General features: G+C 36.2%; 3 protein-coding genes, 1 long non-coding RNA gene and 1 pseudogene across 7 annotated transcripts in view; 1 reads left to right on the top strand and 4 right to left on the bottom strand.

The window, feature by feature from the left end:
• The window catches only part of LOC147277792 (ABC transporter G family member 22-like), a 4,601-nt gene extending 1,124 nt beyond the window's left edge, over positions 1-3,477 (top strand). For 2 of the 3 annotated variants that reach the window (XM_086253398.1, XM_086253395.1), the window contains exons 3-10: positions 1-210; positions 374-529; positions 659-842; positions 939-1,208; positions 1,365-1,659; positions 1,802-2,082; positions 2,202-2,309; positions 3,053-3,406. The exon at positions 1-210 is cut by the window's left edge and continues 20 nt beyond it. In XM_086253398.1, coding sequence (XP_086109524.1) covers positions 1-210; positions 374-529; positions 659-842; positions 939-1,208; positions 1,365-1,659; positions 1,802-2,082; positions 2,202-2,309; positions 3,053-3,313 — 1,765 coding nt within the window. In that variant the 3' untranslated portion in view covers positions 3,314-3,406. Of the gene's footprint in view, positions 211-373; positions 530-658; positions 843-938; positions 1,209-1,364; positions 1,660-1,801; positions 2,083-2,201; positions 2,310-3,052 lie in introns of all 3 variants that reach the window. The other variant, XM_086253399.1, reaches the window with a different exon arrangement.
• An 11,649-nt stretch (positions 3,478-15,126) lies between these two features.
• Positions 15,127-17,356, bottom strand: LOC147277791 (uncharacterized). Its single transcript, XR_015123778.1, has 3 exons — positions 16,928-17,356; positions 16,431-16,488; positions 15,127-15,304 (listed from the first exon to the last, which is right to left on the bottom strand). It is a non-coding gene; the product is annotated as an uncharacterized LOC147277791 (long non-coding RNA).
• A 5,815-nt stretch (positions 17,357-23,171) lies between these two features.
• Positions 23,172-27,125, bottom strand: LOC147277790 (TMV resistance protein N-like; annotated as a pseudogene).
• A 14,947-nt stretch (positions 27,126-42,072) lies between these two features.
• LOC147277789 (uncharacterized) lies at positions 42,073-45,268 on the bottom strand. The gene is made up of 9 exons (XM_086254388.1): positions 45,086-45,268; positions 44,450-44,926; positions 43,971-44,334; positions 43,564-43,733; positions 43,313-43,415; positions 43,106-43,222; positions 42,852-43,022; positions 42,557-42,680; positions 42,073-42,471 (listed from the first exon to the last, which is right to left on the bottom strand). Exons 3-9 carry the CDS (start codon positions 44,238-44,240, stop codon positions 42,335-42,337), a joined length of 1,092 nt encoding a protein of 363 aa, XP_086110514.1. The 5' UTR covers positions 44,241-44,334; positions 44,450-44,926; positions 45,086-45,268; the 3' UTR covers positions 42,073-42,334.
• Positions 45,269-52,935: 7,667 nt separating this feature from the next.
• On the bottom strand, positions 52,936-60,306 carry LOC147277788 (putative phosphoribosylformylglycinamidine synthase, chloroplastic/mitochondrial). 2 transcript variants are annotated; one of them, XM_086253907.1, is made up of 7 exons: positions 60,110-60,306; positions 59,800-59,869; positions 59,663-59,713; positions 56,835-59,481; positions 55,157-56,734; positions 54,756-54,898; positions 52,936-53,285 (listed from the first exon to the last, which is right to left on the bottom strand). In XM_086253907.1, the coding sequence occupies exons 3-5, from the start codon at positions 59,702-59,704 to the stop codon at positions 55,188-55,190; spliced, it is 4,236 nt and encodes a 1,411-aa protein (XP_086110033.1). In that variant the 5' UTR covers positions 59,705-59,713; positions 59,800-59,869; positions 60,110-60,306; the 3' UTR covers positions 52,936-53,285; positions 54,756-54,898; positions 55,157-55,187. The 2 variants fall into 2 exon arrangements, with proteins under 2 accessions (XP_086110033.1, XP_086110034.1); XM_086253908.1 differs by having other exon boundaries at positions 52,936-53,280.
• Between the last annotated feature and the right edge of the window lie 11,783 nt (positions 60,307-72,089).

The following is a 72,089-nucleotide window of genomic DNA, read 5'->3' as shown; positions in this document are numbered from 1 at the left end:
GGTAGCAGCAAAGGGTGTGAAAAGCTCCAATGCAAACTACATACTGCAAGGAATCACTGGCTCAGTGCATCCAGGAGAGGTTCTTGCTCTCATGGGACCATCTGGAGGCGGCAAAACAACTTTGCTAAATCTCCTCAGCGGACGAGCCAAGCTCAATAGCGGTACCATCACTTACAATGACCAGCCTTACACCAAGTCCCTAAAACGGAGGTATATATTTAAGTGGAAATGTTCTCTTGCTAGACAGTCTAACATGTTAAATTGTCAAACTCTCTATCTGGATCATTTGATCTAGATACTTGTTTAAATTTTGCTCCAGATTGAGATTTTTGCTCATTTTTCTGATTTATACATATTGGCTTTGATGAAACAGGATTGGTTATGTAATGCAAGATGATATACTGTTCCCCCACCTTACAGTCAAAGAAACTCTAACTTATGCCGCTCTGCTCCGCCTTCCCATTACCCTAACCAAAAAACAGAAAGAAGAAAGAGCCATAAATGTAATTAATGAGCTAGGCCTGGAAAGGTATCTGTGTTTTAAATTTAACTTCCAAGCTATAAGTCAATCACTCTGAAGCTATTAATAATAACTCTTTAGAATGAAATTGGCCTGCTGATTTCGTAAACATCCATGATGTGGTTTAATTTTCATCAGGTGCCAAGATATAATAGTGGGGGGCACATTTGTTAGAGGAGTTTCTGGTGGTGAGAGAAAAAGAGTGTGCATTGGCAATGAAATCTTGCTCAACCCATCACTTCTGTTTTTAGATGAACCAACATCCGGTCTTGATTCAACAGCAGCACTTCGAATACTTCAGATGCTACACATCATTGCAGAGGTACTGGAATTGGAATTCTTTGTATGATCAACAATAATTGGTCATATGGATCTGAAAGCAGAAAGTTAATATTGTGGTTGTGTTTGTGTATTTTAGGCTGGCAAAACAGTGATGACTACAATACATCAACCATCAAGTAGAATCTTTAGCAAGTTTGACAAACTTATCCTCCTGGGTAGAGGAAGCTCCTTGTACTTTGGAAAAGCCTCTGAAGCAATGATGTACTTCTCGTCCATTGGTTGTGCACCACTTATAGCTATGAATCCAGCAGAGTTTCTCATTGATCTTGCAAATGGTAACATAAATGATAAGTCACTTCCAACTGAGCTGGAAGATGGAGGGCCTACTGCCATTGATGTCCACGAGGTTAGTAACCAAAACTCAATTCTCTAACCGGGTAATGTTCTCTTACACTACGAATCTGGACCACAAATTCAAACAATAGTCAATCTAATCAATGATCTAGATTCACAGTCTAGCAAGAGAACATTATAGCTAATTTTATTTTGTATGGTTATGTAGTTTCTAGTTGAGGCTAATCAAGTCAGACTTGCAAAAATGGAGAAAACAAAGCTCCTAAACTCTGTGCTGACAAATCATGGTGAGCATCAGATGCAGGGGAAGCCATATTCAAGGGAATTGAAGGCAACTTGGTGGGAGCAGTTTTCAATTCTTTTCAGGAGGGGTCTTAAGGAGAGACGCCATGAATACTTAAGCTATTTGCGTGTAGTTCAAGTTATATCCACTGCCATAATCATAGGACTTCTTTGGTGGCACTCGGATACTTCGTCCCCTAAAGGACTTCAAGATCAGGCAAGTATTGCATATCGAACTTATACATACAGAGTTGTTCTGGTCACCATGGACCAAAAAATTTGGTGGTCAACTACGGTTGGATTAAATCCAAGGGTAGAGTTTAACACAAAGCAATAATTGTTTCTAAAATCACATGCAGGCAGGGCTATTATTCTTCATTTCTGTATTTTGGGCATTCTTTCCTTTATTCAGTTCAATTTTCACATTTCCACAAGAAAGAGCAATACTAGCTAAAGAGAGATCAGTGGAGATGTACAAACTCAGTGCCTACTTTTTAGCTAGAAACACAAGTGATCTTCCTCTGGATCTCCTGCTGCCTATAGTGTTCCTACTGATAGTTTATCTGATGGTGGGCTTGAAGCTGACCTTTGCTGCATTTTTTCAAACAATGCTTTCAATTTTCTTAAGCATTGTGGCTGCTCAGGTAAAATACATATACATATACATAATTCTCATATAAATTAATTTTTTTCTTTGAAACAAAGGCAAAAGTAGCATACATATCTGGATTCAGAGATTAATATGTAAGCTTTAAAATTGCAGGGCCTGGGACTGACTATAGGTGCTGCTTTTACCGATGTGAAGAAGGCAACAACACTAGCTTCCATCATTGTTATGACCTTCATGTTATCTGGTGGATTCTTTATTCAGGTAAAATGTGTTGTAAAATTGTAATCCATGAAGATAATACTATTAACTAGTTGACGAAAAACTGAATGAACAGTGCTACACTCACAAAATTTGTTTCACCAAATGATGTGAAAGTTTAGTTATTTATAACAAATAGGCTTAATTGTGTTTTTACCACCCAAAGTTTGGGGTGATTCCCACTTTACCACCCAGAACTTTATTTGTCCTACTTTACCACCCAAAGTTTACATTGATTCTCACTTTACCACCCAGAACTTTATCTGTCTCACTTTACCACCCAAAGTTTACATTGATTCTCACTTTACCACCCAAAGTTTACATTGATTCCTACTTTACCCCCTAAATCTAGAGTGACAGAATAGACGGAAAAAGGTTAACTGGGACACGAAAAATAGTTTTGGGTGGTAAAGTGGGAATCAATGTAAACTTTGGGTGGTAAAGTGGGACAAATAAATTTCTGGGTGGTAAAGTTAGAATCAATGTAAACTTTGGGTGGTAAAGTGGGACAAATAAAGTTCTGGGTGGTAAAAACACAATTAAGCCTAACAAATAAGATACTTACACATCATTTTTTTTCGGTAAACAAACAAGTATATTAAACAAAAGAAGCAAAAGCGTTTTGGTGGCATGCTACTTACACATCATTTGATGAGCACATTGGTGAATAAATTTAATGACTCTTAACATTATTGAAAAAGAACCAATATATATGACAAATACAATGTAACTATATGTGGTTGCAGAAAGTTCCATCGGTTATTTCATGGGTACGCTACATCTCTTTCAACTACCACACGTACAGGCTACTCTTGAAAATTCAGTACGGTTGCTCAGGCTCAAGTTCAGGTACTTTTGGATATGAATCTTGTGAGTCTCCCTTCATTAAAGAATTAAGACTTGATTCAGGTGCAATGGAAGTGGGAGCTATGATGGTGATGATCATTGGGTATCGTCTACTGGCCTATTTATTACTCAGGACAATGAAGCTCAGGACAATGATATAGTCTTATATGTATTATATATATATCCCATTAATGGAGACAAGTTTAAGATATCTAGTTAGCTACTTGATTACAAAAGGGGAGGACTTGCTTAGCATATATTCATTTGGTAATATTTTAATCATCATGAGCAGCTACTTGAGGGTTGATGATGTAGGACAAGAGATGAGTCATTCATACACAACAAGTTAAAGAAATTAAGGTGATTCAAAGTTAAGGAAAAAGAGTTTAGAATTGAGAAATTATAGCTCAAGAAGGTTACGAGCAGCTGAAAAAGATCGAAAGTTGTTTTTCTAGATATTTTGGGATGACGTAAGTTGGTGTAGAAGTGTCCGACGTCGCAAGTCCAAGAAAGACATTCTAATTTTTGGAGGAAGATGGTCTGGAGTTAAAATATGGTCGAATTATATATCAAATCAAAGGGAATCGCGAGACGAGTGCAACTCACAGCTTTTTTGTGACATAGGGCATTTTAGGCCAAATAATGTCATTTACTACTCCAAAACAACATTTTAAATTATTTCCGAATTTTGTTATTTTATTCTTGGTGCGCAAGGAAAGCTCAACATCCCACATCGGAAATTGAGCACATCTCACCACCTCCAGCCCCTATAAATAGACCCCTCATGTATGCTTTCTACTATTCAGTATTTTTTATCAATAAAACTAAATTCTCTCAATTTCCTAGTGGACTCCAGTTTATTTTTTTTGGGGTTAACGCTTGTTTTCCATTTACGATTTCGCTGCATCAGTTGATCCAACCATTAACTAGAAAAGAGTTCCATTCCCCATAATGTTTCTATTCAATAAACACTAATTTAGTTTCTACATGATTTTCTTTTTGGACTGTCCATTGAATCCTCCACACAGGGACGGATTCAGGAATTAGAATTAGGGGGGGCTAAAAAAACTTTGATAGTATGAGGAAATTTCATTAATAAACATAAAAGATACACATAGTCAAGGGGGGACATAGTTCTAATTAAGTGCATTATAGACTTTTCGAACATTATCATGTTCATTAATAGGATACTTCTATATTGCTTGATGTAATCTTGGATCACGTTCAAGAGCGCGCACTAGTAGTAATCTCAATATTTGGATCCAACTCGACTCTTTGAGTCTGAACTCCTTCACTTTGAGACTCATAATCACAAAGTAGTGTAGATGAAGTAGGGTCGTTTGTCTTCTTAAAATAAGAAAGAATACTTTTTCTTCTCTTCGAAATTTTTGGATGATCCGACGTTATAAACTAGAACATATTGGTAATATATTATAAACATGATATGTAAGGATATTTTACAAAACAAAATCACACAATAGCAACCTATATTTCTAGCAATATGCAACTAGAATTTAATATTGAAATTTAGAGCTTACTTGATTTCCAAACTTGCAATTTCAATAATTGAGATTGAGCTTAAAAGCAATCTCATATTCCCACATCAACAAATTACATGAGTTTTCCTTGAGTTCTTGAACAATTTGGATAATCAACTATTAATTCTTATTTAATTTTACAAACATTTAAGAGTAAATTACAAATACCACAACTATTGCATAAAAATTGAATCCCTAAATCCTTAAATCTCTAAATGGCTAAGAGAATAAAATATAAGAGGGAGCAATGAGGGATGGAGAGGCAGAGACAAATTTGGGAAACTTTTTTTCTTTTTTCATTGGGTGGGGCTAGGCAAAAAATGTAGGTGTATTTTTTTATTTTTTTTAAAATATGTCTAGCCCATAGTGTAGATCACTGCCTCCACAGCCAGCAGTGGGGACGTAATGAATCTTAAACTATTTGTGCATCCCTTGAATAATCCGCCCATATTAGGATGCAATTCACGTGGAAAAGTTCAACAACAGATTACAAATGTTGGTCATCTTCTGTATGTAATTAAATTTAGAAATAATTATTCTATACTATATCTTTGCTATGGTTTTTAACTTCTAATACCATAATTATTAATATATAACAATCAGGTTAGTTTGACTGCATGTCATTCCGTTGACTCCATGTCATTCCGTTGACTCCAACTGAGTGGGTTGCTTGCCAACTGGCGGGTGTTAAGTGGTGCACTTTTACAATTTTACCCTTATGGCAGTTTTTAGTTATTCTAGAATCTGTGCTTTAATTTGTATTTGTATTTCGATTTCATTTATTTATTTTTTTTTTTCAGTTTGCACTTGTTTCTCTCGCTCGATCTTCCTCTGGTTCGATCTTCGTCTGGTTCGATATTCGTCTAGTTTGATCTCCGTCTGGTTCGATCTTCCTCTGGTTCGATCCTCTTCTGGTTCTATCTTCATCTGGTTCGATCTTCCTCTAGTTCGATCTTTGTTTGGTTTGATCTTTCTCTGGTTTGATCTTGTTGTTCTTGATCAATTGCTGGTTTTACGGTTCGTTTGCTATCGATTTTGATGTTTGTTTTGTGTTTTTTTCTCCTTTTGTTTCGATTTTTGCTTTTCTATTCTCCCTCAAATTCAGTCTGCATGTGATTTGATAGTTGAAATTTTAGTTGCGGGTTTGATTTTTTGGTTTGTTTAAATTTATAGGTATTTTTCGATTGAAGTTGAGTTGTTTAATTGATTTTCATGTTGATTTTCTGTTTAGGTATAGTTTTGGATTTTCAATTTGATTTTTGTTGACAGTATTATGTGTTTTGGATTTGCCTATAGATTTTTGTTTTAGGTATAGTGTTGAATTTGAATTAGGTAATATTATGTAGTTTCAGTTGTGCATACGTGCTTTATAGCTTGCTTTTATTCACTTTAGTGTTGAATTTTAATGTAGTAATATTATGCAGTTTTAGTTGTGCTATATGTGATTGATAGGTTGCTTTTATTGACTTTTAATAGTTTTTCTCTTTGTTTGTTTAGGTTATAGGAATGGTTATGTAGTTGCAGTTGCAGTTGTTCACAAATTGATTTATTTCCTCTGTTTTTGTTTAGGTTATAGCAATGGAAGGGTTTAATTTTGCTAGATGCACATATGGCAATGATGGTGTTATGTTTGGTCTGCTGGAGAATACTACGTATATGGGACTGTGCCTTGAGTTTTATTCCAGATTTAAGAAACTCAAACCTGATCGGGTTTGAGTTGAGGTATTCTTTTTGTGACCATAAGATGATTAAATTGGAGTCTGATTGGACATTCGAATTATGTTGACTGTGTTTGGTCTGATGAATACTAGTATTGTTGATATTTTAATCAATGATAAAATCTATTTGGATGTTGCTGTTGTTGATAAAAATTGCTCTTCATCTTATCGAATAAGAGTATGGTTGTTGATGGTAGTTTTGATGAGAGTGATTATTTAGGCAAATTTGGTTATGGTGAGGTTCATAGGTGTCTCTCTACTGACTGGGAGGGCTATATATGTGAGATTGGCCAAAAATTTGAAAGAGGTGCTATAGAATTTTGTGAGAAGCTAATAAAATATGCTATTGAGTGCAGTTTTCGATTTGTATATGTTAGGAATGACAAAAAGAGGGTCTCTGCTGTGTGTTTCAAGAAGGAATCAGATGGTTGTGAGTGGTCTGTGTATGCTTCTACATCTCCTCTGAATGGATTTTTTTTTTCTAATATTAGAAAGTTAAATAATGTTCATATATGTAGTGGATTGGTTCAAGAGTAAAAGAACAAGTTGAGGTCGTATTGTGTCTAGTTTGCTGAAGGAACAGGTTCAAGTTAATCCATCAATTAGGCCAATCGACATTATGAAGGATTTCAAGCAGAATTATGGTTTAGATATTTCCTACTATACAATTTGGCATGGTAAGGACTTTGCCCAACGTGATGTTTTTGGTGATGAAGGTGACTCTTATAAGAACCTTAGTTGTTATGTTGATGCGTTGAAGTTGGCAAACGAAGGGTCTTTGATTGATCTTGAATGCAATGATTAGACCCGTCATTTTGAGCTAGCGCTTGTTTGTTTGTTTCAAGGCTTGTATTGATGGCTTTTTATTCCTTCGACCTATGCTGTTTGTTGATGCAACTTTCATAAAGAATAAGTGTAAGGGACAGATGCTTACTGCATCTGCAAAGAATGGAAATCAAGGTATCTTAATGATTTTTGTGTTTTTTTTTGCTTACTGCATCTGCATTTTGATGTTTTGTGAATTATTTCTTATATGTATAGTTTTAGTTTTTGATTACTAATGCGTTTTTTGGTTTTGGGTCTTTGTAGAGATATTCATTTATATATGCTTTTGCTATTGTTTATTCTGAGACTGAGGCTAACTGGACTTGGTTCCCACAAAAGATTTGTGGCATTATAGAACCGCAAGGTAGGATAGTGACATTTATTGGATCACCACAAAGGACTTCTGCAAGGTGTTCCAAAGGTTTTCCCTCTTTTTCCACGTGGATATTGTCTGTATCACTTGAAGAATAACTTACGTGGAAGGTACCCTGGGACTTATGGTAAAATGGTTAAGGAGAAGGTTGTACATCTGTTCACTCAGCTTGCATATGCTCCTACTGCATCTGCTTATAGGGAGAAGTTGGCTGAATTGTTGGTTGAGGGCGAGAGACAAGTGACGGATTTTTTGGGTGAGCTTCCAAAAGCGAATTTTTCAAATGCCTATTTTCCTGGGAGACGATATGGAGAGCTGAGCAATTCCCTTTCGGAATCAATGAATAATATGATTAAGAACATTTGCTTGTTGCCTATTTGTGAGTTGGTTGATGCAATGAGACACAAGATCATGGTAATGATGTCTAAAAAGAGGGATATTTCGACAAGGTAACATACAATACTTTGTCCAAGAATTGAGGATGAATTGACTTTGGAATTAAAAAAAGGAAGGCATTGGAAGGTTTCGAGGTCTAGTCCTATTGTTTTTGAAGTTAGTGCTGATTATTCATTTGTGGTTGATCTTGAAAGATGTTTATGCTCTTGTCGTCAATGTCAGCTCAAAGGGTTCCAATGTATTCATGCAATAAGGGCAATTCAAAGCTGTGATGGTTCAATTTATGACTTTGTTGAAAACTTTTGAAAGGTTAATTACTATCGAGCTGCATACCATAGTGCAATTTGGCCCGTGTCAATAGTTAAGAAGCCTGATGGGTCGCCTCAGGTGCTTGTGCTACTACCTCGTACAAAGAAGAAAGCTGGGAGACCGAAGATCAATAGGGTGTTATCGACGGGTAAAGTTAAAAAGCGACAAATGAACTGCAAGCGTTGTGGTCAATATGAAAGGCATAATCAAAAGACATGCACTGCTATTATTGGATAATCATAATGAAGATTAGTTGATAGAGTTTACTGTAGTTAACAATTTGATAGAGTTTACAGTTAATAATTTTATAGAGTTTAGTGTCTTGACATGAAAATATCATGCAATTTGAGTGGATCATTAAAAATTTAATAGATTTAAATTTTCACAATTTTTCTCTTACATTTGGATGCAAGTTGACGAGTTTTGCTTCCTTTATATTACTTTTATTGTCCTTAGATTTTAATATGTACGTTCAGTTTGACCTGCAGTTTCAGTTGTGAAGAACAATGTTCAGATACTTGTTTGACATACTTGGCCTTTTTTGGTTTTTAAATTGTTTCTTTTGTGCTGTAGAAAGTTTATATTTGATACATTTTCCTTTGTTAAGCTTAATCTGTCTTTGTTTTGCATTTTATTAACAGCTTGCATGATTAGCCTATTATATTAGGCTTTTCCTTGACATAGGTTGAGTTTCAAATGATCTTTTAGTTGGAGTGGTAAGTATAGGTTGTAGTTTCATATTAAATGATTTGAAATAGGTTTTAAAAGAATTCTAAATAGAAATAAATAAGCTAAAATTATTACTTTAATTATCAAATTTATCAACTGTTCATTCCTGAAATTCTTAATACAAAAAGTAATTTGTAATCATAACTAATTTTCGAAAATACATGAAACTGCTGTATCTAACGCTATATCATGTGTGTACATTTTGAAGCCAAAATCCTCTATGAAGCATGAGACGTTCTATGATATGTGCACGAAACTTGTAAATGTCATTCTTGTTAAATTTCTCAGTAATGTCTTCTCCCCTTGTAAGCTGTCTTGTATAGTACAAAACAAATATGCCACAGTTATTTCTATAAAAAGAATTTAATTATGTTATATTAAGAATTTTTTAATTAGTAATAGATCGAATAGATTTTGTTAGAGGTAAGTTACTTACAAATCATTCTTTTGTTGCGGGCATTGTTGATTATTCTCGATTGGAAGGTGCGTGGACTGGTGGTGATGTATTGTGTTGTGAGATATTGACCCTTTGTCAATGACCTTCTTGTCAGCATGTATTGTGCTATGTTGAAATTTTCTGTTTTTAGCATCCTTTCTGCACAATGTTTCTAGTCTTGCATGCAACCACTTTTCAACTTCTCCTTTCTGCATGATATAATATAAAATAAAAAGAAGATTTGAACATAGGATGTCAAATATGATGTAGTTACAATACAAAATAAAAAGAGGATTTGAAAATAGGATAGTGCATTACCAATGTCTTGGCTATGTCATAGTATTTATCCTTATGGTACACACTTCGTGGTATGTTCGAGTTGTAATGAGTCCATTTTCCTTCAAGCTTGTCGAAAACTAGTAAATAGTAGTGGTTGACCTTGTGCATTGGAAAGAAAATCTTCTGTGCAGTTCCTAGATTCTCAAATACCTTCTCATGCAGTTGACTTTGTATTGAGCTTGTGTGTCCACCTACTATGTATTCATGCGTTCATATGCAGTTTCAAAATAAGGATAGATTACAAGTATGTATATTGAAAGTAATGAACTTAGTTTTTACTTGTACTTACATGTATGTAAGTGCCTAAGTACAAATTCTGCTGAATATTTGGATCGTCCAACTCATCTCCCCGCAGTATTTCATAATATGCATCAATGATCTAGAAGTATCTGTTTAGTTTATTTTTGACAAGTTATATAAAATTAGTAGAAAAAATTTGGATATATGCCTTATATGACACTGTAGTATCAAGAAGCACATTAACAATGTTAGGTAGAAAGAGTGTAGTATGTGCTGATACCCAGAAGTATGCTTTGTATGTATTATGATTATATTAGAATAATTTTTTATGTTATGGATATCATATACACATGTTTTGTTGAAGTTTAATTATAAATTTACTTACCCTTGTGGTCCCTCTTTCCAATATTATTGAATGTCTTTCTTTCCATCTTTTGTTAGAAATTTGAAAACCTTGAGCTTTTGACACACCAGTTTTTTGGGGATTCTTGGATCGTTCTGTGTGTTGGTCTTTTGCTCTTCTTCCGTGTCACTTAGAGGAATCTGCTCAGGTTCTTGAATGGATTTGTGTTCTTCGTTTCTTTCTATTTTTCTTCTTAGTGCTAGAGGATTATTTTCAGGATCATGGTCTTTTTGTGATTTTGATTTTCTTTTCTACAGGCTTTTTTTTTCTTGATGGCTGGTCTTTTTTAGCCACATTTTGTTTGTCATCTTCAGCTTGCCGTTGAAACTTTACTTTTGCCCTTTCTTCTTTCTGCTCTTTCATTTCGTCACATTCTTTTTCCTTTTCCTTTCGATTCATTGTTTCTTTTTCTGAAATTTCTTGTAGAGTCTCATTCATTTTTCTCAGTTTTTCAAGCTGCTTATCTTTCAGTTTATTTGCTAGCTTGTATGACTTGACTTTACCTTGCATCTTGATTTGCCCCACAAATTCTTGTACTTTTTTCTCTAAGCTTATTCTTGGTCCTTTCACACTTGTAGAATAGCTCTGTGGAGAACTTGTTTTTCCTTATGCAAGATTCTATAGCAGATGACAACATATCTTTCAATGTGGTCATCTTTCCTTTCCACATGTACACTGCTTCATGATTTTTGCAAATTTGTTCTTATGTGCTGTCCATCTCCTTTTGTAACTGCTCGGGTATAGATCCCACAATGTCATCAAAGATCGATTCTATCCCAAGGTACGTTTGTTTCTTGGTTGTAGTACTTTTCTCATTCATTTTTTTCTGACTTTTTGTCGTTGTCATCTGGGATTTAACGATCACTGACTTTGTCTGCTTCTTTTTCTTCATCATGTGCACTTGTTTCTTGCCCACCATCATGAGCCACGTTATCTTGAACTTCCAGATTGGTTGGTGTTATATCACTTGCAGTTTCGGTTGGAGTTTGAGGTGCTTCCCCCTTTCCTTCATCTGTGATCACCAATACAAAAGAAATATGAATAAATACAAAATATGAAGATAAATACTGTGAAAAACAAATAACAAACCAATTAACTCATTTAACATACCTTGATTTCCTTGATTTGTGTTAGGAGTCTGGTCAAATGAAGGTAGGTTGATGCGAGTCTGGTCAAATGAAGGAAGGTTGATGGGAGTCTGGTCAAATGAAGGCTGTTGAACTTCTTCCATTCGAGCACTTGTCAGTGGTCAGGTCAGCTTCAGTTTCACTGAGATTGAGTTGTTGAGTTTCCATTTGACTCAGATTGAGTTGCTTAGTTTCAGTTTCACTTGATGAAAGAACGACTGTTGGAGTTTATCCCTGTGGTGTCAAGCTCAACTTGTTAATTGCAGCTGAATATGAAGTATGTGCTGGACTTTGTTGGGGGTGGTAGAGGTTGTGTCTGTGGAGGTGGTTGAGCTTGAGTCTCTTGAGTTGTGATTTTTTCGTTGAATGGAGTTGACTGAGGTTGTGTCAGTGGAGGTGACTGACGTTGAGTTGCTTGAGTTGTAATATCTTCAATGAATGGAAATGACTGAGCTTGAGTTGCTTGAGTTGTCTGAACTGCAATGATTGGAGTTGCTTGAGATGTGTCAAATTGATCCTCTCGAGTTGCTTCAGGTTGGTCTTCTGGAAGGGTCTGAAACTGTGTTCAGTTTGTCTCACATCATGACTTTAAGCTTGTCTTTGTTCTTCTTCTTGCTCCTGACTTGTGGAAAAATCAAAGTATTCATGATCTGTGTTGTCATTGCATGGTTCATGATCGTGTACCTCAATAATGGCTAGATTCTGAGTTTGTGTCTTTGTCTCCTCTTCCTCTTCACTCACTTGTTGCTCTTCAGTTTCTTGCTCACATTCTTCCTGTTAAGTCTCTTGTTCTTCTTCCTCTTTAGTCTTAATTAGCTTTCTCTTTGCTCTCCAAGCTTTTGGCTATGATTGAAAGTCACTGTCATAATCCTCTTCCATTTGTTGGTCCAGTTGTTACTCATCTTCATCTTGTTCATTATCTTGATCTTTATGTTCATCTCTTCATCATCTTATTGTTGTATCTGTTTAATTATATAGAGAACGAATAAGATAAGCAGTAATGCATTTTTGTTTTGTTTTGTTTCAGGTACAAATGGATTTGTTATAAGTTTACCTCAATTTCATCATTCTCCATTGATTCCAGTTTCTTTGCAAGGGTTCAAGGCACCACTTTGCTACATGTATTGTTTCATCCCCCCTCCCTTGTATTGGTTAAATGAGGTTTTTTCTCTCACATATCCAATACTGTCAAAATCGAAGTGATTGTTAATACATATTTGAAATTCAAAGCTTGATTTATTGTAAAATTTAGTTTGAGTTTCTCTTTTCATACCAGTATTATCACTAAACATCCAGCAATTATAGTTGTTTTGTCTCCCTCCCTTAGTCTCTGCATGGAGTTGATTAGGTAGTCTTTGATTCCTTTTGCCCATTTGTAGTCTCTAATTCTATTCAAGTTTTCACAGCATTGTATCAACGTCCATGAAGCTGCTGAACATGAATTCCCAAAGAAACTCGTACATATGAGGTGAAGACATATAAGTATTGCATAATCTTTTGCCCCATCTTCTGTATTTTCATCAATTGTGTGCTCCATAGATCTCTCTATATTTGTCTTCATCACTCTGTCACAAGATAGGAAGTACTTTTCAACAAATTTGGACTTATGTCTTCTTGTGCCTTGTGTGTTGGGTATTTCATTTCTCTCTTTTCCTGTGGTTGGGATTCCCATGATATTTGCCACATCTTTTGTTTTAATTGTCGCAAATTTGAACTTTTTTCTGTTTCGAACAAAGCACTTTACCATTCTTGTGAGCAACCAGTTTGATTTCTTGCAATCTCCCTCTCCCACAAGTCCATCCATTCTCTTCAGCTGTTCTTGGACATCATTTCTTTCTCTAATTTTTGTCATGTGACTGCTCATTAGTTTCTAAAATGCAGTCAAGTTTGATCTGTACTGGACATAATATGGATTTTGGCTTCTTAGTACTTTTTGTGGCTTTTTGTTTTGCTTCTCTTCCTTTTTGGTTTTTGTTTCTTTTTTGCTCTCTTCTTTTTGTTTTGGCATCTTCTTTGCATATTTCTTTGTTTGACTTGGAGGTTGTTGGGCCTGAGATTCTTCCTCCTGACTTTGGTCATTTTTCTTGAGTTTCTGTAGTCTTGGTGATGACCTTGTTGACTCCCTTTGTATAGGTACTTTTTTTCTTGCTCCAATTTTGAACTTTTGTTTTGTTGGACTCTTATTTGATTTTGTCATCTGCATAGGAATAGTTCAAATTTCAGGCCACTAAACATAAACATAGTTCATATTGAAACTGTAAGGAAACAGGGAAAAAAGGGAAAACTGTAAGGAAAAAACCAAATTTTCCTTAGAATTGAAACTGCAATAATCTATCTAGGAAGGAAGGCAATGCCTTACAGTAATGTAGAGGCACCTTATAGGAATGATGGTTTTATCTAGGAAAGGACAAAATCAAGTGTAGGTTTGTTTTGTTAATGAAAATTCTGATAGGAGAAGGAAGAAAAGCTCTTACAATAAGGAAAAAATCAAATTTTCCTTTACATTGAAACTGCAAGTTACCCAAAGAAAATGCAAATTGTCCTTTAATATTGACAGATTATACTACAAATTGAAACTGCAACATGTTTAATTGAAACTGCAGATTATACTACAAATTGAAACTATAACATATTATTCTAGATTGACCATTCATGGTATTTCTGAAACTATAACATTGATCATATCTAAAAATGAGACTTAAAAATTTAAGAAGACAACTATTTTTCCTCTTTTTTTAATCTGCATAACATGCATGCTCGATTTTTTTATTTTTTTAATCTGCATAACAAGACTATTTTTCCTCTAAACTTGATTTTTTTGGAATAGTAGATGGTTATCTTCGATTTTTTGAAACTGAGTATGAGTTTTTAGAATCTTACCTAGAATTTAACATTCTTCCTCGTGTAGACTCTAAAAGGAGTTTTGGGTTTTTTTTTTTTTCCCAAAATGCAACTGCAGTGTACGAAGTGACGAAGATCAAAATCATAATAAAAAATATGTTATTCTCAAATATAGAATGGTGTAGTTAAGAGTTTAGGCTACCTTTTTGCAGATTCTTAAATCTTACCTTTCTTACTTAATTGATTTTTAGTTCTTGCTTTTTTTGTGTTCTGCACTTCTGCTTATGTGATATTGGTAAAGTAGAGAAGATGAACAGTTCTCGGGTTGCTGACACTATATTAGGTTGGGCTTTGTATTCAATTTTGGTAAAGTTGGGTTGGGTTGCTAACACTGTGTAGGCTCGTGTCTTGGGCTTATAATAGGTTGGCCTTGTAATTAAAAAAAAATAAAAATTTCTGCATGTTGCAACTTGTGAGGACACAATGGGTATTTCGTTTTTTGTTGACAGGATCGCCCCCGGATTCCACCTTGAAACCCTGAGAGGTCCTGCGGGAATCCAAAATCAAGGAAAATCATACCGAAAATTCGACAGAACCTCCCCTGAAAATGGACTAACCCAGAATTTCAAAACCTGTTAAAAAGCACTTCTAAGACAGCAACCACCTCTACCACAACCAAAAAGGGTCTCAGACCCAACAATACAAAATAACCTTATAATTAAAATATGGTCATCAGAGCCACTACTCCTATTACAGAAATTTTTACAATTCAAGAAAAGGAACTTCCACAAAATGGAAATGACGCCTACAAGATCCGAGAATGGAAAATGGATGCTATGCCTCGATGTGTTTAGCTCGACCTCCACCAAAGCTACTACCTGGGGGGACAATTTAAGACAAAACAAGAAAACGGTGAGACAGGCTCAGTGAGTGGACAGTTAAAACGGAAATGAAAATCAAAGATTAAATATCTTTTTAGAAAAACCCTTTTACACATGTTTAACTCTAAAACCTTACGATGTCCTTTGAAATCCCCCAGTTTTTAAAACCATTTCCCAGTAAAATAATAAAATTTGCAGCTGAAAATCAAACTTTGAAAATCCAAGTTCTCAAACTGAAATCGATACTGTCAATTTATAAATAAATAACTTGAGCTGAAAACTTTCTTCTCAAACATTCTCAATATATTGAAAATCAATAAAACTGTTCAACTGAAACCGTCTTACTTAAAAACCTTTGCTGCCATAAACTCATCATTTAAAATACTTAACAACTAAAAACACACACCAGTCAGTAACCTGGAGAATCTGTCATACATGCGCAGAGCCGAGAGTCTGTCATACGCATGCAGAGCCATAAATTCTGTCTTACGTGCGCAGAGCCGAGAATCTGTCATACGCACGCATAGCCGGAAATTCTGTCGTACGTGCACGCAGAGCCACCCCTAAAGGGTCAAGCATCATGACACACGGCCCAAAGCCTATGTGTGTGCCGCAATGGGTCCCAAAGACCTATTCAATCTAATAACCTGGAGGGTACTGAAAGGCGATTTAAAACTATTTTTCCCATAACCAAACATAATGTCTTTTTCCACCAATAAAGAACATTTTTATAACATTTCCAACACTTTAAATCCTCAAAACAAATGCAGAAACACAACTAGTAAAACAGTCCTCAATAAATCACATTCAAAGACATAAAACAAATCAAATCTTTCGTCCATATACTAAAATATGAAATAACCCCATCGTAAATATAAAAATAAAACTCAATCCTTTCTTATCCTTTTAAACTTTCTTTAAACCAAACCAACTTCATAAATCCTTGAGACTTTGAGTACAAAAACCATATATATTAATTTAAACTTAGGAAATAAGATTTTTAAAAACCAAATTCTAACTCAAAATCTTTTAGCTTAAAATTCAAACTCAATATAGCCAAGAAATAGAATTTAGTCATCAACTTATAAAACATTTCAGAAAAATTAAAAGTTAGTCCACTCACAGTGAGAAAATCTAAGGTCGATCCTCCGCCAGATCGTTGCGAACCACGGTCGTCTCGCCTATAAAATACACAACAAAACCGTAAAATTAGTCTCCAATTATGGTCCGAAACACTTTTCGGTTTCTCTAATCACTTCCAACCTACCCAAGATCAACAACCAACTCAACAATGGCTCTAAATAATCCTACATTCAAGAGATGACAGTGGGTGTTTTGAGACCACTGCGATTGCCGCCCAAAGTGGCGGCTCCAAACCCAAATTTAGCTAAAATACCTTATTTCCTAAAATCTACTCATACTTTTCAATTCTAAACATCGATTGGGGTTCCTAGGGGTGAAAATGTCTAAACAAAACAACGAGAATAATCCTCCCAATCTGAAAACCCAAGCAATCTCGAAATGGCATCAAACCCCAAAATTTCAAATCCCAAATTACTCAAAATTAATCAACCTAAGCTTAGGAGAATGAAAGCCCAATAAAAGAGGAAGAAAACCCACCAATTAATTTCGTGATCGGAGCTCCGGAGTGGTCGAAATCGACAAAATGGCCGGCGGCTTGACTAGCTTTCTCCGGCGAGTTGCTGCGCACAGGGGCGGCGGGCTAGCGAGGGGAGACACGGAGGAGGACGGCCGGCTCACGGGGGTCACGTCGGTGATCTCGTGCCGCCGGGAAAATGGCCGGAGGCTGCCCTCCGATGATGGTGTCGCGCGCACACAGAGGAAGAGAGAGAAGAAGGTCTGCGGGGGAAAGAGAGAGTGTAGGCTCGGGGGGAAAGGGGTGGTCGGCGCCTGGGGATGTTCGCCGGAGCCAGGGGCTGGCCAGGGGTGGCCGGTGATGGTGAATGGGGTGGCTGGGTGGTGCGCGCAGGGGAGAGGGTGCGGGAGTGGAGTGAAGACCGAGAGAGAGTGCGGGGGGAGAGATAAAAAGAAGAGAGAGAAGCCACTAGAAAATTCTAGAGAGAGAGAGAGAAAAAAATCAGAAAATTTTCTGATTTTGGGTATTTAAAAACCCACTTATATATATTTACAAAATTGCCCCTCAGTTCATATGTCTGTATCTTTCAAACCATAATTCAAAACGACGCGTGCTACGTATCTATGAAATCGTGGGATCGAAACCTATCTAACGGACCCAAAGTCAAAATCAAAAGCCCGTTTATTTTAAAAGTCAACTTTGGGTCAAACCCAATTTAAAACAAAATTAAATATTTAAATCAAAACCCTTTTTATTTTCCAAATAAATTTCAAAATCTTTAAAATACAATTTCACATCCTTTAAAAGAAATCTCTTGAAAACATAGTTAAATAAGAAAAATTTAAATTTCTAGTGAAAATTTGGGTCGGGTCGTTACATTTGTTGTGTCTATTTTCGTCAAAACAATGCGCAGGGTAGATGGGCTTTTTGTAGCACGGGGATCTAGTGGTGGTGTGGTGTCCGCAAATGAAGAATGGGTTTGCAGTAGTTGGCTCGCAAAGGAAGAAGGGGGTTTTAGGTGGTTTTGGTTAATAAAATTATATGCCAATACCTGTGTATTAACGGACTCTTAAATTTAAATAAGGTCTTCACAAAAGGTGATGCTATCTATTAAAGTTTCCAAAATGAAACAGTTTTGCAGTTCCGATAACCTATTTGACTCCTTAGCCAAGAAGGTCCCTAGCTTTAAAAATGCCTCTCCAACTTAAATTCGTAAATCTTAGAAAGCCATTCAATTCTTTCAGGAAGGCAATCAAAATTCTTCCCACTAAGATTTAATTTTCTTAAGAAGACAAGCAGCTAGCCAATATTATTGGGGATAGCTCCTTCACAAAGATTACAGTCACTTAGATCTAATTCACACAAGGAACATAAAACTTGTAAAGAAGTGAACACTAAACCTAAAGATTCACTAAGCTTTCTTGGAAAGGAGCCAAAACGAAGCATCGAAACTGTGAATCTGGTAATCAAAACTAAATTCTCTAACCGGGTAATGTTCTATTACACTGTGAATCTGGACCACATATTCAAACAATATAGTTAATCTAATCAATGATCCAAATTCATAGTCTAGCAAGAGAACAAAGCTAGCACTATACACAATCAAATTTTGTATGGTTATGCAGTTTCTAGTTGAGGCCAATCAAGTCAAACTTGCAAAAATGGAGAAAACAAAGCTCCTAAACTTTGTGTTGACAAATCATGGCGAGCATTAGATGCAGGGGAAGTCATATTCAAGGGAATGGAAAGCAACTTGGTGGGAGCAGTTTTCAATTCTTTTCAGGAGAGGCCTTAAGGCAGACATCATGAATACTTAAGTTGTTTGCATGTAATTCAAGTTATATCCACTGTTATAATCATAGTACTTGTGTGGTGGCACTCAGATGCATATGGACCTTATATATATATATATATATAAAGTTGTCTAGTCACCATTTAATGGGAGAGTTTTATAGTTAGTTTGGGAATATTTGTAAATTATAGAAAGAGTGGGACATGTGTGTGATTACTACTTCCTTGTGTAATTAGGGTTATATGTGAACTTGTATAAATACCCCAACATGGGATGAATAAAAATTATCTATTGATTTTTTACCCTAAAACGTGTTCTTGGGATGGTATGGATCAGAGCACCCAAATTAAATTCTTATTCTACTTCCTAGCTAGGGTTTTGGTTGTGTTTTAAGGGTTTGTTCAAGATCTTGTGTGCTGTGTGTTCTTTGGCTTATTCTTTGTCTCACACACATCCCGATATTGCCTATGCTGTAAATGTGGCAAGTCAGTTCATGCATGCTCCACGGAAACAACATATGGATGGAGTAGAGCGCATTTTGAGGTATTTAAAGTGTGAAACCCTGAAATTTTTCAAATTACTATTTCCTAATTTTATTTGAGAATTGAGAATTGTCATAAAGTTTTCTTTTATTTTGCTCCACAAAAAAATCATTTTCAGAGTTTATAAATTGTTTTACCATTTGACTTGTTGACCTGAAGAAATACCTTATTTCAAAATCCAATCTTGGTCTTGTTGTGTAGTGCTCGACTCTACAAGCGCGTAAATCGGAGTTAAGGACATGCGAAGTCTAGTGGCATTCTTGTAATTTCGCACACTTTGGCTTGAGGGTATAAATACTACCACCCTTGTGCCGGCTCGCATTGTGCCGAGTTCAACCCTTGTCGGTCGGTTGGCAGTAGAGTCTTGGCGGGTCGATTACCCACCCCAAACTACTACTACTAAGAATCATACTAATAGAGATGCAATGGAGGACAATGAGATTGAGGTTGGAAGGTGTAGTGTATATAGATTTATATAGACTTTTGTAGACTTTTTTTAAGTGATAGAGTTTTGCATAATTTACAGATTTTCACAGAGTTCTATAGAGTTCTACAGAGTTCTAGAGAGTTTATAGAAATCCTTAGAAATTCGCAGAGGAGAGGTCGAATTTATAATGACTTTAAAATACACATAAAAGTCTTTCAAAGTCTATTAAAATCCATCATTAAATAAATTTCATAAAAGTCAATGACTTTTTAAATACACCTAGACTTTTACAAATTTTTTAAAAGTCATTAAAAGTCTTAATTGAATATCACATGACTTTTATAGACTCCTTAAAATTCTTAATTGAATACATATAGACTTTTACGAACTTTTTTAAAGTCTTTAAAAATCTTAATTAAATACCACATGACTTTTAAACTCTAATAAAGTCTTTTAAAATCCATATACAATACACCCCATTAAAGTATTGCAGAACTGAAAATCAAGTTTCAGATGTATTCACTAAAGCCTTGTCAAAAGACAAGTTTCAGTACTTCAGAGGACTTCTGGGAGTTAAGCAACAAGGCATTAAGGGGGAGTGTTAAAATTAATTCCCTTTTACTTAACTGACCTTATCTTAGTTGTTAAGCCTTTTGTTAGAGTTAATAGTATTCTAATATTACTCTGACTTTTGGTGTATGGTTAATATTAAGCCACATGAGTCTTTTGTGTGTTGCTGGTATTAGCATTGCAGTTGTTCAAGTCTTTGCAGCTGTACTAAGTAATTTGAAATTTATGAAATATTTAGTGAGGTGAGCTGCGTCAGTTCAGCCCCCAAAACTCTCTCTGAGTTTTCTCTTCTCCAGCAACTTTTCTTCAAACTATTGTTTCTATTCTTGAGTGTTTGAGTGCAGGTGAGTTGAAACTAAATCCATCACAAACATCATCAGAATAAATAGAGCTTAAGTGCTTAACCAACTTGAATTGCCAACTGTCCATAACCAGATCACTGTCACATTCAAAAGGGATTAAGCAAGCTGGTTGAGTCCCATCAACCACAGTGTTTGATGGTTCTACCTCTTCCTACAAATAAATGTCCAACAAATTCAAAAAGATAATCGAAGAGCAGGGCAAACCAGGGTCATCAACCAAATATATCACATTTGTTCAGCTCTGTTCAGCTGAACAAAGTTCGGACACATCTTTTTTCTTCTTCTTTTTTTCAAATCCATCTTATTCTAACATACATGCATAAGACCAGAATAAGCCATATATCTAAACAAACACAACTCATCATACCTCAAATATATAGACTTCAATTCTATGGCAATTTGCTAATTTAAACCACAATAATCAAAAACTCAGTCCAAAAAAAAGAACAAGAGAAACTTTTAAGCAATTTAAGGTAAACATGCATTAAATATAAAAACATCTCTAATTTTAAGGGAAACCCTATCAGGTGTGATCTAGGACTTGAGTAATATATAAATGTAACAAACAAAAGGCTCCATAAGAACAATGTCTCAGCCACGTTTTTATTTTTATATAAGAGTTATACTTTCGTCCTATAGTAACAAACATAAGGCTACATGATCCGTTAGTTCTCCTCGATCAAAAGCAAGCATTCAAAATCCAATAGCCAAGTGTCTCGATCTAAACTGCCAAACAAAAAAAAAATGGCAATCATTTCAAAGTTCATCCAAAACCATAATATAAGAAACAGATAAAAGTAAGCAAATATTAAATAATATTTCTTAAACTTGTAAATTAAATTCGGCCTAGCTAGCAACAACTTCTTGCAAAAGCATCACCAACTGATAAGATTATATGCAAAACATGTTAACAAGAGATAACAATTTGTGTATACACTGTTTTCTTTTCATTCTCCTCAAAAGAGCTATGGATCAATTACTGTTCACATATGAGCTGAATCACGTTCTAAGAAAATCACAGTTAATTAACTCTGTAAGTATCAATTAATGAATTGCCTAATAGAACTGTAATATCAAGAATAATTTTGCTTCAAATGCAAATTTTTATTTGTATTATATTTTCTACAGAAACAAGAAAGCAACTTAGATTCTGTCCTATAACCATTTCTGTTTAATTTTCTGCATTTTATTTCTATAACGATCTCAAATTAACACAAACATTAAGAGCTTAAAACTTATCAGACAGATATATCTGGAAACAAAAAATGAAATATATAAGAGAACATTTAGTTCCTACTATTTTCTTGCAACAATAACATAGATGTAAAATATAAAAAGTCTATTAAGAAAAAATGATTACCAGTGATCAAAAGAAAGCAAGATGAAAGTTGCTTCTAAGCACGCTCATGTTCCCCTTGAAGCTCTCAGCAAGGATGATGAATGCAGTATGGAGAAAGTCTGTACAATAAAGTGCAATCTGAAGGTCTGTACAATAATTTAAGTGTTATAATATGACATAATTTTCACATGTTGATCACATTAGTCTCAGATGTCTGCGCATTTCAAGCGAAAGAAAAATACTTGTTTCAATCCCAAAAATTCAACTCTATTGAAGGTTCTGTTTTTTTGTTTTTCTTTCAATTAAGAAATTTCATTGGCAGGATAGAACAATGAAATCCATTCAGTAAGCAGGGGGTTAGTTTACATGGTTATTGTTCGCATGTTTTTCAGCTAAGGTTGGTCAGAAGCAATACTTTGGTCCGTTTGGGTGTAAGTGCGGGGTGTGCCACCATCATGCCAAGTTTTGGCTCAATCGGAACAAAAATGTAATTGGATTGAGTGATTGCACCTAAAATTGATTTTTTTCAAACGATTGATCGGTCGAGCTAAAAACCGCTCTCGCTCTAGGTTTTTTTCTAGCCTCAGGACAAGGCTCTTAACGAAGAATCAAGAAATATGGAACGTGATATAATCAAATTGAAATTACTAGTCAAATGCCCTCAATGCATTGCTTTTCATCGGCCAATCAAATTTTTTACATACTGTAGCCTTTTGACTCTTTTGGTTGAAAAACAAATTAATTCATTCACTAATGCAAATAAAGAAAAAAAGAAAAAAAAAAAAAAAAAGGATTCTATCTCATCTGGTGCCACTAGCATAGATGAGACAAACATATTATTGAATGTACACGGTTGAACTCGATTACTGAATCAAATTAATTATTGATTTGCAGTTTTTTCACAGAATTAATTAATATAGTGCTCAAATCATATAATAACTAGTTCTAGTTATATATTGTCTAAGAAAGAAAAGAAATCGAAGTCTGTTAGTCTTATTATAAGTTGAAGGTGGACACTTGGGATTTGTAGGCACATGGGTCATGAATCTTATAAAGTTATGGCTAACAAAGATGGTAAAGCTCAAAATAAAAAGGAAACAAAAACATCTAACATCATATAGGCGTTACTGGGAGTGAGAGGGTGACTTACTAATATGAATTCTGAGCAGAGCATCGTCATTAGCTTTTCAAGTATTATTTTGAGGGATTGGATGATTCAATGAAGCTCAAGACAATTAGTCTTCCTTCAATCTTTTGCAGAGTGATTCTCTGACAAGGCCACCATCACGTGTTCGCTTAAGTCTGACACCTTGCACATCTGCTGATTTGTCACAATGTTCACAGTAAGGAGAAGTACTACTGCTGGATTGGTTCATCATTTGGTTGAGTTCTTCTACATCTTTCTCGTACACCAATCGGAACCCACACCTCTTCACAATTGAGCATGTTTGCCGATGCCCAAAGTGGCCATAATAAGTTTCGATTACAATCTTAATCTCACTGCATTCGGGATACCATTGTTGACGAGACACATAACTTACCCAAAGGTGATTGGACCCAAGATGTCCTATTTTATGAACATAGCGATTCGGTACGTCAAATACTTCCGAATAACAATCAATTCCAACATGACTGAACTTTGACATGGCAGCTGGATTTCCCTGATCTTCAAAGAGAACACAAAACGCAATCCCCATCCACTCCCTACAAGAATGCCAAGGTAGCTCCACAATAAATGAATCTTCCTTCAACTCACTTTGATAACTGAACCACTCGGGAATTTTGCTTCCAGGAGTTGTAATTTGGAATCGGTCAACAAACCGAGGGATTACCTGAACCATATATAGCAAACTGGAGAGAGGGAGAGAGAGGGCGACAAAGAGAGAGAGAGACAGAGAGAGAGAGAGAGGGAGTACCTGAAGGAATCGCCTTAGCATCGGAAGTATTATAGTATTGCAGCCTTCATCGTCAAGCAATCCAAAGCAATTGCCAGAACGTAATGTAAAGTCCGACATTTGTACGTCTCTGCCCAAAATTGGTGGATCTGACAACATTTTCAAGGAAGTACAATCTTGGGTGTTAACGCCTAATATATTATTTGATGGAAGATCTGGAAATTTTTGAAGCATTTTGCACCCCTCCAAGTTTAAATCCCAAAGCTTAGAAAGCCGACTAATGCTTGCAGGAAGGCTAACAAAATTATTTTCACTTAGATTCAAGGACCCTAAAGAGCACAAGCAGCCAATAGTATCAGGGACAACACAAAGATTGCAGTCACTTAGATCTAATTTCGACAAAGAGCATAAACCATAAAGAGAAGTCAACACCAAACCCATAGGGTTGGGACTCTTTCTTCCAAATAAGCGGTGAAGACCCCACCAATGCCTTGATTTTGGTGATCCACGTAAAGATAGTAGCTTGAGATTTTTCAAACGAACAAAAGAGGGTGGCAGCTCTCTTACATTAGTTCCCTCCAATTTTAGGTACATTAAACTCTCCATCTCCCCCAAGTTCTCTGGGAGTTTGTCAAGTTTTGGGCATCCGGAAATATAGATGTCTTTAAGAGACTTCATATTACAAATGACACTCGGAAGACAAGAGAGACTTTTGCAATCCCTTAGACCCAGGATAGCAAGGCCAATCAGACGTTCAATTGATGAAGGTATTTTCTCAATAGCAGTTCCACTTAAAACAAGCTCTGTCAAATTATTCATCTGTCCCGAGGATTCGGGAACCTTCTTCAATGTGAGCAGCCGGAAAGATTCAAGAATTGAAGAGACTCCATTTGTATCTCACTTGGGAGAGTCTTAATACTTTTGCAATCTCTAAAGTCACAAATTTTAAGCTTCTTAAGGTCTGCAATGGATGGGTGGACCTCAACTAATTTCGTACAACCTAGAAAGACCAACCTCTCAAGATTCGGAATACCTGTGAAATCTGGTGTACTGATTAAGTTTTCAGAGGAACGAAGATCCATTTTTTTCAAGCTGCCCAAGTTCTGTATACATGAAAAAATAGTAGAATAATTAGCTTCCAGAAACCTTTAAATTTTATTCAAAATGAAAAAGATAATGTGCGAAATGACATATATTCAATAATCTTACCACTCTTGCATTCTCCCAAAGCTGAAAATTTTGCTATGCCGCAGACTAAGTTCGGTAAGATTATTCTGTTCAAAACTCGGAGGGAGAAATTTGGAAGGATACCAACTCCATTCCAATATTCTTAAAGAATCAGGAAGAGATTTGGGGCCTAGTGAAATGCTCAGATTTTCAAATTCGAGAAGCCTTAAGTTGGTCATCTTAGAGAAGGCTTCACAATTCCAGTCTGCCTTTTCTAATTCGGGCAAGCGTAAAGCTACGACTTGAATTTTTTTTGTTCCCTGATAATTAAGAATAAAAGAAAAGTTAATTCCATACATTCAGTCCAATATATATCGTGTTAAGAGAAATCATATTTTATTTTCACAGTAACTTCTTACCGTATTGTTTTTTAATACATGAAAGATGTCGTCTCGATGACACAAACGACTGCGTCGACCAGGCTCTTCTTTACACTCTTTGCGAACAATTTCCCATGCCATTTCTTGTATTAAGTCATGCATCTCCACATTGTCGCCTGAAATATAAAAGAGAGATTTCTCAGCCAGAACATCTATCCCACTACGCCCGCAAAAGCCACAATTGTCTAGTACTTCAATTACTTGGTCCTTGTCCTTCCCCTTGTGGCAGAATGCAACATCGAGAAATATGCTCTGATTTTCTTCACAAAGTCCATCATAACTGAATTTCAGACAATTAAAAATAGTTGAATCAAGACTTTTCTCTAGTTTACGCAATGCACTAATCCAATAATCTCGATCTTCTCTCCTACACAAAGAACTTCCCAATAGCTTAAGAGCTAATGGAAGGCCTCCAGCATAATCTACGAAACTCTTGGACAGTTCCAAAAAACCTTCCTCGGGCTGATCTTTTCCAAAGGCTTCCTTACTGAAGAGCAGAATCGCATCATCATCTTGTAATTCCTCCACCTTATATGATATATCTATACCATGTTGGACTAGCAGATGTTGATCTCTAGTTGTAATGATGATTCTACTTCCCATGCCAAACCAATCTTTATTTCTGACCAATATTTCCAGCTGGTTTAGTCGATCTCCATCATCAACAAAGACAAGAACCTTTTCCTTACATAACTTATTTTTTATCGTATTGCTAACATCCCAAACTTCTGTCTTCTTCAAGATCTGAGAAAGAATCTTCTTTGGTAGAGGAACTGAAGAATCTCCATTTGTATCAAGCAAAATGAAAACGTCAAAATGACGGGAAATTTTCTCTATAAATAGCCTGCCAAGGGTTGTCTTCCCAATGCCGCCCATACCCCATATCCCTATAAATCGAACATCATTTGCCCCAAGAGCTAAAAGAGAATCTAGTTCCTTTAGTCTAGAATCAATTCCGACTAACTTCTCTCTGTGATCTAACTCTAGAAATCTGATTCTAAGAGGCACTTTAGTCCGCACAGAATCGACAATGGCTTCAATAAGTTGTCTTTCAGTCCTACAAGGAAGAAATTAAGGTCACATAATCATTGATCAAACCCAAAAGTGAAGCAAAACATCAAAATATATATGGTTGTTGTTAAGACATGGGCTAGTAAGTTGTTCATTCATGCTTATTAGTGCTTACGTACCCACATGTGTTTGAATCAAACCCAGAGAGATGAGCCACTTTTTTTAAAGCAGCTCTCCATCGATTCACCTTCTCTACGTCAAACCTCTGTTCATGCTTAGTGAAGGCTTCTGCAAAGCTTCCCCCTTGATTCCGTACATGGGAAGGATCCAAATTATGAAAAATTGGGAGAACTGTAATTTGGTTGGCTTCCCAGCATTCAACAATCTTTGAAAGTTCTTCCAAGCACCAGGTTGAAGAAGCATAGTTTGGCGAGAGAACAACAACCGCAAGCCTTGATTCCTGGATTGCGCTCAAGAGCTCTGAAGAGATAACTGAGCCTCTTTCAAGCTCTGGGTCATCCTTGAATGTTTGAATTGCTTGCATGTTTTGCAGTTCGTGGTATAAGTGGGATATGAAACCTTTTCGGGTGTCTTCACCCCTGAAGCTCAAAAACACATCGTGCTTCTGTTGAGGAGGAGCCAATTCAGCTGAACAAGGAAGAGATGCAGAGGCCATTGCAGACAGTCGAATGAAGAAGAATGTCTCAAATGTGTGAAGAGGCAGAAACCAACAAGACCAAGTAAAGCTAACAATGTGCAGAAAGTTAAACCAACTCTTCAGAACCCAAACTGAAAACACCGAAAGTGGAGAAAGGTTGTAGGAAGAGAAATAATGGAAGAGAGAGAGAGAGAGTGTGGTAAGATTTGAACTAAATCTATCCCAACCCCATCCTAATAATAATATCCTATACAATACCTCCATCTTAATAATATCCTATACAGATTTGTTTAATTTTGCTTTCGGTTTCTTTGACTTCCACTCGATTGCTTTTGCTTTTGCTTTTGCTTAATTTCCTGTTTAAAACTAAAAGACGAAACCTTTGTTGTCTCATAGGATTCCTTCCTTAATTTCTCTCTTCTTTCCCACCAATTAAGAATTCTCCTTTTTTTTTTTTTTTTTGAAGAAAGAAATTAGATGGGTGGATTGGTTTGTTTCTTTTGATTTATTAGACTATATATGGTAATCATGGCATCTGAATGGAATAGGAGCTTTTGGAAATTTCATTTTATTTCTATGATGCCACTCAAGTGGCATTAAAAACCTCTTATGAATAAGCCAAAAGAAGCTTCTTAGTCATTCCATTCTACCAACTCCAAAATTTACTTATAATTAATTTACTAGACCTTCATATAGTCAAGTTCATAATCTAGTAGCTAGGTTGTTTATTTTAATATCTCAATTATACTTTGTTTTTCAACTTAATACTTTAATTTTAGAATATTGTATTATCATACCTCAATTTCCTTTTATATCAATTCATACCTCCGTAAAGTCTTCCGTTAGAAATATCGTTATCTACTGATGTGACTATTTTTAGAAGCCACGTGAATGCTTAGCAGTGAGGTTCGCATATGCCACGTCATTTTCACATCAATAGATAACAACATTTCTAATAAAAAATGTAACGAATGTATAAATTGACACAAAATAGAAGTTGAGGTATGATAATACAACATTTTAAAATTGAAGTATCAAGTTGAAAAACAAATTATAATTGAGGTATTAAAAGTAATTTGTTCTTTTTTTTATTGACCCTGAATGGGCATATAAAAGAAAAACATATGCATTAAATATTATTTCTGTTATAAAATAAAGAGAAATGTAAAGAGAACATAAGAGAGAATTGGGGAGGAATCAGAGTATATTTCTCATTCACATAAGGCCTCTATTTATAGGCTCTTGGATGACCTGAGATAGACCCTTAAGGTCTCGTATTTTACAATGAATTGGACTCCTCATAATTATCTATACAATTGCTCTAGATAATACATGAGATAAATATTGAACATGATAATGGACAGCCACATAATTAATGATATTTACAACACCGTACTCCCCCTTGGATGTCCATTGAATATGATAGTTGCCTCATTAAAAACCTTACTAGCCAAAACCCTTGGGAAAAAGACTAGCTAAGGAAAAGAGTACAATCTTCATGTGTTTCTGATAGATATGATGGGCGCACGACACTGCCTCATTAAAACCTTGCCAGGAAAACCCAATGGGACAAAAACCTTGGACGAAGGAAAAAGAGTACAATGTTTGATGGCACGCTCCCCCTGATGTTGATATATTTCTCCAATCAGTGAATGTTGCCTCGTTAAAACCTTGCTTGAAAAACCCAATAGGACAAAACCAAAGCGAAGGAAAAAGAGTGCAACTTTTGCAATATAACTGATACTATGTTGGATGCGTTTGCCTCATTAAAACCTTGCTAGGAAAAACCCGATGGGACAAAAACCTAGTCGAAGGAAAAAGAGTACAACATGCAAAATTGTTTGATGCTCCCCTTGATAATAACAAGCTTTAATTTGACTGGCTCAATAATGCAGCAAATAATGATATTTCATATGCCATCTTCTAGATAGTGTAGTTTGGCAATGCTTGTATCAACATGACTTCCATACTTTCAGCGGATACATGTTTGTCATTATTTGTTGAAATCCTGTTGAGGTTAGAGCAATACTAACGAAATACAAATCCACTAAATAAAGTGGTTAGAAACTATTATCTCTAAAAAGAGATGAATTATTATGAAAATACTTTGAGTATTGGAAAAAATTACATGACACAATCACCAATGCTATATTCGGTCTACTGCATTGTGCTAAGTTAAATAAGGCACATTAAGATATGGTGCTTCTGGACCAAAGATCTTTCTTCCATCTTCCTTAGGAAGCAAGTAATCAATCTTAATGCCAATAGACCAAATAACCGTTGGGTATAAGAATTTCACTAGTACTGTACTCGATATGCAGCTCGAGACACTATTTTCATTTCCCAAGGTCATTTATATCAAATCCAATATTCAAGCATTCAATAATCTTATGAGCTCTTCAGGAGCCTCAATTAATTCATAACTTCTTTCAAAAGTTTGAATATGTTGCAACAATTTCCGAATTCGGGTTCTAATCAAAGTACTCAATAAGGCAATTTTGACCATATTCATAGTGTTAAAGTTGAGTACATACTTGAGCTTCAGGCTCTTTCAATCCTTCCAAGATTTGCTTCAAGCACATAATATTTCATGGCACTTTCAATTTAGGATTTGACTTAGTAATTTGTCCTATATCTTGTAGGAAATCGCTTCTGGCAATATGCTTCAGGCATTTCATAATCTCTAAAGGTTTTCTCCATATGCAATGAACACATTATATTTACCAAATTTGTTAGAATGTGGTTGCATCTATAACAGGAGAATATATAACCACAATCCCATATTTCTTTGGAGTTCTACCTTGTGCCATTATAAATAGTGATTTCACTCACTTTATTTCAAACACTCTATAACCTTCAGGGTTAACATCTTTGGTGTCTGAACTATAAGTTCTCATTATTCCACGTTTATAATGATGTTCAATTCTACTGGAATTGCCTCTTTCCAGTTTGGCCAATCATTTAATTTTGTCGACATTTATAGTAAACGTGGTTCCACATTATTATAGCCCATGATGATATTTAGTAGCTACTATAAACAAAACAAATCATCAATATATCAACGATCTCACAATTCTCATTTGCATGCTTTAGATATAAATATATATCTTTTTAATTGGTACACATGCCTCTTCAGGGGCTTTTATAGTCTCTTCAGGGACTGTCATCTCTTTTAGGATGATTTGTGTACAGAATGTGGATCTTTAAATTTAATTAATTGGGCTTGTGTGGACCATTTCATATACTCTCCACTTCTGGGGAGCTAAACTTTGGAACCTATAGATTTGTCACGCTTCAGGCGTGCAATAAACCATTTTCCGCCAAATTGATGGACTACCATGTTAGGACATCAATCCATGTTGACATATATAAAACTTCTATATCTGACTTTGCAGTTTCATTGTATATATATGCATCTAGCTTCCAAATAAATACATTCACTAGATTTACATTATCATTCATATCTCATTCCCATATTGAATGGTATGAAAAAGACTAGTATATGCATACTCTTTTCATGCCGTTCTTCAGGAACGGTCATTTCTCCCCCTAACGGCGGGAAACTTTTCATAAGTGCATATATAAAAATCAATAGAGTGAGTAGTTATACAAACTCAAATGCTTATATAACTTCAGGTTATATAAAGACGGAACATTATCAGGTTTGCAATGCACATGTAGGTATATGAAACTTCTGATTTCAAATAATTCTTCAGCATCTAATTTCAGGTTGTAATAAAAATTAATAAATTAATTATGAACAACTATGAACATATACGCCATATATGTTCAAAATTGAAGCTATATGAAACTTTCAAGTTCATTAAAAGCCATGAAACTTCAAGTTTCTATACAAAATATAAGCAGAACTTTAGGTTCTTAAATTTTGTTAAAGTATAGAACTACAAGCTCATATGAATAAAGGCTTTCAGCTTAATCTAAACTTAATCAAGAACTTCAGGTTCATAAGAAAAATTATGGAGTTATGAAAAATTTGAGTTCTAAATCATGGAATGCTAGATCAAAGAACTTCTGGTTCAATTTGATTCTATAGCATAGAGCATGAAAATCAAGGAACTTCAGATTCTGACTTCATTAAGTAATGCACATTGAACTACAAATTTTAATCAATCATAATAACATTAAGTTCTATCGCATCTCCAATTTTCATCCACTTCTGATATAGAAACAAAAAATCAAAGAACTTCAGGTTCTTATTTGACTGTTTAATGCATGAACTTCAAATGTCTCAGGTTTTGAGTAAAACTAAGGAATAAGGAACTTCACGTTGTATACATTAGAATATCAATTTCTTTATAAGTTTGATCTCTCCATTCCGTGACAGGAGGCATAAATACAGTACAGATCAAAGATTTAGAACTTCAGGTTCTATATAAAGAAAATGATATAGCCAACTAGTGTACATAATGGAAAGCATTAATTACCAATGTACAACATCTAAATTTATAGATCTGAACTTCTGGTTCAATCAATATTGGCAAATTAAATACAAATAATATGTTCTCATGTATTCCCAAAACCTCAAATTTGGAGTAGGTTAGAACTTCAGGTTCTAAATATTTGCTACTCAAAAGTCATAACATGAACATCATGTCCATTTTAACATATTTCTAAAACTTCAGGTTTCAGATTTAAAACATGGACTTAAATTTAATTTGTAAACTTATGAGTCTAAAATGTTTGAGTTTTGAACTTCATGTTCATATATATTTAGACTTCAAGTCCTTATTTCTTTTATGTATGTACTATGTTAGAACTTCTGGTTCTTAACAAGATTCATATATTTTGAACTTCAGGCCAAAATAAATTACTCAAAACTTCAGGTTGAGGTTGCATTAATTAGAACTTCAAGTTCAAAATGATATCTATACTCGAAGCTTCAGGTTCAATGTTTAGGACTACAGGTCCACATAAAAAGAATGATGAAATTCTGCATAGCTAAGAATTAAAATAAGGAAATAAATAGAACGATGAAATTAAAGAAGAAATTGTAAAACATTTCATTAAAATAAACTATGGAAACTTCTGGTTCCAATAAAAAGAATCAACAAACTTCGGGTCATGATTTGTATATAGAGATTGAGAAACTTCAGGTCCTCATTTAGTTACATGATTGAATAAAAATTGAAGAACTTCGAGTCTTTATTATATATAATAAAAACAAGAAACTTCAAGATTATGATTTGATCACATAATAAGAACCAAAGAATTTAGGATCCTCATAAAAATGGAAGAACTTCAGATCTTCGTATGATTAAATGATTAATCAAAATCAAGGAGCTTCAGGTCCTAATATAATATATAATAATCGTCGTGTATATCATATATAAAGCAAAATCGAGTGCTCAACAATATCAAGACCTTAATGATCGAATATGTTGTATTTGCACTATCATCGAACGTGTACTTCATTGCATATGGTTCCAATATTGACCAATCATCATGAAACTTCAGGTTTCGATTGGGTCGCAAAACTTCGGGTTTCGATTGGATCGGATGATAAGGAACTTCAGGCCCTTATAATAATTAATGGTCAAAGAACTTCAAGTCCTTATAATGTTGAGAACAAGGAACCCTTCATAATCCATGTGTTCATATAAGAAAATTCAGGTCCTTATGATTAATAGGATCAAGGAACTTCAAGTCCTTAATTAAAATTCATGGAACTTCGGGTTCCTATTTATTGTATGTACATCGAGGAAACTCATGTCCTTCCTCATTCATATAAATAATTAAATATAAAACAACTCCTAAAGAGAGTTGATTTGGATCTGCAATGGTTAATTCCAATAAAATAACATACATATAAAATATGTATATATTAATCTATGTTGATCACCACTTTGCTGGCTTCCTTTAGACTTAATATATATCCTTTAGTATATTTAATATATGTTGCCGACCAATGAAACAAAAACTATGCAACAATATATGTTGGGCAACAGTATATAATCTCATAGACTAATATTATAATGTAAAAGAAAAAGAAAACCTTTACTGTTTTTTTTTTCTTTTTGCGCGTGCTGGGAGAATCTCTCCTTTCTTCTTTCATTATGTTTCATCAAAATTAGAAAACTCACACAGGAGCTCATGGCTTCCTTGCAATCATCGACGACCTCATGGAATGGAACCTGCAAATAGTAAGAACAAAACAAGGGAAACCACACCAACACAAGACCATCAGCCAACAGCGGCCAGAGTCACCAGAAAAACAGAGTGAGCCACCGTGGGTTTCGATGCTTCGCTCCAATGGCTATAGTGGTCGATTGGGCTGGGTCGCAGCGGATGAGTCGCGGTGGGTCGTGGTTGCAGATCGCGACTCTGGGCGAGTGGAGGAGCAAAACGCTTCATGGCGGATTGCGGCTGTAGATTGCGACAGTGAATCGACGCTGCCGAGTGCTCGCCGGCGCTGTATCATTAACACCTTACTGAATGAAGATGCATATGTAGTAGTGTGCACTATCAAACGAAATCATGAATATGTGATAATAGATCTCAACATTTACCAATCGTTAGAAGTGATTCAATAGCCTTCTGACTTATGAAATCTACTGTTCATAATATTATATATATCACTGTACCTTGAATAGCAAATAGTTATCCAAATAAATTGGGCTTATCTCCTAACAGCACATATCCAAATAAGCATGACGAGGTAATTTATCTTATATTAATACCTAGTCCGTGGCAAATGATTTGGAACATGATGATATACAATACACTTGAATAATTCATATATACATATAAATATATTAACATCACCATTTATGAGCATATATAATAAGAGATGATCAATCAAAAAGAGATTGCTCTAAGCTGATAACAAAAGAATAGTATGTGATGGGATACGGCAGCTTCACAATTATACCATATTAGAATAATAGAGATCAACCAATACTCATGAAATAACATGAGGGAATCATGTGAGAGAAAAACCTTAGGCTTTTAAACTCAAGCAGCTGCTCTATCTAACTCATGTCGATAATCAAATATGAAATATAAAACTATAGCCATAAATAAATAATCGAAATAAGAGCATCGAATTTGAGCACATAAGCTCATGCTTCTTAATAATAAAAGCCTCTCAATTGTCATCGGCTTGTATAAAAATTATATCAGAGCTCTCGTGCTGATAACGTGTTATAAAATAAAGAGAAATGTAAAGAGAACATAAGAGAGAATTGGGGAGGAATCAAAGTATATTTCTCATTCACATAAGGCCTCTATTTATAGGCTCTTGGATGACCTGAGATAGACCCTTAAGGTCTCGTATTTTACAATGAATTGGACTCCTCATAATTATCTATACAATTGCTCTAAATAATACATGAGATAAATATTGAACATGATAATGGACAGCCACATAATTAATGATATTTACAATAATTTCTTACTTCTCAAGATTATTGATAACTTTTACTCATTAAACAAGTGTAATTTTTTTTTTTTATTTCTTCTATGAAATCATTATAACAAAAAATATTTATGCATGCTTTTTTTTTTTTTTCCTTTCATATCAGACTTTCTGTAGTTATTCTTTTTTATTTTTTCTTATTTAATTTGTCTATTGGTCAGATTTGAACTAAAACTATACAATACCCCCTGCCCCTAAGACAGAGTGTTCTTCATATTTTTTGCTTTCTCTTTCTTTTCTACTCGATTGTTCTTGCTTTTGCTTAATTTCCTGGTAAAAACTAAAAGACGACTGATTTTGATTGCTTTTGGTTCAATCATAGGATTCCTTCTTTAATTTCTCTCTTCTTTCCCACCAATTAAACATTCTCCTGTCTTTAATGGCCAAAAAGAAAAAAAAAAAAAACATTCTCCTTTCGGTTTTTTTTTTTTGGGAGAAAACAATTAGATGGGTGGATGGTTTGTTCCCTTTTTGCTTTATTAGACTATATATGGTAAACATGGCATGTGAATGAAGTAGAAGCGTTTGGAAATTTCATTTTATTCCTATAACGTCACTCAAGTGGCATTAGAAACCTCCAATGAATAAGCCAAAAGAAGCTTCTTAGTCATTTCATTCTTCTACCAACTCCAAAATTTACTTCTAATTAATTTACTCGACCTTCATATAATCAAGTTCATAATCTAGTATCTAGGTTGTTTATTTGAGTAGCTATACCAAGCTCAAATGGATACATATTCATGAATGAATTCATCACAGCATGTACGAACAATTAAAGACTAACTCCAATAATGAACAAATGTTATTAAAAACTTCCTCTCAGCCAAACTTTGTGAATCACGTATAAAATTAAAAAATTTCAAAGTGAATAAGAGCCTACCAGTAACACGCATTTTCTTTCTCTACTTTTTACTTTTTATTTTAGTCTAGTCTTTACTTTTTGTTTTGTTACTCTCATTTTGGTTACTTTTAGATCACCAAAGTGGTCAGATGTGATTCTAATTACAAAATTTCAAGGAAGGAAATTCCCAACTTTATTTTATAATAAATTTTGAGCAGCCGGAAAGATTCAAGAATTGAAGAGATAGACTCCATTTGTATCTCACTTGGGAGAGTCTTAATACTTTTGCAATCTCTAAAGTCACAAATTTTAAGCTTCTTAAGGTCTGCAATGGATGGGTGGACCTCAACTAATTTCGTACAACCTAGAAAGTCCAACCTCTCAAGATTCGGAATACCTGTGAAATTTGGTGTACTGATTAAGTTTTCAGAGGAACGAAGATCCATTTTTTTCAAGTTGCCCAAGTTCTGTATACATGAAAAAATAGTAGAATTATTACCTTCCAGAAACCTTTAAATTTTATTCAAAATAAAAAAGATAATGTGCGAAATGACATATATTCAATAATCTTACCATTCTTGCATTCTCCCAATTAAAGCTGAAAATTTTTGCTATGCCGCAGACTAAGTTCGGTAAGATTATTCTGTTCAAAACTCGGAGGGAGAAATTTGGAAGGATACCAACTCCATTCAAATTCGAGAAGCCTTAAGTTGGTCATCTTAGAGAAGGCTTCACAATTCCAGTCTGCCTTTTCTAATTCGGGCAAGCGTAAAGCTACGACTTGAATTTTTTTTGTTCCCTGATAATTAAGAATAAAAGAAAAGTTAATTCCATACATTCAGTCCAATATATATCGTGTTAAGAGAAATCATATTTTATTTTCACAGTAACTTCTTACCGTATTGTTTTTTAATACATGAAAGATGTTGTCTCGATGACACAAACGACTGCGTCGACCAGGCTCTTCTTTACACTCTCTGCGAACAATTTCCCATGCCATTTCTTGTATTAAGTCATGCATCTCCACATTGTCGCCTGAAATATAAAAGAGAGATTTCTCAGCCAAAACATCTATCCCACTATTCCTTGAATGTTTGAATTGCTTGCATGTTTTGCAGTTCGTGGTATAAATGGGTTTTGGGGTGTCTTCACCTCTGAAGCTCAAAAACACATCGTGCTTCTGTTGAGGAGGAACCAATTCAGCTGAACAAGGGAGATCAGATGCAGAGGCCATTGCAAACAGTCGAATGGAGAAGAATGTCTCAAGTGTCAAGAAGAGGCAGAAACTAACAAGACCAAGTAAAGCTAACAATGTGCAGAAAGTTAAACCAACTCTTCAAAGTGAAAGGGCAATACTTTTTCTCACCAATTACTGTACGAAATTGCAAGGAATGTCCCAACTCCTGTCTCATAGGATTCATAAGATTTTATTATTCATATCAGACTTTATGTAGTTATTCATTTTTATTTTTTATTATTTAATTTATTTATTTGGTAAGATTTGAACTAAATCTATCCCAACCCCATCCTAATAATAATATCCTATACAATACCTCCATCTTAATAATATCCTATACAGATTTGTTTATTTTTGCTTTCGGTTTCTTTGACTTGCACTCGATTGTTTTTGCTTAATTTCCTGTTTAAAACTAAAAGACGAAGCCTTTGGTTGTCTCATAGAATTCCTTCCTTAATTTCTCTCTTTTTCCCACCAATAAATTTCTAAGAACAACTTTGATGCAACTTATATTTCTATTACTGCTATGGTGGATGCAAAGGTGTAACAATGTTGATTGTGACCAGGTTGCAGCCATGCGCTGTATTGATGGGCACATGAGAAGAGAAACGAAGACAAAGAAAATCTTGGAGAGAAACAAGAGAAAGATCGAGAAATTTAGATGAAAACTATTTCATTAATTGAATAATGATTACATGAGGGTTTATATAGATTTACAACTAATTCTAACAGCTGGAATCACAGCTGGTGCTAGCTAACTAATCTAACTATCTGAACTAATAACAAACTGCCACATGGCTCAGTCAATTGCTTGCTGTATCAAGCCTTGATTAGCTGCCTTCCTGTGCACATTCTTATCGTGAACATCTTGAGCTTCAGTATGTGAACATAGTAGCTTATGATCCCTCCGCAAGGTAAAGGGGTTAAACAACACCTTTAGCTTGGATGTAAGATATTGAACGCCAGCAATGGGAACTGGTTTAGTGAAAATGTCAGCTGTTTGGTCTGTAGTAGAAACATGAGAAAGAGAAACTGCATGAGAAGTAACTAGCTCCCTAATAAAGTGATAATCCACCTCTATGTGTTTGGTCCTAGCATGAAAAACAAGATTTGAAGCGAGAGCCATAGCACTAAGATTATCACACAAAATAAGAGGAGCTGCAGCTAAGTAAAAATGCATGTCTCTCATTAATTGACAGAGCCATATGATGTCAACCGCTGTACTGGCCAAGGCTTGATATTCGGCCTCTGTAGAAGATCTAGCAACTGTTGGTTGCTTCTTGGAAGACCAGGATATCAAATTAGAGCCAAAATAAAGACAAAAGCCAGTGGTAGATCTGCGATCAATAGGACATCCTGCCCAATCTGCATCAGAATAAGCAGTAAGTAACTGAGAACCTTTGGTAAAATGAAGACCATAACCAATTGTTCCTTTGAGATATCTAAGCACTCTTTTGGCAGCAATTAAATGGGAGGTCCTGGGAGTATGCATGAACTGACAAAGCTGACCAACAGCAAAACTGATGTGTGGTCTTGTCCAAGTCAAATACTGAAGTCCACCAACAATAGATCTGAATGGTGTAGGATCAAGCAAAAAATCACCAGTGTCAGCGTCTAATCTGTCAGAGAAAGTGGGAGAAGCCACTGGTTTGGAACCAACCATATCATTCCTAACCAGCAAATCATAAGTGTATTTGTGTTGTGTAAGATAGAGACAATTAGCAGTGCGAGCAACTTCAAGACCCAAGAAATAATGAAGAGATCCTAAATCCTTCATAGCAAACTGATGCTGCAATTGATGAATAAGGTCATTGCAAAATTGGAGAGAATTACCAGTGATCAAGATATCATCAACATAAACAAGGACATAAGTGATGGTGTCCTGAGCTCGAATGAAGAGAGAGGTGTCTGCGTAACTGGTGACAAAACCAAGGAGAAGAAGGGCTTGCATAAGTTCGTCATACCAGGCCCTTGGTGCCTGCTTCAAACCATAAAGAGACTTTTGAAGATGGCAAACATGATGGGGTCTAGCAAGATCAACAAAGCCCTGAGGTTGAACCATAACAACCTGTTCCTTTAAGTGACCATGCAAGAAGGCATTGGTAACATCAAGTTGCTTAATAGGCCAATCAAATTGGACTGCAAGACACAAAAGAAACCTGATAGTAGCAGGCTTAGCAACAGGACTAAATGTCTCAGTATAATCAATGCCAGGAGTCTGATGAAAACCCTTGGCCACTAAACGAGCTTTATACCTTTCCAGGGTGCCATCAGCCTTAAGCTTCACCTTATAAACCCACTTACAACCAACAAGGTGCATAGATGAGTGATATGGGACTAAAGACCAAGTGCCAGTGGCCTAGAGAGCATTAAATTCAGTTTGCATAGCTGATCTCCAGAGAGGATCTTTGACAGCTTGAGTAAAGGAAATAGGAGTAGAAGGAATAGCAGTAACCTTAGATTCAATAGCAGGATTTAAGGGATGAAGAGTGGCATGAAGAATTTTGGGTTTCACAATACCTGACTTGGACCTTGTTTGCATATATGGGATGGCGAATGACAGGTGGAGACGGAGGATTAGCCATAGGTGGGGAAGGTTGAGGAGAAGATGAGGAGAAGGTGGATCAGATGCAGGTGAGAGAGGAACATGGGAGAGAGGGGTATGTGCAGGTGAGGTATGGGTGGGAGGTGGGACTTTTGGAGGGTGAAATGGATGAGGAATGGGAACAATAACATCTGGAACAGAAATGGGAGAAGATGGAGGAGAAGAAACAAGAGAGGAATGTTTGAAGGGAAAATAAGATTCATGAAAAATGACATGTCGCGAGATATAAATGCGACCAGTGAGAGGATCGAGACATTTATACCCTTGTGAGATAGACTATATCCAAGAAAAACACAAGGTTTGCTCTTTGGGTCAAGTTTGTTGGAAGAGTAGGGTTTAAGCCATGGAAAACATGCACAACCAAGTGTTCTAAGAAATGTGTAATCAGGAGAATGATGAAATAAGAGCTCATATGGAGAAAGTTGATTGAGAGAAGGAGAAGGCAATCGATTTATAACATAGACTGCAGAAATAAAAATATCAACCCAAAATTTGAAAGGAATAGCAGCCTGTGCAAGAATTGTTCTACTGAGTTCAACAATATGCCTATGTTTCCTTTCAACCACTCTATTTTGCTCTGGAGTGTGAGGACAACAAAATTGTTGTGAAATGCCATGGTGAGCTAAAAATTGCTGAAGAGCAGTGGAAGTAAATTCCCCACCAGCATCTGTTCTGATCATTTGAATTTTGCAGTCAAGCAAGTTTTCTACCTTAGCCTTGAAGATTTGAAAAACAAAAAAAAAAAAAAAAAAAAAGTCTGATTTTCGAGTAAGTGGAAAAATCCAACAAAAACGAGACCAATCATCAACAAAACTAGCATAGTATTTATATCCATTGGAAGAAATAACAGGAGATGGACCCCATAGGTCAATATGGACAAGCTGCAAAGCAGTAGTGGATTTACAAACAGATTTAGAAAATGGAAGCTTATGACTCTTACCTAATGGACAAGACACACAAGACTCAAGTTTATGAACATTATCAGAAACTGGTAAATGACATGTAGAAATGACTCGATGAAGAACTTGAATAGAAGGGTGACCAAGTATGGAATGCCAAGTAGAGGCAGATGCTTTATTGATAGTAAATGTTGTAGGAAGAGCTTTGACAGAAGAAGAAGAAGGCTAGAGAGGATACAAGCCATCTCTAGCTGGTCCTTGAAAAAGTATTTTCCCCGAAGTCTTGTCCTTGACACAGAAAGAATTGGAATCAAAAATCATAAGACAGTTATTGTCTTTGACAAATTGATTGATGGACAACAAATTGTAGGCTATATTAGGAACATGCAAAACTTTAGATAATTGAAAATTAGCATGGGAAGTATGTAAAGTAGTAGAACCAATGTTAGAGATGGGCAAACCTTGACCATCTCCAATGACTATCTTGTCTGGACCATCATACTCAGAATGCACATTGAGAGTAGAGCAGTCAGAAGTGACATGACTAGAAGCACCTGTGTCTGCCAACTAGTAAGCAGGCTGGGAAGAGGAACCTTGTCCGTGAGTGGTAGCCATAGCAGTGAGCTTCTCAGTAGGAATCCGGCCTTGAAATGCCTTTTTCATTCGATTGTAATAGTCAATGGCAGCATGACCAACCTTGCCACATATTTGGCACTTGGTTTGGCTGAGAGGAAGAGAAGAAGAGCCGGCATTGAATCGGCCATTAGGCTTGGGGCTAAAAGATGGTGAAAATTGTTGAGAAGGCCTGAACTGAGAGACAACAGGAGGAGATGGAGAGTAAGGCTTGAAAGTGTTGTTGTTGTTGAATCGATTACCCCCATTGTACGGCATCTTACCCTTGCCTCTGCCCTGATACTTCCCTTTAGAGTTACTGGAAGACCCACCAAAGAAATGTGGAGCAGCAAAGGCATGAACTGGAGTCTCAAGAAGACCCTTAGCGTGTTTCTTTCGCTCAATAGCAATCTCCTCACTCAATAAAAGACCATAAACTTCATCTGGTGTAGCAGGGGTTGCTCTAACCCTCAGGGAAGTGCCAAAACCATCATACTTCTCATTAAGACCATTAAGAATATGAACAATCATAGTGGTGTCATCCACTGGAGCACCAGTAGCAGCAAGACTATCAGAAATCTCCTTAATTTTTGTAAGTAATCATGCATAGACCTAGAGCCTTGACTAACCCCTTGAAGACGAGTTTGCAATTGAATCACATGAGATTGAGACAAAGTTGAAAAACGTTTCTCAAGATTAAGCCAAAGATCCCTTGCAAACTTAGCACCAACAACATAAGGAAGAACACTTTCAGAAAGAGAAGATTGAATCCAGATCTTTAGGGTTTTGTCTTTGTGATTCCAATCAAGAAACTCAGGGTTAGGGCTAGGAGGATCAGTAGGAAGCATACCAGCAATTAAACGTGGAGGAAATGGCACTGTGCGATCAACGATGTCAAGCATATCATAGTGTTCAAGCACAGGAATGAAGAGCTCCTTCCAAAGCATGTAGTTGTCCTTGGTCAATTTGACCGGGATCATATTACCAATGCTCTACACATTCTGGAAGTTGAAACCAAAGGTAGAAGACGAAGAATTGAGAGCAGGCAGAGACAGACCACTCTCAGCTTGAACACGAAGGAGATTAGTGAGACCAGAGAGAAGATTAGCAAGTAGTTGAGCAGAATCGTCGTTCGCCATTCTTGAAAAGAAAATTGAGAAATTTCCAAAGAAAGTAGCCAAACAAGAAGCGAAAGAGGATCACAGAGCAGTGAAGCACAGAGCTCTGATACCAAGAAGAGAAACGAAGACAGAGAAAATCTTGGAGAGAAACAAGAGAAAGATCGAGAAATTTAGATGAAAACTATTTCATTAATTGAATAATGATTACATGAGGGTTTATATAGATTTACAACTAATTCTAACAGCTGGAATCACAGCTGGTGCTAGCTAACTAATCTAACTATCTGAACTAATAACAAACTGCCACATGGCTCAGTCAATTGCTTGCTGTATCAAGCCTTGATTAGCTACCTTCCTGTGCACATTCTTATCGTGAACATCTTGAGCTTCAGTATGTGAACATAGTAGCTTATGAGTTAGGCCTCTATGAACCTGCTTGATGGGCAACTAGATGAAGTGGGTTGCTTGGAGCTTTTGTTATGGCATCTTGAAATCTTCTGAACACATAGAGAAGATGTGAGAGATTTCTCCTTTTCTTGGGTTGCCTTCAATAATTGACAGTGTTTGTTCATCCATGTCTATCAGAGCTGTGCATAGTGTGTAAAGCGTTGGGCCTGGAAACACAACAAACAGTGTTACCAGGAAACATAGCAGACAGTTTTGTAGAGGGGAAAAGGTTTAGTTTATTTTCTAAATCACCTATCATGTAGATGGGGTATTTTGGGTCATCTGTATCTCCTAGAAGTGACAGGAAGTCTTTTTTTGATCTTTTGGGTAGCACAGCTGCTTTTCTTTGCCTTGTTTCTGAGTTCTCATCTTGTACCTTCACAGAAAACCCATGATTTTAACTTTGTAGAAATTGAAGAAACTTATTTGTCTTATTGGAACTATCAGTTTGAAACTTTGTCTACTGCATTGCACCACCAATCCATGTAAATGAGATGAGATTCACACCATAGCTTCATGCAGTGTTCTTAAGACTAAATAACTTTACCTGATTAACCTGGAGATGGAGATACATGTTTGCATGGAAGAATGGTATCGCTCCAACCTCATAAACCGAAACCCGGTTTCTTGATGCAGTTTCTACATTCAAAATTCTACGTGTCCTTGTCTCGATCAGATTGTAACTATGTCCCACAGAAACTTCGGATGATTCAATTCTCTGAAGATGCAATTCATGCAATTAAAGCCATCAATAATCAACCAAACTCGGATATTTAAAAAACTCAGATTACAGGATCTTACACATAATGCATCATCAATGCTCGCTGCTTCAAGGAGGTCTCGTGAAATAAAGTTCAGCCCAATGCCTCCAGCAACAATCTCATTTTCAGATGGGGGTACTGCATTCAGCGTAAAAGCCTGCAGGTTATGTATTGGAAAACTCTTATAACAAAATTTGGTTTAACTGATGTTTGGAATCATCAAGCACTGCATTGAAGAAAAAAATACCAGTCCATGACTGTTGAGCCCAAATGCACAGCTAGGGAGCTCTCCTGCATACGTATAAGCAATGAATGACAGCCCAATTGGTAGAGTTCCCTTTATCAAATAGCTGCAAAACAGTCATCAAAACGTGACTTGCTACAATTGATTTAAAAAATCTCATTAGTTTTTACTAATGTAATTAATTCCCTTTGTTCTTTTGGATGTATAGCTCTTCTAAGTTTATAAGAAATGAAAATGCAAGAGAGCATACGTACGTGTGACCAACCAGAGCAACATTTGCATCCTCATTGTGTGCCACAATTGCCATGGAATCACTAACAACAAGAACATCAGAGCAGTCATCCGAGGTATCATCTATATTGGGATGTATCACTGTCTTTGGAAGAAAAGCAAGAATCTCCTTCCTGAAGTTGATTAGTATTATCTGCACATAATTAAACAACTAGAATGTGACAAATGGAATGACATATTTATTACCCTTTATTGTCAGGCAACCACCAATCCCAAAAACTTAATTAAGCTATTAGAGAACGGGGTTAAAAATGTAAATCAAGCTAATAAGTGGACTCTCATCCTGCAAGTAATAATTGAACCTCAAAAACTTAAGCTATCATCATTCATCACAAAAGTTAATAATGTAGATGAAGCTAACAATCGTTACATCAAGAACTGGGACGCCACTTCCTTCTGCAGTCCCTATCAGCTCATCCCAATATCTTGGGAACTTCCTCTGGTTATTATCAGTGAGGGATTGGATAAGTGGCTGTGACTGTGGGGTTTGAGCAAATGGGAGGAGTTGGTGTTGAAGAATGAGGTCTGTGGCCAACCTGCTCCTTATCTTGTTTGAGAACCTCTGGCCTATCAGGAAGCCCATTCTGTATGCATCTTCACAGGGCCCAACTTCAAATATCTCCAACACTTTTGCTTCCATACTAGACCTCCCTACTTCAGCTTGACCCTATCTTCACAGGGCCTATGTGATGAATTCATGAAAGATTGCTGATGTAATTAAAGACTGAGGAGTCCTGCAGATTGACAAGCAGTAATTCTCATTGCATAATGGCCTTGAAAACATAATAAATTTTAACTCATTGAGAAAAATCACAAAGGGGTTTATAAATAAGCAAACTAATAACTTACAATTGTGTGTGTTTTCAATTTAAAATTAGTAGCTTATAATTGAGAATTTTAAGCTACTGTGACAAGACACAGAAAACTATTCTCTGGATATACAACCTACAGGGCACGACCTCTTTTGTTGGCTCTTCCTCTCTTCTTGCTTATTGCTCTTTGTGTGTTTACTATGGCGCACCAAAAGATAGCAATAGAGCATCCCACCAAACAAATCATGAAAAGGGCACAAAAGCAAACGCAATGAGTCTGAATTAAAGCTCATCAGAACAAGAAACAACTAATTAAGGACTAAGAAGATAAACTGAAGAGAGGCCTAAGAACATATACTAAAGCAAACTCATTATCACAAAGAATTTAGCAAATGACAATAAAATATGGGAAAAAACACGAAGAGAGGCCTAAGAACATAAACTGAAGCAAACCCAGATTGTCGAATTCAAGCCCCCGTGAAACCCAAAACAACCAAATAAATTGAACCTGAGACTATACAAAAAACCCAAATAAACCAAATAAATTGAACCTGAAATTAAATAAATTATCAAAAACCCACTAATTCATTGTCTCAAGAAACCTAAATCAGAAAATTAAAACCAAAATCAATAAACAAAATAAAACCCAATATCTGGGTGAAAATCTATTTACCTTGATATTGGAATTGGAAGAGATTGCAACCATAGAGAAGGAAGTAACCAAACGATTTTGATTTTCTTAGTAACCAAACATCGATGTTTGAGGCTGGAGAGAGCGATTGGGTTGATGCCGGAGAGGGTAGGTCGAGGGGAGAGAGAACGGGTCGAGGCAGAGGTTACGTGAGAAAAAAACGGAAAAAACGATGTTTAGTCGTTTTTATAAAATGCCCGGTTTTTTTAATTTTTTTTTTAATATTCATTTTTCAAAATTACTACCAAATGCATTTTCTAAACAGTAATGCTACACTTACCGCATTTTTATACCACAATTTCATACCATCTTACATAGCATTCATACATTAGATACTAAAAATTAAAAAATAAAACCTAAAAAAGAAAAAGGAAATACCCTTTCAGTAAAATAATGACACATCATGTGAGATACAAATGTGAGAAAAAAAATGTGAGACAACTAGCATTATTGTTTTCCAAACTTAAAAATGATTTTAGAATTTTAAAAACAAAAAACTGGTTTTAAATAGAGTACCAAACGGAGCTTAAGAATTCTCCTTTTTTTTTTTTTTGAACAAACAAAAGATGAGTGGATTGGTTTGTTTCTTTTGATTTATTAGACTATATATGGTAATCATGGCATCTGAATGGAACAGGAGCTTTTGGAAATTTCATTTTATTTCTATGATGTCACTCAAGTGGCATTAAAAACCTCTTATGAATAAGCCAAAAGAAGCTTCTTAGTCATTCCATTCTACCAACTCCAAAATTTACTTATAATTAAGGCATAATTCAATTTAGACACATAACTATATATGTTATTTTAACGGGATCCATGAACTTTTAAATATTTCAAATATACACCCGATATATTATCTAAATTAAAAAATGAATTTCTGTCCATTGATTCGTTGAGATATCAGTTAAATGACAGTTTGACTTTTGCTGACCGGAATTACTTGGTGATGTGGCGTTATCTCAGCAAACATTTCCCGCCAAATGAGCGACACGGGCCCACAATTTAATAATAATAGAGAGAGAGAGTTTGTGGGCCCGTGTCAGGGGTTAGGTGGACCCGTGGGAAATGAGCGACACGAGTCCACCTAACCCCTGACACGGGTCCACAAACTCATCATCTCTTTCTCGCTCGTTGAACATAAGTGAGGGATTTATATTCGAATTTAGGGGAAAACGTAATGTTTTTGGAAGACTAAATGGTCAGAAGAGCGTTCGATGAGCGGGAAAGAGGTGATGGGTGTGTGGCCCGTGTCAAGTGGATATGTGTCGCTCATTTGGCGGGAAATGTATGCTGAGTTGGTGCCACGTCGCCAATTAATTCCCGTTAGCAAAAGCCAAGCTGACATTTAACTGATCTCTCAATAAATTGATGGGCGAAATTTCATTTTTCAATTTACATAATAAATCAGGTGTATATTTGAAATATTTGAAAGTTTGTGGACCCCGTTGAAATAGCATATATAGTTATGTATCTAAATTAAATTTATGCCTATAATTAATTTACTAGACCTTCATATAGTCAAGTTCATAATCTAGTAGCTAGATTGTTTATTTTAATATCTCAATTATACTTTGTTTTTCAACTTAATACTTCAATTTTAAAATATTGTATTATCATACCTCAGTTTCTATTTATATCAATTCATACCTTACGGAGGTCTTCCATTAGAAATATCGTTATCTACTGATGTGACTATTTTTATAAGCCAAGTCTTTACTTTTGTTTTGTTACTCTCATTTTGGTTACTTTTAGATCACCAAAGTGGTCATATGTGATTCTAATTACAAAATTTCAAGGAAGGAAATTCCCAACTTTATTTTATAATAAATTACTTCTAAATCCATATTTTCTAATTACTTTAACTACAAATTTAGTCAATTTAAAACTAAACTGGAAGGACATTCTTTTCGTCTATACTAACATGACTCTATCTCTCACACACTCTCTCTATCATCGCTATCCCCTTCTTCTCTCTCTATCGGTTGCCCTTTCTCTCTCATCGCTCTCCTTCTCTCCCTGTCTCTCTGTTTCTCACTCTCTCCTTCTTTTGTCTCTATCTATCTGTGTGTCTCTCTCTCTTGGCGCTTTTTGATCCTCCTCCATCGATATGTGCCACCGATGCAGTGGATTTAATGCATATTGAGTTCATTTAGAGTTCCAAATCTGATTTGATTTTCATTTTTTCAATTCAATTTGAAGCTGCAAGCCATGTTCGAATTAAGACTAAAGTACATTTTTAGTCTCTGTACTTTAACAAAATTTTCACTTTGGTTCCCGTTCTTTCAATTCTGGCAATTTTAGTCTCGTACTTTCATTACGTTTGCAATTATGTCCAAACTGTTAACTCCGTTTATATTTTTGACGTAAATATGATGTGACAGCGCATATGAATGAATATTTTAGACATTCCATGATTAATACGATTTAAATAAACAATTTAAATGAAATATAATTAAGAAAGAAATAAAGGACAAAAACTTAAATAATTAAGAAAAAAAAGACATGTGTCTAAATGTGATTGGACAACGTCACCCGGTTAAATGAATTCCACTTATAAGTCATTTAAAATGTATAAAATATCTGTTACGTCATAATTCTGCCAACAATTTAAACCTAATTAATTATTTGAACTCAAGTGCAAACTTAATGAAAATACTAGACTGAAATTTCTAAAATTGAAAGAACGAGAAAATTGAAAAAACGAGACCAAAGTGAAATTTTTGTTAAAATATAAGGACCAAAAGTGCACTTTGACCTTGAATTAAAGTTTCAGATCGCATTCGATTTTGAACCATTTCTATATAGAGTTGCTTTCAGTAGGAACAATTAAAGACTAAGCATTATACTCCAGTAATGAATCAAATGATATTAAAAGCTTCCCCCTTAAGCCAAACTTTGCCAATCACGCATAAAGTTAAAAAAATTCCAGAGTGAATGGAGGACTACCAGTAGCACGCGTTTTCTTTCTCCATTTTTTACTTTTTATTTTAGTCAAGTCTTTACTTTTTGTTTTGTCACTCTCATTTTGGTTACTTTTAGATCATGAAAAAAATGGTCAGATGTGATTGCAATTATAAAATTTTAAGGGAGGAAATTCCCAAGTTTATTTTAAGGAATAAATTCATGTCACCCACTTCGAAACTACTCCAACATTCATGAGAGGGAGGGTGGAGTTGATGGGGAGTGTCGTCTTGGTCACACGTCGTAAGGAGGGTGGAGTTGATGGGGAGGTCGAGAGGGAGGATGGAGTTGAGATGGGCAGGGTTCTGGGTATGAGGGAAGAAGAAGTGGAGTCGGGTGGGTCTGCTTAGACGGTCAGTGGAGGCGCTGGGCCGAAACCGGCCCGTTAGTGAGCAGGCGGGCAGGTCGGGGTCGGACAGGTTGATGCCCAGTCCTAGTGCGAAGGGCAGCTGGGCTCGGCAGGGAAGCTTGGCAGCGACGCAGGCAAGTGGAGTGGCACCATGGAGGACCGGCTTGGTACCGGTTTTTTGCAATTAGGCCGGCTTGTTCATGGGGTTCTAGATCTGGGTTTTAAAAAAAAAAAAAAAAACCTATAGGAAATATAGTTTTTCTTTTTACACCACATCAATATTTCTAAAATACTATAACTTATAATTAAAAGTATAAAAATTAATTTTTTTCAAAATATTGTGATAGGATTTATTTTTAGTAAAATGAAATTTTTTTCACTTAAAAAAATTGTGATTATTTAATCGTTGACATAAATATTATTAATTTTGTATGAGGGTATTTTAGTTATCAAACTGGTTTTGATTCCGACTCCTGCCAATTTGTAAACACGTTTATGAGAATCAATTTTATTTTCATTCTGATTCTTAATAGTTGGTAAACATGTTAATGAGAATTGTTGATTCTGTTTCATGCCGATTCTGATTCATACTGATTCCGATTTATACGTATTATGATTCATGCTTATTATGATTCATACTCATTCCGATTCCAATTTAATAAACATGTTTATGCCGATTCTAATTCATATTAATTCTGATTTATACTTATTTTGATTCATGCTCATTCCGATTCCAATTTAATAAACATGCCCTAAGAGGAAAGAAGCTGACATCCAAAGCACATTGCAAGCCAGCTTGAATAGCCAAAACCTCAGTAACTAAAACACACACCATCCCCGCAATTCGGATTCACTATACATCAATAGCGGCATCACCATCAATTTATAGCACAACTGCACTAGTGTACTAATAAATGGTAGGCTAACATGTGTTGATTGGCCATTGTTAATAAGTATGTGTATAATGTGTATTAAGAAATTCTAGCGTATAGAGAAATACATGCATCTCTAAAGTATATAATATGAAATAAATGCACCAAAATTCTTTATTATAAATTACATTTAAATTAATAAAATATTTTAATATTACATAATAGTCAATGTGAATTTTATTCCATAATGATTAATGCTCATTCCAATTGTTGATGTCATATATTTTGATGCATTGGAAAATATCAATTTACCCATTATGTTTTTTTTATTACTCATAGACATACAATTATGACATTACCCTTGACTTAGCTTATAGTATAGCAATAGAGTTTAGTGTATATAAATGAGATTTATAATTTACAAATAAGGTTTAGAATTTAGAATTAGAGTTATGTAGCCTATGGCTTAGGGTTTAAGTAATCCAAAACTCAAGAACTAACCCTAAGTCGTTTTTCTATACAGCAATAAACACAAACCAAATGTAATTCTAAATATGCATACTAATGTATATTTATTAGTCTATTATAATTTATCTTCTTTTTTTTTTAGTCAATGGTAATTAAAAACAAATTATGAAAAGCTACATTGATTTAATTTGAAATTTTGAAAATATTTATTAATTTATTTATAACCTCAATTATTTATTATTTCCATATTTTTTTTGGTAAAAATTTTATCATATTTTCAAATAAGAGGAAATTACAAATTTGGTCAACTTATTTTATACCTAGTTCAATTTTGGTCAACGAATTTTTTTAAGTTATGTTTTGGTACACTAATTGTTCACTTATTCAATAAAGGTCCAGATTTGTAACTTTAAATACTTTTGGTTGTATTTTCTTCAATTATAATTGAAGTATAAGTTAGATTTCATCATTTCTTAGTCATAGGAACCAATTTGGAGTATTAGAATCTAAGAAAATTAAGATTGAGTGAAATTTGAAAAATTGACAGTTTCGAGTACCCTACTTTGGGGTCAATTATCTTGAGTTTTTGAACTCCAATTTGAATGATCTTTATATGGTTGTAAAGAAGAGATGCGTAACTTTTAAACAAATATATGTTTGCTGAATTTGAGTCAAATTTAATAGGGTAAAAGGCAAACTAAATTTGAAAAAACAAATCTGAACCTTTATTGAACAAGTGGATCAATTAATGGAACAAAACAGAACTTAAAAACGATTGTGAACTAAAATTGAACTAGATATAAAATAAGTGGAGTAAATCTGTAATTTTCTCTTTCAAATAAATATACATTCTTTTCAATAGAACTTATAATTAAATATTCGCACGTGTGGGAAATATGTTTTGTTTGCACCAAGGAGTAAAATTTCGTTTTTTAAGGGTATGAAAATTTTAACACTATACCAAATTAATTTCGAAAAATTTCGAAAAATTTCGCCGAAATTTCGCCGAAATTTTCGAGTCGCGGGTTCTGGGCGAGTGAGGAGGCGCGAGGCTGGCTGGGCAAGGAGGGAGGAGGCGAGCGATGGGCGCGGACGGTGGATCTGTGCAAGGTGAGCGAGCGGCGCGAGGCTGGCTAAGGAAGGAGGGATGAGGCGAGCAGCGCTAGACTGGCTGGGGAAGGAGGGAGGAGGCAAGCAGCAGGCGCGGGCGGTGCGGGCGGCGCGGGAGGAGGGCGCAGATCTGGTGGCTGGGGAAGGACTGAAGGAAGGGAAGACCAGTGGGGGAAGAAGAGGAAAAGAAAAGAAAAAAACAGGAAGGGCACGGGGGAAGAAGAGGAAAAGGGAGAAAAAGAAAAGAAGAGAAAAGAAAGGAAAAGGAAAAAAAAAAAAAAGAAGAGGAAGGGCACGGGGGAAGAAGAGGAAAAGGGAGAAAAAGAAAAGAAGAGAAAAGAAAGGAAAAGGAAAAAAAAAAAAGAAAAAAAAAAGAAGAGAAAAGAAAAAAAAAAAAGAAAAGGAAAGAAAAAAAAAGAAGAGAAAAAATGAAAGAATTATTTTTTTTTTTTTAAGGTAGATTGAGATTTGGAGTCTTTAGACAATTGGAAAGAAAAAAAAAAAGGTTTGAGATTTTATTTGGGGTTTGATCTGGTCATTTTTGTGTTTCGTTTAGTTATAAACATAAATTATGAAAAAGAAATTTATCCCCTTATCATGAAGTTTCATTTTCTTAATGGTTTTCCAATTTTGATAATTTGTAAGATTGAAATTTTAAGTAAACAGTTGTCACCGCTGCTGCTATCGGATTGGTTCTATTTTAACCCAATTCGGCTTAATTTAACTATCGAAGACCATTTTCAAGTCCCTTTGAGCAAGCTTGCTACTTTTCGTTGCCACATTAGTGATTTATTCGTGTAATTTTATTATGTAATTATTAATTAGTGAAGTATTTTTTTAACAGTATTGTCTCCGGCGCACATTATATTCATCACATATCACATGAAATCTACTATATTATTTGATTTCTTCAATATTTTTTATCAATGTAGTAGATAATATGTTAAATAAACATATGGTCAAGTTTCATTCAAAATTTCCATATTTTGATAGCAATTTTCGACGTTTTTGTCTAATTTTATCGAAATCGAAATTTTAATCGAAATTTCCGCGAAAATTTCCGTCAAATTTCCTCGAAACCGAAATTTTACTCCTTGGTTTGCACTGCATATTTACTGACTGAATAAGACATTGCCAGGAACCTACAGTTTCCTTTGAAATAAATAGCATCAATAGACAGTCTTTTCAGAATTAGAATCAAGTAAGATATGTCAATGGTTAAAATGAATAAATAATCATAATGTAATTACAAGTGCAAGTTTTTTACTGAAAGTTGAAGCATTCACAAAAAGCAAACAAATCACCAGCATCATCACTATACCAAGAACTATCATCTGAAAGCTATACATCACCATTTGGTGTAGTCAGCAGATGATGATTTGACTCCTCACTTCCTGCTGTTGCAGATGATGCAACATATTCTGATCCATCATCATCATCTGTATTGATATAATATAGGAAAAAAAACTCCATGTAACAAACAAGTAAAGCACACGCATGCATCCATATACACCACATACACGCATGATTCAAATCCTTTTCACCAAACGATTAAAGCTCTCATTAACATATGAATCTAGAACTAATTCAAATGATAACCCTAGATTCTATGAATAGGTGCACATAATTGATGGCAGCCTGCATGGAATTCTATTCTCAGGATCCAAAAAATAGAATCAATCATCATCATAATAAATATAGCTTAACCAACTTGAGTTCCCAACTATCCATAACAGATCAATGTAACATCCAAAAGCAATTAAGCAAGCTGGTTGAGTCCATCAACCCCAGTGTTTGATGGTTCTACCTTTCCTACAAATAAATTTCCAACAAATTCACAAAGATAATTCGAATAGAAGGGCAAACCAGGGTCATCAACAAAATATATCACATTTGTTCAGCTCTGCTCAGCCGAACAAAGTTCGGACACATGCTTATAAACTTACACACGCTTATAAACTTACACACATCTTCTTCTTCTTTTTTTTGTTTCCAAATTCATATTCTAATTGTCCATCTCACTCTAATATGCATAACACTAGAACAAGCCCTATTTCTAAACAAACTCATCATACCTCAAATATAAAGATTTCAATTCTATGGCAATTCACTAATTTAAACCACAAATCAAAATATCTCAGTCCAAAAAAAGAACACTCAGAAACTTTTAAGCAATTTAAGGTAAACATTAAATATAAAAACATGTCTAATTTTAAAAGAAGCCCTATGAGGTGTGATCTAGGACTTGAGTAACATATAAATGTAACAAACAAAAGGCTCCATAAGAACAATGTCTCAGCCACGTTTTTATCCTTATATAACAGTTGTACTTTCGTCCTATAGTAACAAACATAAGGCTCCATGATCCGTTAGTTCTCCTCAAAAGCAAGCATCCAAAATCCAATAGCCAAGTGTCTCTAAACTGCCAAAAAAATGGCAATCATTACAAAGTTCATCCAAAGCCATAAAATAAGAAACAGGTAAAAGTAAGCAAATATTAAATAATATTTCTTAAACTTGTAAAATTCGTCCAAGCAACAATTTCTTGCAAAAGCATCACGAACTGATAAGATTATATGCAAAACAAGTTAACAAGAGATAAGATTTGGATTACACCGCTTTCTTTGCAATCTACTCAATCAAGCTATGAATTAATTACTGTTCCTATAAGCGCTAGGGAATCAACTTCTAAAAAATCACAGTTAATCGACTCTGTATCAATTAATCAATTGCATAATAAAACAGCTATATCAAGAAGAAACTGCTTCAGATTTAAATTTTTATTTGTAATATATTTGCTACAGAAACAAGAAAGCAACTTAGATCCTGTCCTACAACCATTTCTTTTTTATTTTTCTGCATTATATTTCTATAACCATCTCCAAAATGAAATCAACCAACACAATTAACACAAACATTAAGAGCTAAAAAATTACCAACAGATTTATCAGAAGAAAGAAAGAAAAAAAAAAAAAAACTGAAATATATGAGAGGCCACATAATTCCTACTGTTTCACTCCTGTTCCCCTTGAACCTCTCAGCAAGGATGACAAATGCAGCACGGAGAAAGTCTATACACATGATATAATCAGTGCCTAAAATTCACAAGGTGGTTCAATAAAGTGCAATCTAAAGGTCTGTACAATAATTAAAGTGTTATAATACTTTGTTTCACATGCTGATCACACTAATCTCAGATGTCTGCATATTTCAAGCAAAAGAGAAATACTTGTTTTAATCCAGAAAAATTCAACTCTATTTAAGGTTTTTTTTTTCACTTGAAAAATAAGACATTAAATTTGATTGGCAGGACAAAACAGTGAAATCAATTCTGTATGCAGGAGGTTGGTTTACATGGTTACATTACTTATTTAAACTCAAGTTAATAGTTCTGGTGCAAATTTTGTAATCTTAAGTTAATTTAATTATTTACATTTCCTTTGAGCATAAGAGGTCGTTTCACTATGTAATTTGGTTCAACAACAACCATTGTACTTTAAACAATAAAAGCCACTCTCAAGGATAGTGGGAGATGTTTTATCAGTAATGGTCTAATTATCTCCAAAATGACAGAAACCAAAGCAGAAATATTCAGTCCTTTAATCATAATATCTATTATCACCATATGTATGCTCCATTTGTTCACCAATAAGACCCCGCAGGAATTTGGAATCCTTTAACATTTTCTCTGAGCAAGCAAATAGTTTTAATTGGTAGAAATCTGAAGTCAATTAAGTACGCAAAGTACCTATACTGCTGATAAATCTGTTGGTGCTTTATCAGCAGTTATATAGGGTTCAATACAACAAGAACTGCCATTTGACTCCCTAATTTAACCAACAAAGCTTGTATTAAACTAATAGTGTCCTACAATCAAAAAGGTGAGAAATACCAGATGCACGCGTCCTTAGGCAGGGCCCAACCTGAAATAGCCACAATAATGAGCAACAAGGGGCTGAATGCTGACGTGCAAAAAGGGCTCGTCTCTGAATACTCCAGGAAGAACAAAATAGCTAGTGGATAATTCAAAATTCCCTGAAATTATCATCATGATAAAAGTTAATTTAATGGTTATGAATTCATGAATAAGCTAGGCATGCACCCAAAGTTCACATCAAATTTTCAGAAAAGGCGAAAAAATAAAATTAAAACAAAACCATAAAGCCTTATACAAAGGTGAAAATTCAAATGCATGTTTCCACAGCCACTAAGCATACTCTATAAGTAAAGCAATAAGTACTGTTTCAGAATGCAATAAAGCAGAACTCTCATGAAGAACACTGAAACACTAACCATCTTTGTACAAAAAAGAACACAAAAGTTCTCAAGAACACCACTCTCTGGCATTCTGGAACATCCGCAACCATGGACTAGGGCCTTTCTTGTCCACATTCCATTTCTTAGGATACCATGGGAATTGCCACATTAGGAAGCAACGCTCTGGATGAGGCATCATGGCAAGATGCCTCCCATCAGGAGAACAAATTGCAGCAACCCCCAAAGGAGAGCCATTGAGGTTGAAAGGGTAATGTTCTGTCTCATTACCATCATCATCACAATATCGTACAGGTGCCAACTTTGAATGAAGCACACGATCAAGAACACCGTCATCAGGGAAATATGCCCTTCCCTCACCGTGGGCAGCCCACACACCCAATGTACTGCCCTCCATTCCTCTAAACATCATAGCCGGTGAGTCTTTTATTGTCACACTGGTGAATCGGCATTCAAACCGTCCCGACTCATTGTGAATGAACCTCGGTTGTGAAGGATCCCCACCACCACCATGCACACCCCCAACCTGAGGACCCGGGACCCACCCCAAAAGAGCCATAAGCTGACACCCATTGCAAACTCCAAGACTAAAAGTGTCTGGCCGCTTATAAAACTCCTGAAATTGATTTAGAAGGGGCTGATTAAATCGAATTGAAGCAGACCAACCTTTCGCAGAATCAAGCACATCAGCATAGCTAAAACCTCCAACAAACACAACTCCACGAAACTCATGCAGTGATATGGCTCCATTAAGAAGGTCTGACATTGTAACATCCCATGGTTCAAAACCAGACGCATAAAATGCTGCAGCCATTTCTCTGTCCCCATTGCTGCCTTCTTCTCGAATTATAGCCACTTTCGGTTTGCAGGCTATGTTCATATACTTTTCACCTGTGAAAGAAGGAGTGAAAGACAATTCCCATGAAGGCTCATGGCGATCTTTCAACCCTTCTTTCTCTAGATCCACACAAGAAGCCAATCTTTGGAACTTCTCCAGCTGAAAACTAGTTTCCTCCCACAAGTCCCTTAGGAAAGAAGTACTCTCATTCAAATGAGTTACCCCATCAACCTTTAACTCTATTGAGGGGGTGGCAGTCACTTGTCCAATGATCTCAGCAGAAATACTTTCACTGCTAAGCTTCCCCATCACCAGATCCAAGTTTTTCTTGCTGACCTCTATAATAAGACCAAGTTCTTCAGAAAAAAGTGTTTGAAAGAGGCTCTTCCCATGTGAAGTCAATTCCAAGGTAATGCCACAATTCCCAGAAAATGCCATTTCGAGGGCACAAACCAGTAGTCCACCATCACTGATATCATGACCAGCACTGATCAATTCATCATCAAGAAGGGCCTGAACTCCCTCAAAAACTTGCTTAAGATAAGGAACATCCTCAAGGTCAGGACACTCGTTGCCAATTTGGTCAAAAACCTGAGCAAGAGCAGACCCACCTAACCGCCGCTTTCCCTTTGCCAAGTCAATGTGAAGCAGCACGCCATCATCTCCAAGCTTCAAATCGGGGGTTACTGTTTTTGTTATGTCAGGACAAGTGCAATAAACACTGATTACAAGATTTCCAGGAGCCTTAACAACCTCACCTGCAGCATTTTTATAAAAGAAACAAAATTTTATTCAATCACAACATGTACATATAAGTGGACAAGATATCAACTACAAGCAAAATATACATAACCTCACCTGCAACATGGGCTGCCATGGAAAGACTGTCCTTCCCCCCATCAATAGCAATACCAAGTTTAATCATAGCATCCGAAAGAGCTGTAGCAGCATCATACATAGCTGCTCCTTCCCCATCAAGCTTGGCCGCGTACATCCAATTCCCACTTGCTTTAACATCAGATAGAGAAGTGACCTTTGCCCAAACAAGATTTGTGAGTGCTTCACCAACAGCCAATCTCGCCATTGCTTTTGGATTCAACAAACCTTTGATTGGCTGCTCCCCAATGGCACATGCACCTCCAGTCAAATCAGTAAAAGTCTGAGCTATTACTGCAACATCAGAGAGAGGAATTTGCAGGGGCCCAACAGTTTGCTGCTGTGCTACAAGACCTGTAACACACCTATCTACTTTTGATGTCAAGAAGCGTTTTGAACAGATGGATGGAAGTCTCAATACCCTCTTAAGCGAATCCATCACCGTAATCCCAGGAGCAATATCAAGTGGTTCTCGTGCATCAGCCATCCGGTGGAATTCAAAATTTTTTTGTGGCATATCACCAAGTACTTTCTCAAGCTCCAAATTGACTGGTGGGGAAGGGGGAGGGAGTCCACTTGACTGACATCTTTGAATAGCTAAGCTATCAATTAAAACAACACGCCCCTCACCATTTATTGTTCCAATAACAGCCATAGAAACCCTTTCTCTTTCACATATTGATTGCAAAAGGTCGTGGCTTTCAGGATTCACCAAGATTGCATCTTGCTCCTGATATTCTGCACCCCATATCTCCAAGACAGACATTGTGTGATCGCCAACTACAATTGCCCGGATATCAATCTGACCACCCTTAGGGTATATAATTTCCTTAACAACATTGCAGTTTCCACCAGCTCCCTGATCATGAATGCTAATGATTGGGTTATTCTCCCCCATCTCAATGCAGGCACGAACCACACGATACAGTTTTTGTGCCATCTCAGCATCTCCACGCTGTACAGCATTAAAATCAAGCTCTGCATCATTCTGACCACTAACCATGCTCGATGCAGCCCCACCACCCATTCCAATACGATATGCAGGGCCTCCAATCTTTACAACCAACATTCCAATGTCAGGCTCTCCTTTTGATATATGGGTGTGATCAATTTGCCCGATGCCTGCACTAAACATGATTGGTTTCAACCATTCCCGTCTGTCCCCACTTGGAAGTCTCATTCCAAAAGTTCTAGTGTAGCCCTGAATCAAGGGCTCACCAAATTTGTTCCCATAGTCTGATGCCCCATTACTAGCATCTATGAGGATCTGCAAAGGTGAAGCCAAATTCGACGGATACGCAAAAGATGAATCTTCCCAAGGTGCATAAGATCCCTCCATATTGAGATTCCCGACACAATAACCAGCTGTAGCTGCTACAACAAAAGACCCCCTCCCAGTTGCATGGGTATCCCTAATTCGACCTCCCGCACCTGTCTCTGCACCAGGGTAAGGTGCTACAGCACATGGGAAATTATGGGTCTCAGCAGTAAATAAAATATCAAGGTCATGAGTAGCTATGTTCAACGGACATGTTGAACCTGGCTGCACTGGTCGCATTTGTTTCACAAGAAAGCCCTTGATTGCACTTGAGTTATCCTTGAACCCAATGACAGAATTGTTTGGGTTTGCCTGCAGAGTGCTTTTCACAATTTGCATTAAAGTTCTATCCATAGGTTGTCCATCTATAGAAATTTTACCAGTAAAAAACCAGTGCCTGCTATGCTCGCTGTTGGATTGTGCAATATCAAAAAGTTCAACCGTTGTTGGATTCCGCTTGATTTCTTCCCGGAATAGCCTAGTGTAGTATTGGAGATCTTGCTCATCAAATGCTAAACCCATTTCCTGATTAATCTCCTCCAATGCCTTCCGACCTCTCTCCATGACAAGTACATGACGAACTTCTTCCGCAACCACACTTGTTTCAAAGGAAGTGAGCTTTTGGGTATAAACACACTCAGTCATCCGATCATGAACCATAGAAGCAAACTCATGAATTTGATGATCTGGCAACATGCCCTTACTAAACAACAAGTACCTCCTTGACCGTTCCAAACGAGTCACCTCTGTCAGGCCACAAGCTCGACAAATTGAGACAGCATTAGAAGACCATGCTGTTGTAAATGACAACCGAGGCCCAACCTCAACAATAACTGTATTCAGTCCTTCCTGCCTTTTCTTTTCAAGAAAGCTCTCGGCCCCCAAATTTTCAGGCTCATAGGTCTCCTGGAGAAGCCACTTAAGAACCATGAGCTTTTCACTCGAAAGCCGCAAATCAAGCCCAATGTTGAAACATTGCTCAGTTTTCAAACCAACTATCTGATTAGAAATTTTTGTCTGAACTGTCTTGAGAAGCTCAGATGTTGCACTCTCCTGAATCAGGGGGACACGATAAAAATGAATAACTTCCAAAGCAGGCTTCTCAACCAAGCTTGATTTCTCATCTACTGAGCTGCTCACACCGTCAGAAACAACAGCTCTAGGCTTTTCTTGAGCACGACACCTCAACGAAACACCTCTCCTATGAGCACAACCCAGTGCTGAACTGCGACCATGAAGTGCGCCCCAAAGCGTATGGCTTCTTCGCTTAAGAGAATTTCTATGCAAAAAGAGGCTCTGCCTATGGGTACCCTGTAATGAAAGTGAGAAAAAAAAAAAAGTAAATAAATAACACAATTGCGTTTGACTAAATCACAAAGTCTATAGTAGCTGGGGACTTATACAAAATTACAATCAAACAAGCAGAAATAATACGGAAAATATAATGCTACAATTTCTTAGTAACCAAACAAGGATAACAGAAATTACTTACTTGTAAGAATTCAGCAGCTGTTATTTCCCGAACACCAGCCATCAAATCAGCCTTTAAGAAACAACAAGAAAATTAAACAAACTGATTTCTAAAGATGCCTTTTTAGTGAAACAAACATAACAATAGTTAAAACTCACGTTGTATTCGTAAACGGTCAGCTATGGAACGATGTGCTGATGGGTGTGTGTCCGAAAAAATCACTTTGGTCTGAAATAAAACACAAAGAGAAAAAACCCATCAGAGGCCAATACCCAAAGCTATCCAAGCATGCCATGAAGTCCAAAAGCAAGAAAAACAGTGCAAAAAATAGAGAACCCAGAAAGAAAAGCACGCCAAACGGTCCAAGACCCAATAGGAATTCGCCAAAATAAGCACACACACAAAAAAATATATATTTACAATTCGAAGAAGAGAATAAACCCTGAAAAATTGTGAAAGACTTGTTACCCTGGTGATGAAATCGCGAACCCAAAAAATCCAACGGCCCAAAGAGCAAACCCTTAACAAAAATATTGCAAGAAATTGAAGAAGAAGATGATGGCTCAAGAAAGGATGAAAGGTTTCGGATGATTTGGGAATTGGGAGAAGGTGGCGCGACAGAGTAGGACTGAGAGAGTGAGAGACCCTAAAGAGGCTACAGCGAGATTTTGGTTTCGCCACATTTGTCTGAAAAAAATAAATGATTAATTAAAAAAATTATTTTTTATAAAACGCTCGTTTAGTATTAATTGCCTTGGCTTGAGCCGCCGCTAATCGCTATAAACTGTTACCATTTCACTTGTATTGCTCATAAAGGAGCTTAATGGTAAATTCCATTTGGTGGCGCTCTGGACTTAAAATTTGTGGTTGTTGTTGCATGTAGTACTCAGGGGAGGGATTATTGAAGGGACTGTTCGCAGTAATAGTAAAGAAGCCATTGGGAAGATTGATGATGATTTTGTTTGTGCAACTTTGGATTGATGTCCTCCTGAGAAATGTAACTATGGGTTGGTTCCTGGAGGAGGGATTATTGAAGGCAAACTCTGCAGTAACGTCTTCACTTTTCATGGGTTCTACAGTAATGTTTTCAAAGAGATGAGCTGGATATTGATTAAGCCGTTAATCTGTAATGGATTGAATTTGTTGGATTGCTGATTGTTCTTGATGAACCCTTCATGTATGAACAAAGATCAAAGTAACATGGACTGGTGTGGTACGAGTCTAATATGTTCCGATGATGAAGTCAGTGATGTGTCTTAGATGGTGTTTGAATAAGAACAAGGAATAACAAGCAAGAACAAATATTGAACTTGAGAGAATAATGAAGAACAAGGTAAGAATTTCTAGGTTATTCTCAGCTGATTATGTGTATTTGTGTGGTCTTTTGTGAATAGATTGTGAACTCTATCTTTGCGCATATAAGTGGGTTTATATAGGCAAAAGAAGTTTACTTGCATGAAGATAGATGAACGTTGGAAAAAAAGCCACGTCTAGGGTTCAGAACAGTACCGTGCACAGCTATCAAACACTTATGCATTCAATGCTGAATACAGGCATGGTAAGTCATAGTAGGCTATTTCCAAGAGTCATGACTGGGGTCTAAGATGTCAGACTTTATTGCACGTCCCATCATAGATATTCAAGCATGGCAGTTCATCCTAATTCTGACCTTTTAGTATAGCGTTTGGATGGCGGATCCAAGCTGAACTAATCACAGAATTTCTCTGAATTATCACATGACTGAAAATATGCTCAGCGAGTTTGTAGATAATCTGAGCCGAGCTGGATATTTGGAATTTAAGAATCCGTATAAAACACATTTTTGAGAGATCGGATTGGTTGAATAGCGTCAGAATGGCCGAGCCGAACTGAAATGAGCGAAGATGAGCTTTCGAGCGAGAGCGAACAATTCTCAAGAATTGAGTTCGGTTCGGACTAAAGATGGCACCTCCGATCAGATCTGGCGCACCAAGAGAGACATGATTGATCAAGCTAGTGGTTGAAAAGTCAAAATGCCAGATAAGATTCATAATGCCACGTGGAAGTTCATGATTGGTTGCTGAACTCTCGTGGATTTATCCACAAACAGGTTGATTCCTCAACCATATGTAGAGAGAAAAGAGGAAGTACGAGAGACAGAGAGAGAGAGACAGAGACAGAGACAGGGACAGAGAGAGACAAAGAGACAGAGAGAGGACCTACCTGTAGCTGCGTGAGGAAAAGAATTAAAGAAGAATAGAAATTGATTTTGATAAGTTGAGAATAACCTAACATCTTAAAATATATTAATCAGTTTATCTGCTAGTTTTAGTATAACTATAATTATTGGGACAAAAAACTCTAAGTAAGGAGGCAGGTGGTCCAGCGGATAGGGCATTTATTGAGACAAAAAACTCTAAGTAAGGAGGTAGGTGGTCCAACGGATAGGGCATTGCATCTCTATGGGTCTTGGGTTTGAATCATCTGCTATATTTGAAGTTTTAGTTTGTTAGAGTTATTTTTTTTTAGTTTTAGGAATTTAGAGTATTAAAAAATTAATTAAAACACATAATTTAATTAGATAATTACAATAAGTTAATAAAACATTTCAAAATTACAAAAATGTCAATACCAAATTTTCTATTCCATTTTAATCGATTATATAATTTTATAAATTATGTTTTGATCAATAGCCCTACGGGCCCTAGCCCATTACTGATTTTTCTTTGAGTTCGTTTTACCTTTTTGCCCCAACTCATTGCTTTATTTTAATAATTCAGTTAGTTTGTTATCTTTAGTTTGGACACATGTCAACTTCTGGTTAGTTTTGACCTTTTTGTAATTTTTCGAAATTTTCATGGTAATGTCAGTAGCTGTAATTTCTAGTATTTGTTATGTCATCTTTTATATAATGCATAATTTCATTTAATTCATTTTAGTCAATAGTGACTATTTTGGGATTTAGAAAATGTTCATTGAACTATTTGTAATTTTGAAATGTTTTATTAACTTTTTTTAAATAGCCCTAATTTGATAGATACCAACTAATTTAAATACTTTTTAATAGCATACTGATATTATAACCAAAGAGTAAAATTTCAGTTTTGAGGAAATTTCGATTAAAATTTCAAGTTCGACAAAATTAGACAAAAAAGACGAAAATTTTGAATAAAACTTTATCATATATTTATTTAATATATTATCTACTACATCGATGAAAAAAATATTGAAGAAACCAAATTATATAGTAGGTTTCATGTGATATAAGATTAATATAATGCGCTGTGATGACAAATACTGTTAAATAAAATTAGTATAATGAATAAATGAAATTAGTATATTCTTTATACTCTATAATCTATACACTAACCCTAATACTAAACCTTATATACTCTATATATTCTAATACTCTTTATACTCTATAATCTATGCACTAAACCCTATATACTCTATATTCTTTAGGATGCTATAAGATATTAGGGTTTAGGCCCTTTAGGGCATTTTTAATTATTTTTTATATAAAAATGTATTAGGGTTTAGGGTTTAAAAACAACTAAACGAAACCCTAAAAGAGCCAAACCAAAGCCCAAACCTTTTTTTCTATCTTTCTAATTGCCCAAAGGCCCCAAACCCCAATCAACTCTAAGGCCTTTTTTTTTTAGTGCTACTATTTGCACACCTTTTTTTTTTTTTAATTGAAAAATTGTCTCCTACACACCTCCTATTCTCTTCTAAAATTGAAAATTTCTCTTTAACACACTCCTCCAATTACCCTAATACCCCTATTTTATTTATTTTACAAAATTTCTCACCACAACACACCCCTATTAACTTAGACAAAAAAAACCACACACCCAGCCCCTCCCCTCCCCTCTCAACCACATCCCTCCCTTCCCTTCCCTCACCCGACCACCTCCTTCCCTTTCTCTTCTCCACGTAGCACCAACCCTCCTCCATGCATGCCTGTGCATCGCGATCACTCTGCACGAGAAGTGGCGAGCATACCTGTCTACCCGTGCATCGAGAACACTCTACATGAGAAGTGGCGAGATTATCTGCATGCTCGTGCATATGCACGAGATGTGGCGAGCTTATTTTCTAAGTATATGGCCAGTTTTCCCCTGGGCTTCAGTATCAATGGTTGAAATATCAGTTTATACTGAATGATTTATTTAGAAAATGAATATGAGGTTTTATTCATTTTTAATGCATTTCATTCTTTCGAGATCTCTGCACATCTTATACTTATGAGGTTTCCTATGCATTGGGAAAATATACAGATTTGAGCTGATTGGAAAATGGATTGTGAAATGAGTTTTAAAACTGGGGGCTTTCAAAGAAATGAGCTAAAAGGAAATAAGCAATTTTATAAAATGGTTTTCAAAGGATTTGTTTTAAATTTTATTTTTGTCCACTCACTGAGATTAGTCTCACATTTTTGTTTTTAACGTTTTCCCTCAGGTATAAGAGATCGTTGAGGTCGAACCGCACCACGTCGAGACATCCAAGTATTCCATTCCCACCTGTTAGTATCATGGGATCAAGTTTCTCCTTGTAATTGTTATAATGAGAAGTGTTTGTAAATTTTATTAGATATGCTTTGATTAGATTGATACTACTTGGTATGGGTCTGAGACCCTAATTGGATTGTGGTTAGGGTTGATTTCTGAATTTTTCTTTTAGAATAAAGCATATCATTGCATTAAAACAGCCAAAAAAGCAGAGATAATACAAAATATGAGCCAAAAGGCTTACAAGAAAACAAAAACCCACAAAAATGGAGCAGAAAAGCCCACAGAAAATCCAAGATCTTATAACATCGGCATCGGCATCGAACAGATACTATAGCCACCAAACGGAGCCAGATAAGCACCGTAGGAATTAGCGAACTAGTCGCGTTTGGGTTCACGATCCTACCAACATCTCTAAGTCGAGGTTGACAATAGCGCAAAGTGGCGGATCGGGCAGTAGTAACCGGTGAAAACATGACCGGTACCGACGAAAATAGTGACTTCCTAACACCTTGTGATGAGCGCCAAAGAAAACCTGAAAGCATCAAAACACAAAACAAACCAAATCGGAAAAACTCTCACGAAGAGAGGTGGAGAAACTCTCGCAAGGAGAGATGGAAACGCTATCACTTATTGGGAAGAGAGTATCCCAAAGGACAAAAATAAAAACACAGAAAAATGAAAAGAAAAACAAATAAGAGAGGGGTGAGGGGGGAGCAATATGTGAGAACACAAGGGCCACCCCTCCCCCATGGATAGGTTGAGGAGAAGAAAGAGTTTTTTTTTTTTGTGGCAGCTAGGGTTTTTCTCTAGGGTCTTAATTCTTTTTCCTCAGTTTGGTTTGGAATGGCTAAACATATCCATATTTTCCATCAGTTGGGGTTGATTTCTGAATTAGAAGAGTTATTCGTTTTATGAACAAGTGGGATTGTTCAATTTACAGGGGAGATGCTGCCGAATTTTCGGTAGGATTTCACACTTAAATTGACATCTCTATAAAGGTCATAAGAATGTTTGAGGTTAGTGGGCTAACACCTTACCGGTGTTGGACCCCACAGGATCGCCTTGGGTTCGAAGGTAGAATCTGCGTCAGTCCTATCATCCGAACCGACTTTTACGGATCGAATGGTACCATCGAACCAATTATGGTAGGTCGATTGTCGAGTAAAAATTGACTCATTCCTACCCTTAGGTGGGATGTAGTTTTGGGTTGGGGTAAGGGTAGTTTGGGGATTTTGGGTGGTGGTGAAGAGAGTGAAGAGGTTGTGGAAGTCATTGGAGGTTTCATGGTGGTGGTGGTGGTTTGGATTGGATGAGGGAAGGCCTAGGAAAGCTGAGAGTCTACTCTCCATGGCTGTGACTCAATTCTATTTTTCTCTCAGTTTTTGAGGTGAGGTTTATGCAGATGAGCGATTGAGTGCCATGGAAAAGGTAGATATGGTGTCATTTTGGGTGTGCAAGTGGGTAGGTAGGTAGGTGTATTTGGAAATTGGAATTGGGGTGTGTTTTGGGCTAAACCTAACTTCCTTATCACATTCTTTTATGGACTTGTTATAGTGATGTACGGGCCTTTTTTGTTTAATTTGTTGGGCCAAATTTCTTATATAAATTTTACTTTCTTTAAAAAAAAAAAAAAAAAAAAGATCCTATAGGTGATTGATAAACGTGTAATTATGTGGTGGCAAATGTTATTCTTATAATTGAATCGAATCGAAAAATATTTTGTATTACTCATCCCAATATTAGATTAAAGTCATAGTTGGTATTTCCATTGGCTATTCCCAAAGAATTCAGGTTTCCAATAAATTCTTGTTTTCTCCTAAGTGAAAAGAACATTGGGATAGCATCCAATCAAAATCAAGAAGGATCCAATTAAAGCAACAATAATGGTTCTTTTTCTAATAATGCTAGGGATCGTCAAATGTAATGTTAGGTTGTGTTCTACATTTAAAATCTACCAATGTAACACATCAAATAGAAATAAGTTTGTTATCAAACTTACTTATCAAATTTTGTATCACAATTCGTATATATTAGAAATAATTGAGGTTCAAAATCGGATCATATAATAAATAAAATTTTGTGAACAAATTTAGTGAATATAGTAGTACTCTTTGTTTTTAGGATAAATGACCATTTTGGTTTGGGTCAATTCAAAAAAATCAATACATATTTTTAATATTACAAATGAGTCAATTAACTTTTTCAAAATATCATGATAGTCACTATTTACCAAAATAAAATTAAGACAAACTATGTGAATTAACAACCAGACAAAAAATAAAAGGAATTTACGGATTCTGCCATTATGCAAACAAGTTGTTGACGTCATCAATGTCCCTTTTTAAAAAATTACATATAAGTCAATAACAACCGTATATTATTTTTTAATTGGTAATTGTCACATAATTACTGTTAAAAAAAAAATTGTGTGACAGTCACCGTTTTGTAATTGGTAATTGTGTGACAATTACCGTTTTTCCATTTTTAATTGAAGACTGTCACATAATTACCCTTTTTTAATGGGTAACTATCACACAGTTACCATTTTTTAATTGAATTGGTAATTGTAATTGTCACACATTTACCTTTATTAAACTTGGTAACTGTGTGATAGTCATCATTTTTGAAATTGAATCAAACTATTTTTGAAGGGCAAGATAGTAATTCAACATGAGGAATAGTATTGGGCCTCTCAAATTAGGTTGAGCTCATTGACTATTATGTAATTAGCAAATATGTGCAAGTGACTATTATGGGAACCCAAATTGTATTTGACTATTATGAAATTTTCAATGTTTTTTTTTGTTTTGGCCACTAAAATTTTCAATGTTATATATAGGTCATTCTCCATTGAAAAAAACAATTAAAAAAAAAAGAGTAAACTATTCAAAACCCCCTAATTAGAGTTTAGTTATTTCAAAACCTCCACCCTTATTAAAAATAATTCAAAACCCCCTATTAGTCATTTAAACTCTCCCAAAACCCCCTGGTCAACTAACATCCACTTATGTTTGACCCACATTTTGTTAAATATTCCTATTATAACCCTGTTATTCAAATCAGTTTTTTTTTTTTTTAATTTCTCTCATCCTCATCCTCACGCTCTCTCTCTCTTTCTCTCTCTCTCTCTCTCTCTCTCTCTCTCTCTCTCTCTCTCTCTCTCTCTCTCTCTCTCTCTCTCTCTCATTCCCGCACCTTCTCTGTTCTCTCTCCTCCGCGCGCGGCTGTCGTCGGCGCGTGTGGTGTCGTCCGGCAACGGTTGCCAGCAAGACCACCACCATCAGCTTCGTCTTTCTCTCCTCTTTCTCCCTCTGTCATCACTCGCCCCGAATCAAGCCCAAACAGCCCAGATCGCCGCGACTACGATCGGTGGTGCTCGCCGGCGATCTGCCTTTTTCGACGGAGTTGGAATGCCGGACCACCCAAGTCTTCTTCCTCTCGACGTCCTGAGCATGATGGTATGCTCGGATTCTCCATTCGATCAGCCACGGCGGTAGATCGATGCCACAAAGGCCGCGGCTTCTTCGCCGGCGATCTGCCTTTTTCGGCGGAGTTGGAATGCCAAACCACCCAAGCCTTCTTCCTCTCGACGTCCTGAGCACGATGGTGTGTTCGGATTTTCCATCTGATCAGCCACGGCGGCAGATCGAAGCCACAAAGGCCGCGGCTTCTCCGCCGGCGATCTGGCTTTTCCGGCAGCCATTTCCGTCGAGTCAGGTACTAATATTCTTCTCCTCATTGTACTCTTCAATGCTATGTGTTTGGATTGGACCAATTGCTGATGAATCAAAAAACCCCAAATCGAACCTCATTGTGTGTTGTTGTAACTGTGTATTGTTGTAAATGTGTGTTGCTCCAAAAATGTTTGAGTTCTGTGTTCTGCGTTTTGTGTTCTGTGTTTTAGTTTAAGCTGTGGCTGTGTGAGCGTGACTGCGTGAGATTGATTTTTTATTTATATATTTATTTATGTGCAGTTTAAGCCTACCTGTATGTGTGTGTAACGACCCGACCCAAATTTTCACTAGAAATTTAAATTTTTATTTAACTATGTTCTTTTTTAAGAGGTTTATAAAAGATGTTGGATTGTATTTTAAAGATTTTGAGATTTATTTGAAAAATAAAAAGGGTTTTGATTTAAATATTTAATTTTGTTTTAATTTGGGCTTGACTCAAAGTTGACTTTTAAAATAAATGGGCTTTTGATTTTGACTTTGGGTCTGTTAAATAGGTTTCGAGCCCACGAGTTCATAGACACGTAGCACGATTCGTTTCGAGTTACGGTTTGAAAGATACGGACATGTGAAGTGAGGGGCAATTTTGTAAATTTATAAAAGTGGGTTTTTAAATATCCAAAAATCTGATCTCTCTCTCTCTCTCTCTCTCTCTCCAGAAAATTCTACACATTTCTCTCTCCCTCTATTTCTTCTTTCTCCCCGCACTCTCTCCCTGTCTTCACAACACTCCCGCACCCCTCTGCGCGCAGCCAACCCAGCCACCACCCCTCACCATCACCGGACACCCTTGCAGGCCTCTGGCTCCGGCGAGCTTCCCCCCAGGCGCTGGCCACCCTCCCCTGATATCTCTTTCTCTCTCTCTCGCGACTCCGCCACTGCACGCGACCAACCCAGCCAGCCCAGTCTAATTTCGGCCACCTTCCCGACGACCCAAGCTCACCAGTCGACTCCTCGCCCGGCGCCAACACAGCCCAGCACCTCCTTGCGTCGGCCAGCCACCACTGCGACACGAACCGCGATTGAAAGCCAACCCATTGTCGCCCCTTTTCTTCGGCGATTCCGGCCACCTCCGGCCTCCGTTCGGCTTGTTTTCAGGTGGGTTTCCCTCCATTTCCTATGGGCTTTATTTCCCCTATACCTATCTTGTTCAATTTGAGCAATCAGAAACTTGGGTTTTGGAGAATTGAAGGGTATTTCGGGTTCCTCTGTAGATTTCAGATTGAAGGCTTTTCTCTCTGTTTTCTGAGATGATTTACATCCCTAAAATACCCATTGGTCATCTAGAACCTGAAATTTAGACTAAATTGGAGGAAATTTGAGTTTTGGGAAGTTTGATTTGCAAGGTTGGAAACCCATTCGGGTCTGTTGAGGATGGGCTGAGTCTTATAGCAATTTTGGTGTTGTCTAGGACAAATTTCGTCCCTAGGAGACTCAATAGTTGTCTAGGACTAAGATAATTGATGGGTTTGATTGAAATTAAATTTAATTGGTTGAATTTGGAGTTGGGGCAGCCACCTTGGGCAGCACCCACAGTGATTCCGAACCCCATTGCCATTCGTGAATTAAGGGCTATTTTTGGGCATTTGTTGAGTGAGTTACCGTTATTAGTTATGTTGAATGAGGTTAGGTTGAGCCAGGGAGCTTCCGGAGTGTTCATGTAGGGGTTTTGGGTCTACGAGTGGAGGTTGGGAATCGTCGAGCTAGAGTGGGAGTCGGATGTGACGTTAAGTTAAGTACACATTTACATTTAAGTGTCTTGAGTAGGAACTAATCGAATTTCTTGATTGTTTGTTCTATAGGCGACGCGGCTGTAGCTCGTGACGATCCAACGGAGGATCAAAGCTAGGGCAATCTCTGTGAGTGGACCTTACTTTCTTAAAATGATTTATAAAATTTGCATTTTTTATCTTGGTTAATTGTATTTGTTTTAGTAATAACAAATGTGAGCGAACCTTGGTTTTCAAATAATTTCATTAAAGATTTCATAATATTTTGAGTTGATTTGGGATTTGATCATTGGTATTAAACGTTGAATTTCAAATGTTATTTCGAATAAGTTTTATTGTTGGACGTTTGAAAGAAAACTAGTTTCTTATTTTTACACGTATGGATTATTTCATATTTTAGCCTATGGTCAAGATTTGATTAGTCTTATGTGTTTCGAATGAGATTTATTAATGACTATTTCACTAGTTGTGCTTATGCAGTGTGGATTGAGGATTTAAAGTTTCTGGGAACGATAAAGATATTTTATATCCGTGAGGAAATGATTTTATGATTTGATTATGGAAAAATGGTTTTCAAACCACCTTTGCAGTACCCTCCAGGTTATCAGATAAATAGGTCTTTGGGACCCATCACGGCACACATATAGGCTTTGGGCCGTGTGTCGGGATGCTTCGCCCTTTGGGGGCCGCTCTGCGTGCACGTATGACCAGGATTGCCTGCACGTGCTGATTTATTCACACGTGTGTATGGCCAGGATATTGCCTGCACGTGTTGGATTTCACTCCACGCGTGTGTATGGCCAGGATATTGCCTGCCTGTGCGATGCAGGAATTCTGCACAGGTGTATGGCAAGGTTATTCAGGGTATATAGCATGGTGGAAAATGAAATTGGTACCTTCAAGAGTGTTTTATGGATTTCAAGTGAGAAATATCTTTCGAGTTTTATAATGATTTCGATTTTATTATGATTTTGATAAATTAAATGATTGGCTTTTGAGAAAAGTGTTTTGAGTTATCTTTTCTTTGAGTTCCTTTAGTTTTTATAATATTCTTAAAGCTTGGAAATGATTTTAAAACTGGGGGATTTCAAAAGCAACGTGAGGTCTTAGAATTTAAATCTAGTTATAAAGGGTTTTCTGAAAAGATATTTACCTTTGATTTTCTTTTTTATTAAACTGTCCACTCACTGAGTTATCTCACCATTTTCCTAATTTTGTTCAAATTGTTCCCCCCAGGTTGTAGCTTTGGTGGAGGTCGAGCCAATAACGTCGAGGCAGTCACAACCATCTCCCTAGTCGGAACCTGTAGGCGCCATTTAATTTTTATAGAGATTCCTTGTAATAGAATAACAGCTCTGATAACCACTCTAAAATCTTAAGTTGAATTTCTGTGAAAATGTTGGGTCTGAGACCCTATTTGGTTGTGGTAGAGGTGGTTGATGATTAGAAGTGCTTTTCTACAGGTTTGAAATTTCTGGGTTAGTCCATTTTCAGGGGAGGTTCTGTCGAATTTTCGGTAGGATTTTCCTTGAATTTGGATTCCCGCAGGACCCCTCCGGGTTTCTGGGTGAAACTCGGGGGCGGTCCTGTCAGTGTGTATGTGTGCAGGTGTGCATTTGTGTTTGTAAATATGTATCTTATGTGTGCATCTGTGTGTGTTGTGCATGAGTGAGTGAAACAGTGTAAAAATTCAGTTTCAGTTCGTGAAAATTCAGTTTCACTCCGTGAAAATACAGTAGTTGGATAGGGAACTTTAAGCCTAAATTTATTGATTAAACAGTTTCAGTTCGTGAAACAGTTTCAGCTCGTGAAACAGTTTCAGCTCGTGAAACAGTTTCAGCTCGTGAAACATGAGTTTTAAATGAATTTTGAATGAAATTATGGTTCTGAAATATGATGAATCAAATTTGCAGGTAGAAACAGATCAAGGCAGTGGCGACTGTCGTGTACTCGTCGCACGTGAGATGATCGGACGACGTTGTATTGTTGGCTACTCCTCTCATCTCAATGGCTTATTGTATTGTTATTGTTTTTTTTTTTATAAGGTTGCTGTGTTCTTTTTAGTGAAACGGAATTCAGTAAAGGTGTAACTGTTTTAGTGAAGTGTAATTGTTTTAGTAAAGGTGTAATTGTTTTTTAATTAAGGTGTAATTGCATTTTAGTCGAGGTGTAATTGTTTCATCACTTAATTCAGTTTCAGTAAGTGAATTCATAACTGAATTCTTCAATTTAGTGTAACTGAATTTCTGAAATTCAGTTTCAGTGTAATTGAATTCTTGAAATTCAGTTTCAGTGTAACTGAATTTTTAAAATTCAGTTTCAGTGTAACTGAATTTTTGAAATTCAGTTTCAGTGTAACTGAATTTTTGAAATTCAGTTTTAGTGTAATGAAATTCAATTTCAGTGTTTGATTTTAGTTTTAGTGAAATATTGAGTTTTAGCAAAAACTTCAATTCCTAAAAAAAATAAAAAAATAAAAAAAATAAAAAACAGT

Source organism: Dryas octopetala, chromosome 8, assembly GCF_963921425.1.
Source record: "Dryas octopetala chromosome 8, drDryOcto1.1, whole genome shotgun sequence".
Lineage (NCBI taxonomy): Eukaryota > Viridiplantae > Streptophyta > Magnoliopsida > Rosales > Rosaceae > Dryas > Dryas octopetala.
This window is presented reverse-complemented; position numbering and strand designations above follow the sequence as displayed.

Bases quoted from the DNA above. Each gene is read 5' to 3' on its own strand.
- LOC147277789 (XM_086254388.1), bottom strand. From the start codon at position 44,240: ATGGAAGCAAAAGTGTTGGAGATATTTGAAGTTGGGCCCTGTGAAGAT. The intron at 43,416-43,563 runs GTACGTATGCTC...ACTGTTTTGCAG, and splicing joins GTTGCTCTGGTTGGTCACAC to CTATTTGATAAAGGGAACTC. The intron at 42,472-42,556 runs GTGATTTAGAAA...TTGTGTTTCCAG, and splicing joins ATACCCCATCTACATGATAG to GCCCAACGCTTTACACACTA.
- LOC147277788 (XM_086253907.1), bottom strand. From the start codon at position 59,704: ATGGCTGGTGTTCGGGAAATAACAGCTGCTGAATTCTTACAA. The intron at 59,482-59,662 runs GTAAGTAATTTC...CTTTCATTACAG, and splicing joins CAGCTGCTGAATTCTTACAA to GGTACCCATAGGCAGAGCCT. The intron at 56,735-56,834 runs GTGAGGTTATGT...AAAATGCTGCAG, and splicing joins CATGGCAGCCCATGTTGCAG to GTGAGGTTGTTAAGGCTCCT.